This window comes from Haliotis asinina, unplaced genomic scaffold, assembly GCF_037392515.1.
Source record: "Haliotis asinina isolate JCU_RB_2024 unplaced genomic scaffold, JCU_Hal_asi_v2 scaffold_17, whole genome shotgun sequence".
NCBI lineage: Eukaryota > Metazoa > Mollusca > Gastropoda > Lepetellida > Haliotidae > Haliotis > Haliotis asinina.
The window spans coordinates 1,496,063-1,568,151 of record NW_027133889.1 but is presented as its reverse complement, the minus strand read 5'-3'; the positions used below and the strand labels follow the sequence as shown (position 1 = coordinate 1,568,151).

General features: G+C 40.2%; 4 protein-coding genes and 1 long non-coding RNA gene across 10 annotated transcripts; 4 read left to right on the top strand and 1 right to left on the bottom strand.

The window, feature by feature from the left end:
* The first annotated feature begins 18,884 nt into the window (after window positions 1-18,884).
* On the top strand, window positions 18,885-28,107 carry LOC137269808 (transcription intermediary factor 1-beta-like). Its single transcript, XM_067803646.1, has 6 exons — window positions 18,885-18,941; window positions 20,586-21,634; window positions 21,845-21,903; window positions 22,454-22,502; window positions 23,055-23,114; window positions 25,959-28,107. Exons 2-6 carry the CDS (start codon window positions 20,593-20,595, stop codon window positions 26,639-26,641), a joined length of 1,893 nt encoding a protein of 630 aa, XP_067659747.1. The 5' UTR covers window positions 18,885-18,941; window positions 20,586-20,592; the 3' UTR covers window positions 26,642-28,107.
* Window positions 28,108-29,543: 1,436 nt separating this feature from the next.
* Window positions 29,544-32,426, top strand: LOC137269840 (uncharacterized). Of its 2 annotated transcripts, none has more exons than XM_067803681.1 (5): window positions 29,544-29,574; window positions 30,643-30,767; window positions 31,065-31,119; window positions 31,310-31,402; window positions 31,711-32,426. In XM_067803681.1, exons 2-5 carry the CDS (start codon window positions 30,651-30,653, stop codon window positions 32,118-32,120), a joined length of 675 nt encoding a protein of 224 aa, XP_067659782.1. In that variant the 5' UTR covers window positions 29,544-29,574; window positions 30,643-30,650; the 3' UTR covers window positions 32,121-32,426. The 2 variants fall into 2 exon arrangements, with proteins under 2 accessions (XP_067659782.1, XP_067659781.1); XM_067803680.1 differs by lacking the exon at window positions 29,544-29,574 and adding an exon at window positions 29,585-29,667.
* A 1,097-nt stretch (window positions 32,427-33,523) lies between these two features.
* On the top strand, window positions 33,524-45,547 carry LOC137269777 (uncharacterized). Of its 2 annotated transcripts, none has more exons than XM_067803608.1 (5): window positions 33,524-33,566; window positions 38,704-38,889; window positions 39,408-39,450; window positions 39,655-39,744; window positions 41,308-45,547. In XM_067803608.1, exons 2-5 carry the CDS (start codon window positions 38,734-38,736, stop codon window positions 41,730-41,732), a joined length of 714 nt encoding a protein of 237 aa, XP_067659709.1. In that variant the 5' UTR covers window positions 33,524-33,566; window positions 38,704-38,733; the 3' UTR covers window positions 41,733-45,547. The 2 variants fall into 2 exon arrangements, with proteins under 2 accessions (XP_067659709.1, XP_067659708.1); XM_067803607.1 differs by lacking the exon at window positions 33,524-33,566 and adding an exon at window positions 35,966-36,037 and having other exon boundaries at window positions 41,308-45,489.
* Window positions 45,548-49,488: 3,941 nt separating this feature from the next.
* On the top strand, window positions 49,489-61,335 carry LOC137269776 (tumor necrosis factor-like). 4 transcript variants are annotated; one of them, XM_067803605.1, is made up of 5 exons: window positions 49,489-49,695; window positions 57,486-57,663; window positions 57,968-58,028; window positions 58,408-58,497; window positions 58,939-61,335. In XM_067803605.1, the coding sequence occupies exons 2-5, from the start codon at window positions 57,487-57,489 to the stop codon at window positions 59,361-59,363; spliced, it is 753 nt and encodes a 250-aa protein (XP_067659706.1). In that variant the 5' UTR covers window positions 49,489-49,695; window position 57,486; the 3' UTR covers window positions 59,364-61,335. The 4 variants fall into 4 exon arrangements, with proteins under 4 accessions (XP_067659706.1, XP_067659705.1, XP_067659704.1 ...); XM_067803604.1 differs by lacking the exon at window positions 49,489-49,695 and adding an exon at window positions 51,053-51,285; XM_067803603.1 differs by lacking the exon at window positions 49,489-49,695 and adding an exon at window positions 55,223-55,312.
* LOC137269779 (uncharacterized) lies at window positions 50,361-54,039 on the bottom strand. Its single transcript, XR_010955058.1, has 3 exons — window positions 53,985-54,039; window positions 51,089-51,192; window positions 50,361-50,571 (listed from the first exon to the last, which is right to left on the bottom strand). It is a non-coding gene; the product is annotated as an uncharacterized lncRNA (long non-coding RNA).
* Window positions 61,336-72,089: the final 10,754 nt, after the last annotated feature.

Below are 72,089 nucleotides of genomic sequence, written 5' to 3'. Positions count from 1 at the left end.
AGACGTCCGGTGAATTTCGAGGGCAAGGCAGTGAAGTTCAGGAAAAGCCATAGTGCCCCTAGCCATGCGGGGATCGGCATTATCCTGATCCGAGGATCTGATCTCTGTAGCTGTGTGAAATTGCCCTGAAAAGCTAATGGGTTCTCCAACGTGCAGATACCATGTCTCAAATCATCCGGCTTGGAAACAATGATTTCCACGAGGTCTCCAGTCTTCACGTCCGTCGGGAACTTGACTCGTGTCAAGAGTAGTCGTATCGTGGGATGACATGGTTGTACGGATGGATACGTGGTTGTATTGAGGGATGACGTGTTGTATAGACGTATAAATGGGTTGTATGGAGAGATGACGGGTTGCATGGAGGGATGATGTGGTTGTATGGAGGGATGACATGGCTGTGTGGTGGGATGACGTGGTTGTATGGAGAGATGACGTGGTTGTGTGGTGGGATGACGTGGTTGTATGGAGAGATGACGTGGTTGTGTGGTGGGATGATGTGGTTGTATGGAGAGATGACGTGGTTGTGTGGTGGGATGACGTGGTTGTATGGAGAGATAACGTGGATGTGTGGTGGGATGGCGTGGTTGTATGGAGAGATGACGTGCTTATGTGGTGGGATGACGTGGTTGTATGGAGAGCTGACATTGTTGTGTGGTTCTATGGAGGGATGACGTGGTTGTATGGTGGGATGACATAGTTGTATAGATGGATGACATGGCTGTATGGAGTAATGACGTGGTTGTATGGAGGGATCCGAGGTTCGCGGCACCCTGAACCTTAACAGATATCCGAGGTTCACAACACCCTAAGCCTTAAGAGATAGGCGAGGTTAACACATCATAAGCCTTAACAGTTATGCGAGGTTCATGACAACCTTAGCCTTAATAGATATCGAGGTTCACACACCCTTACCTTTAACAGATATCCGAAGTTCACGACACCATTAGCCTTAACAGATATCCGAGGTTCACGACACCCTTAGCCTTAATATATATCCGAGGGTCACGACATCATTAGACCTACATTGGTCTTGTAAACGTACAGGCAGAAGAAAGTGTAGTTAGTTTTGAGAAAACAATTAGGCACGGGACTGGAACAGTGGTCGCAATGTTGCAAACCTGTGATCCAAAATTATGTATATCTGAAATACCCCTGTGAACATCAAAGCATTCTTATTTGTTTAATTTTAGCTATTATTAAAATGGTTTTATACTTATTGTTGCATGGCAGCAACAGGGGACGCTGGTATCACTTCTACCTGAAGAAGAAGATGATTTCATAATTATGGAGATATACTAGTAGTACTAAACGAAATGTCTTTTTAAAGGCGTTATCTGTTTCTAAAATATTGATAATAATAAAGATATTGTTGTTAAAAAGTATAATAAACTATAGGCTGCCAAAAATATCATCCAACACAAATCCCATGTCCTCAACCCGTTCCCCTTCCTGGGATGCCGATCAAAACTCCGATGTCGTGTGATATTTAATTCTTTTCTGTCAGTTTGCCAAGAGGAATGTTTGATGAAAACTCAACAAATGACTTTTATCTTCACGATTCAGTGAAACGGGTGATCCACATAGACACACATGATTAAAGCGAGCTCCTATCGAGTCCTCACGTGTAATGGCTTGTCGACCTGCATGAAGTGCACATGAATACAGAGGCATGGCATCCTAATTGCCCGGTGTTAAAATACGTAAAAACAAACAGGAATGTCGAGTGTTTCCAAAGTAAGACCATCATGGAGATTATGTCAGTCAGGTGTAAACTCCGCACGTGCTGTGGGAGGGTAAAAACACGCCCACCCCCACCCACTCCCCTACCCATCCTCAAGTCGGTGCATGTCATACCGTGAGCCCGTGAGGCTCGTCTCGCGCGGATCGAGTTCGGTCTTGACAGGAGAATCGATGTATATTTGATAAGTACGTCGAACTTTGTTACCTAAACCAATTAGCCTGATATACATCCAGGCAATCAGCGGGGCTACTCCCGGCTAATCAAGGGACGGGGTATTAGTGTCTTGCATATGGCAGGCTTTATTCAGGGGAGTGCACGGTGGTGGAGACGTGATGGTGGTGACTCTGGAGACGTGGTGATGATGGCGCAAATATGTGGGTGATGGGGGAGGAGGGTGATAGAGATCTGATGACACAAAGATGTTGGTGATTATGGTGACTGACTGGTGATGGCGGTGGTGATGGTGGGGACGTGGTGGCGGTGATGGTGATGACGTGGATCGCGTGTGGCTTGTGTAGCTGTTGATGAGGCTGTCAGTCATTAAGTTGATGGTTATGTCCACCATGTTATCGCATATATATGTACGGTTGTGGGGTTGGTGTTTAAAGTGACGCCTGTAATAAACAGAGCTGGCGATGTCAGTAACGCTGACATTGTCTCGGTGTTAGCCTGTTCAACAGTCCCTGAACCACACTATTTTCCCTTCTACCTACCCCCTCAGCAATACTAAAGCCCTAAATGAAGCATGTCTGGATTTCACAGGTTCTGAATCTCTGGTCTCCTTGGGGCTCCCACCCACAATGTGGAGTCAGATGGACCACAGGTTCAGATAGCTACCTGGCGATACATGCTTGGAATGCCCCCTAGCAGGTGCGTGTAGATGCCGCGGTCGTCCCTTCATCCTGCATCACCTAGGGAGTCTGTGGTGTGTAAGACGACGACTGCCAACGTCATCATCAGCAGCAGCAGCAGTAGCAGTAGTAGTAGCAGTAGCAGTAGCCGCTGCTTGTGAAATGTTGTAGCCAGAGCTCGGTACTGGTATAGTAGCAGTCACAATTATAGCAGCTTGGTTAAGTAGCAGCAGCAATAGCAGCAGTAACAGCAATAACAGTAGTAGTAGTAGTAGTAGTAGTAGTAGTAGTAGTAGTTGCAGCAGCAGCAACCGTCCACCCGATCCATGCCACTAACTTACCAACCACCGATCTATCCCACAAAGTCACCGACCACCAATCCCACTCACCACCCCTCCAGTGTATACAATACATCCAATCTTCTTACAAGGACCAATGTCAGAATTTAATTATGTTGGTTTCCCGAATTCGGCCCTGATCCAGAAAAGATCACGACATGATTGAAGCCATCTTTCTCAAGTCATTAAAGTGACTGACAATATTCAAGGCACTCGAGTGAATTACAAATTACAGCCCCCATCGATCAGTGTTCAGAGTACTGTTTTTGGACGGACTTGCAAGAAACAAGCTCTTCATCACCGACACACGCGACACCAGTAACTCCCAGGGAATGGCGACACGGCAAAAACTTACATTCAATATGTTTTGTTTGTAGGAGAATCGATAGTGATTGCTGTGGGCCAACACCCCCGGGTGGTGGAGGGACATGGAAATGTCAAGTAAAACTACATGGAAATGTCAAGTAAAACAGGACCGTTCCGGAACGAACGGAAGTGCTGTGTCGTGTCAAACTGCTGTAAAAAGAGAGAGCGTGTTTGGATGTCGGAAGCGAGGGATTATTCTTTAAGATTTTTCAAAAAAAATTTATAGGTCTTTGATAGCATTTTTTACACTAAAGCTGCTTTTTTGTTTCTTAAAGAAACTGATTTATTGGAGCATAGTACAATATGAGCTGATCTCAATGTATGGGTTAGTCTTTCTAAGTCTCCAACAGCAGGTTCCGTAGTTGGGCAGCTCAAGGTTCATAAACATCCTAAGTAGTGTCTAAACGTGTCTCCAACACCCCATCATTAGTGTGTGCACCTGTCTCGAACACATCGTTACTAGTGTTTGAGGATGTCTCCACCATCACCCTGTTAGTGGTGTTTGAAGGTGTCTCCATCACTCCGTCAGTAGTGTTTGAAGGTGTCTCTACCACCCCGTCAGTAGTGTCTAAAAGTGTCTCCACCACCTCGTTCGCAGTGTCGGAAGGTGTCTCCACCACCCCGTCAGTAGTGTATGAAGGTGTCTCTACTCTCTGTGAGCAGTGTCTAAATTTTGTCTCCTCACAACGCAGTAGTGGCTTTGTGAAGGTGTCTCCATCCCCATACATCAAACACTCACACACTTCCCGACACGTAACTGACTTCCACTGTGAAGGGGAAAAGGTGTAAATGTTTCACTGACGCATTGTCTTTTCTTACTTCTTCCTTAACTGCAGCAGGCACCACGATCGCATGTTACAGTTGCGCAATGTATAGAGCGTTCTCGGAACTGACAAAAACCTGTACATGCCGACTGCGCCGATTGCTAAAAACTGCCCTCTTCATTCAAATGCTCTTCCACTGGCTACAACAACGACGATGTGTCACTCCGCCACTCTGAAAGGATGTTTACCTTAGATAATGATACTTGAAGTGGAAATCAGGTAAATATGATCTTGAAGATATCACATCATAAATTATCATGATATAAGCTCATGTGGCAGGCGCCAGTTCTGAATATTTTGTTTTGAATAGTTGTGAGTAGTTGTGAATAGTTTTATCCAATTCAGGAGTTTTATGTTCTGGTATTTTAAAGTTGTTAGGACACTAGTTTTTTTAACTTTTCCTTACTCTGCACTTGGTGCAACCTATTAAAAGTGAAGCGGTTTTAGCTTAGTCCATGTTTGTCATTATCTCCTGTTTGTTCTAACGACCTGTGAAGGTCCCGTGCTAGAATAGGCCTTCATCACCCCATGCTTGCCATAACAGGCGACTGTGCTTGTCGTAAGAGGCGACTAACGGGATCGGGAGGTCAGGCTCGGTGACTTGGTTGACACATGTCATCGGTTCCCAATTGCGCAAATCGATGCTTATGATGTTGATCACTGGTTTGTCTGGTCCAGACTCGATTATTTACACACGTACTATTTAGAAATGGACAGCTGCTGCAATGAATTTCAGGTGGAACTACAGTTGAACATTAAACCACTTCAGGCATCAGTAGACTAAGAATTTGTGTTCGTGGATTGTTTGGTGTGATCAAACCCATTTTATTACCCACGTGGTACTTCGTCAAGGTGTTTCATAACAAAGTGTTATGTGTCATAACAGCTTCGAGTGATTTGATTGGCTAATGCGTGAACTTTGACATTACTGGTAATACTTTCATCACTCATTTCATTCATAATTTTCTTTCAAAAGTTTTCTCACCTGAGAGCATGTAAAACGAAAACACTTTTATGGAATTGGATAAAATTTATTTAGTCTGGTTACTAGCATTATTTTCAATTCTATAATAACTCAAGTTGCTGTAATAAAAGCGAAAATAAAACAATCTATAATAATAAGTAAACAAATACGTCTAGTAGGTCTCTCATAAGTGTAAACAAATATGGCGTCGCCCGTAAAAGTTATTGATTTTGTCAAAATTGAAGGACATTTGGTTGGAAGAGTTGTGAATATTATCAAGACATTGAATACCTTCTGCGTGTATGTTGTCAGGACTGCACACTAACACGCAACATCAAAAGACGAGCGGCGCTCTTGTATCTCTGTCACTGCCACTGTCTGCCGCATCCATTCGCGTCCTCCCGCACAAACATATTGTCACTGCCATGTCTCCCGTGGTTTCTTATGTAGAGGACAAAAGCTCTTCCCAGAATCTGAACACAATAGGCTTGAAATCGTCTTCGTTCGAGATTGTAGGCCGTGTTTTTAGACCCAATTTTTGGTGGAGTCTTCAACATAAACATCGAATCTCGACAAGTGGGAATTCCAAGCCGAGATGAGAAAGTGTCACTGGCATCCCGCGCAAAGCGTCGCCGAATTATTTACAGTAACTCGTCCTCCCATGAAGAACATTAAGCTCAACTATTTGAGACATACAGTTCCCTGTTATTCACATTCATCTTTGCTGTTGAGTTTGCCGAGCCTAATTGAATGCTCCCTATAATCTTCCTCTTTGTGAACACTTCTCACTAACCCAACAGTGATGGCCGACTGAAGTTCAGGCAAGGTCACGTAGTCAAGCTCAAAATATGTACACTTCACATGTGTTTTGATGAATTACATTATTGCTTTTCAAAACAAATCCTCAACTGAAAAGAGTTAAATTTTCATTCTGACTTGGTTCTGTCTTAATTTGTTTATTTTCTTCTGATAAAAGGCGTCGTATAGGAAATACATCGCCTCTACGCAGCGTACGTTTTCCTGAAGTGAAGCGGTTGACATTCCATTCACCAATATGATGTATTAATCCGCGTTACATGGTTCTATATAGGAAAACAAAATGCTGCATTATTTTAACGATGTTTTCAGTTTTAGAACGTGGATAATAAATAGGATACAAAACTCGTTCCCGTTTCATATCAAGTTTATGTCCCTCGTGACAAATCAAAATTATTTCACTCGGGACATATGAAAGAGGAAGCTCGTTTAATATCCTAAAAATAATTATTGAAACCAGTTTAGTTTTAAGATTTAAAGATGTTAGCATGTTTACTTTCAGTGATTATTGGACATGTATGTTGCAGATGCTAGGTGTAGAAGCTACAGACGTGAAACCGGGACGATGACGCCGGTGGCTTTGCAGTGTGAGTACAAACAGATGCTAACTGTCGTCAACATTTGATGAAGTGACTTTGTCCATACTTCATAAACGGTACGTCAGTGAATATCACATGTTAGAAGTGGTCTTCAGTAACACATGCTTGTCTCAAAAGACGGATCGTGTGGTCAAACTTTCTGATTTGCTTGACACATGTTATCGTATCCCAACTGAGTAGACCAATAATCATAATACCGATCACTGGATTATCTGGCACAGATTCAGTTATTAACAGACAGTCGGGATATAACTGAAACTTTGCTGAGTGCGGCGACAGACAACAGGCCAACCAATCCGCAAATCATAAACAGAACAGGTCACTGATTCCGTTTGTAACTGGAGATGTTGTACACAGGATTCTGCACACAGGACGAAGTACTGGCAGTGCAGTATACGGGATGGTTTAACTTTGCTGCTGACTCCTTACCACACTGTATTTACGCTTGGTGGTTCTCTGATGTCCGTTACAGCAGAACAATTACTTTTCTCAATGTTACACCAATATCACAGCAGAGGACATCAGAAATGGGTTTTACACATTATACCCAAGTGGGGAATCGAACCCGGCTTCTCGACGTAACGGGCAAACACTGTAACAACTAGGCTACTCCATAGTTGCAAGCGGTTCCTCCTTAACAGTGTCTAAAACACCGTCCGCTACTTAGAAAATTCATTTAAATATCGTTGACACATTAAACAGATTCTCGTGTTATCTTCTAATGTTCTTTTGTTCATCATAAACTAATCTAGCGCAAATGCCAGCAAATGTCTGATGTGTAAGATGTAAACCGAGAAATATAACAATAGGATGCAAAAAAGATGGGCTTTAATAGATGGGAAGAAAATATACTAAACAATTATTGACACGTATTAAATTCACCACCACGGAAACGGATAATATCGTTTACTAAGTAACAGCACTGGAAGTACCTGATCATTATTCAAGGGCGAAGATTACAGTTTTATTATGATTTATTTATTGTTTAATCAGATGGGCACACTGCTTTTCAGGCACATTCTGTTACTGCTTAAAGGGTATTAGATGTCTCAGCACAGTGAACGAGTTTGTGACCGGCAGGCGGAGAAAGTAATCTGAACGAATACACTTGGTTGCTACAGGTACATTGGCGATTAAGCACGTGCATGTGATCGTGGGGTGAACGCTACGGTTTAACACGTGTCTCGTTGAGCAACACCACCACGATACGATTCGCACGATATATGTAGACGAGACCCTGTTTCCCTCTTGTTTCAAATGAAATGTTCTGGGGGCCCTCCTATATATGCAAATGGGGGTCATTTGTCAGGTCGTGGCTCATCGAATACTTCTCAAGTAAGGACAGATGATAAAGATGGTGTTCACAACATGTGTGTCAAAACGCACATTGATCAACGATACCGTTGCCTCTCTTCTAGCTTCTCCATCTTCTTTTATTTCTCGGTGAATCATTATGAAAAAGTAAAGGATCATGACAAGTTTGAAAACAGAGTTCTAAAAAAACTACGTGGTAACACATGTCACAGTCTAGACACATAACGTGAGAACCTGTGTTCTACACAGCGATTGTGCTCATTCTGGGGTCAGTGGGCGTAGATACTGTGTCTGTTGAACACTCAGATGTTTAAGTATCGTCAACCAGCTGCTCTGTCGGTCTTATTGTTACTGTTTACTAAATGGTATAAGGAGAAGTTTGAGTCTATTTCTGACTACTTGCAGCTAATAAACTCAACGAAAAAATTGTATGTAAAATGCATATGAAAACATTTAAAATAAGGATGCAAGTAATTTTCCTTATCCTGACTCATGCCTCTTATGCTTATCTCCTACCTCTTTGCGAAGATAGTTGAACACTTGAAATCCCGTTGAGGTTATCTTGTTGACACACAGTTACTCATCCACGAGTAGTCATCCTTTGCCTGCCCCGAAAATACATGGGTGTCACATGACTTGCGATGCTTGTTATTCTCTCCTTCGAGAAGGTTAAAGGCAACTATGGTCCTATACAGCGTTTATATCCTTTCAGATTTCGGTTCTTTACACAAAATTTAGACGGCTTTCGGTCTGTATCATTTATCATTACAATGTGAAATTGGTGATAATTTTACATATGTTTTCATGTATTTGTTGTACAACATACATGTACATATGTTGACATGTATTTCATCATGGGAGATTGCATTTGAAATCGTGCACCCTGTGTAGGTATCGGCTGTCTGCGGCTGATCTGCATATATTATGTCCTACATGCACAGTTGTTTGGTCTTTCAGTGTTCGCTGTAACAATTTGTCGGATACTGAATTTAGTTTATATTCGATTACTATTCAGAGATGTGCAAAGTACTAATTACGAATTCACTCTCAACTCATGTCCGGTTAATGGGTTGATAATGCATCTAGGAACTGTATGTTAACTGCTGTTGATGTACATGTTTGTAGTGAATCAACTGACGTACTACATCAGAGGCTACAGCCAAGTCACAGATTAAACCCTCTTCAGACTTGGGGTCATCTAAACGTAAGAAGCTGAAGTCTACATCGTCAAGGACGAAGTATTCAACACCTCAATCTTCGTTGAAAGAATCGTCCTACATCTCATCGAAGTCCTTCAACGTAGACATCTACCATGAGCCTCCTCTTCTATTTACCGAGGTACCAATAACCAGCAAGACGTCTCAGCGTTGAATTACTCCTAGACCTAGAGCAACTGTCACCGGACCATGTTTCACTCACAAACATCTAGCGCATCAACGGGCACCCTCAACACGTCAGATGAATCATCTGCTCACTTACAGCTTCAGCATGCACCACAGAATTTCGACTCTGGACTCTTCATGCAGCAGCCGACCGAAGACATGATGAACATCACCAGGAGGGGCATGCTTTCCAGAGGAAAGGAAACTCCAGTCACCACAGATGACAGCAGCCTTGTTTACTAGATCTGAAGGTGAAATGACACTCTTTGACAAAGTTAGTGAGTGAGTTTAGTTTTACGTCGCACTCAGCAATACTCCAGCAATAGTCCAGCTATATGGTGGCGGTCTGTAAATTGTTTGAACCAGACAATCCAGTGACTAACAATATGAGCAGCGATCTGCACAACTGTGAACCGATGAGATGAGTCAACCAAGTCAGCGAGCACAAGGAGGGGCATTGGATGAATGCTTACGTTCGAGGAATTCTTCACCATCTGCTGCATTATCTACTTGCAGGGTGACCCAGCCAGAGCATTCACACAAGGAGCTTGACAAGGATGACTTCCCAGACAGAGAAATGCCATGAAGATCTTCACCGTCCGTTGTGACGAAGGTGTTTGGAAGAATCTGAGATTGCCAAGTCGGTGAGTACACTCACACGCCTTCAGGGCTCCAACAGGAAGAATTCAATGCCGGATGAAGAAAGTGCCATGTGTGAATGCTTTGGTCAAGAAGATCGACACCGGCAGTTGGGAGGAGGAGGTCTGGAGGGATCTGCAAGCGTCAATGTGGCAAGTGCACTCTGCAAAGGATCATACATGCACTCTCAGCACTTCAATAGGGAGTGTTCGACGTGTGCTTTACCTGGTCACTACGGATTGAGAAACGGGTCGTCATCACTGTTGAAAATGAATCAGCATCCTTGTCAGGAGCATGTGTGCATACATGCGCCAGCACATTCGCGGAAGGTAGAGAATTCTACTAGACAACACATGGGGAAGGAACAGAAGGACGTTCACCGAAGGGACGATGCATGGAGAGACACTTGTCTGAAGCATTTGTACAACGGTCTGAAATCTGCACCAAAGGCCTTTAATAAGAATCAGAACTTCATCTCCAAGAATGTGATACAGACATCAGCGGGACCTGCTCCCTTAAGGAGTCAAGTATCATGGTCGTCGTGCACCAGGAACGAGGAATTCATCAAATCTTTTCTTAGAGAACCTTGATCGGTTTTGTCGGTCGTCAGTAGAAGACACAGCCACTGTCGCAGAGCATAAGACATGGTTGTGGGTTTTAATGATTATTTTAGGATGCGTCACTCCCAGTGACTACAGTCAATCTGTATCAAAGTGAATGAAACGTTGAAATTGCTTCACAAAATATGTGTAAGATGACAACTGCGTTATCTTAAGTTAAAGAATGCAGACACAACAGCCACCTCCGTCAGTATTGAGTGGTGGAAGGTTTCGTGCGCTTTATTTTCGGTTATCTATACACCTGCTCACTGGTGTATCTCCGGGACAAGTCGAACATCGATGGTACAAACAAGCCCAAGTGCTAGCAAGGAAATCACCGCCTGTAACGAATTTCACGAGGATCATTTGGCTACAAAATAGGGGATGGCACATATCTGGAATCTGATTGGTCCACTCGAGACAAAGGCGTGAGCAGAGTGTGTCAGAGTTCACATGACAGGAAGTCGTCTACAAATGTAAACATCCCTTCCAACATAGCATAACTGACGATTATAAATACACTCGGTTCTCTTAGAGTTGGTGATTGGAAACGAAGTACATATTCCATAACCTGTACGACTGTCTTTATAAATATTCAGCTGATTGGAGTGTGTCTGTAGTGATGAGCATGCCGTGCACAGAACGGTATCATATTACCGGAAGATTATTGATGAAGTCAGATTTGGATCTGTGGTTCTGCATTCCGGGAAATATAATTCTTAACATCACGGAAGTGTTAGGACCAGATTCAAGCCATAGTAGCGCAAGCACTGCTCTCTCCATTAACACTGCAACAGTGGCTGTGTCTTCTCGGTCTACTCACCTCAGCACAGCACTTGACCAGCTGGGGAAAACTACAGCTACACTCATTACAACTGTTCCTGAATACTCACCTGGACAGTATATATCGGACAACACTGAAACCATGCCTAATATGGTGGACTCACAGGTCGACGATTTGCGCAGGAACTTATTTGCCAGAGGTGGACTGCAACAGTCATCTCTGTTTAGATGCATCGCGGCATGGTTGGGGATGCCACCTAGACAACGAGGCAAGAACTTGGACAAGCCAGGAACGCAATTTGCACATCAATTACTAGTCACCGTAGTAAGACATTGGCCGAAAACATTGAGGGACAAACTACTTATGGTCCATACATACAACTCCACAGTAGCGTTCTATATAAACGAGCAAGGATCAACAAGGTCTAACACGCTACTACAGCTAGCCGTTCAACTGTTCGACATGGCCACATTGAAGGTACACACATTGCCATGACAGACACGCTATCATGTCCAAACCAACTATATCCAACAGGAAGCCTTTCGGCTAGTCAGTCAAGCCTATAGATCACTGTAAATAGACCTACACCCTACTGGCGAGTGAGGGAATGGTTTCAAGTACTCACAGACGAACTAGAAGAACTATTGCTAAAAGTACCAGAATGGAGAAATCGGGACACCAAGCGAGCTAATCATCGGGGACCCATCATCGTCATCCAACTTGTTTGAAGACACGAGGATATTCCACAAGAGAAGCGAAGTCAGTAACTTTGGCACTACGCCGATCGACTTGCACATTATATTTTGACAAATGGATGCGATCTGAGGCGTATGTCAAAGGAAAAACTTTACAGCATGGAAAGCCTCACATCCTCAAGTGGCAGATTGTCATTCACGACAGACACGAAGACTCAAGGGTTCCACAATATCGACTTGCCAGTTAGCACTCAGCTCCACTATCACCATGAAGATAGGGATAAGCTGACAAAGGTGCCAGAATTACTCGCCCTACTGCGCTCGTTCAAGTTGGAGGACCAGCAACAAAAGTTCTAGGCACCAGCTGGGGATCTGAATGTCGTATGATACATACGAACCACTAGACCTGACATAGTTGACATAGAAAATCTGTTTCTGCTTGCTTAAGCAACAGAATATCAGATCTAAGATGATGTTTTGATGAGGAAAGTTTTGACCCAAATTGCTCTAGCTAATCTCTATATCCACACGGACACGATAACTCTCACTTCACAAGAAGCAAAGTCTGACATAGGGTCACACCCCCTGACCCACCACCGGTTAACACGGATTCTGTGAGCATAATAAGCATGAGTCAGGATGAAGGAAAACATGTAATTTTCAGATTAAATTTGATAAGTTACACTTATAATTATGTGACTCATGACGTCAGCACTCCCAGCCGACCTTCTCACCACAGTATCACGGGTCGGGTTTACAAGTCGGAGAGAGTGGAAAACATGGCAAGTCATGTAACCGAGATTGGCTGAAAAGGCAAGGGATACTGCTCGTGGGTAAGTGATTGTACGTCATCTTCAAGAAGGGAACTTCAAAGGGATTTCATGTGTTCCACATGAGTCAGGATAAGTACAAAATTTCAATTTTATCAATTTTATTCAGACAATTTTATTCACCCCGCTATTAAATTCACACTCAGAAATTGGCATATTCAGCGCATTAAACTGTAAACAAAATGTATATTTCCAGGTCCTAAAATAAAAGTGGACGCTGCTCGAGCCAACACATACGTGTGCCAAGTAAGTACAGATGGTCAGCTGGTCAACTCGTTCCCCACCACGCAACACAGACAAAGCAGCATGTTACAGGAATATCGGGGTGCATGTGCCTCCATCCACATCCCCGTTCCTCCATCCCCCAACACACCAAAGTACTTGGAGACACACTCTAGAGTGGGTGTGGTGGGTGGAGGGTTCGGGTATTTTGTCCTTGAGATGGGTGTAGTTGAGGAGAGCCAGGTGGACAGTGGATGGTGTGTTTCTGGACAGCAAGGCTCCTGGTGTGTCAGTGTACAGAGCTGTGGCCTGCACAGGGAGTGTCTCTGTACCAGGGTGTGGCAGCCGGGGAAGCAGGGGAAGTGTTACAACAACACAATGTCTGACAAACTTGTTAGACAGGCCACCCTCCACTGTGGCGTTTTACTGGATGTGGTGAGGAGGAGACTCGCTTTCATCGACCTAAAGAGGCAGGTTGTTTTAGCCAAGATGGATGTAGAGTGGAGTGAGCCTCTTCTGTCAATTTTTGGTGTTGGGAAGCCACGTGTCTTTGCAGTCAACATGAAGGTGATAAGTGGAGCCGATATCACCCTGACTGACATAAGAAGTCGCTCATCCTTGACGCTTTGAATTAGACAATAAAACAAACATGAAATTGTGTAAACCTGTAAGTGGGACATATTTATATAAACTGTCAAAAGGATTAGAAATCGCCATCACACATGTGTGATACCAGTTTTCTCACATGGTTTTCTCATTCACGGGAGTGAGAGAATGTAAGTGTAGTGATTGAGGCTGACCTATTCATAAGTTGTCTATGTGTTGTTTGTTGTGTACAAGAATGTAACGAGGTCAGCTAAATGTGTTTTTGTCAAATCCTGATAATTTATGGCCATATGTGGTTTCATCTCTGTAGTAGAAATATTTTAATCCCCGCATGAACAGTCGGGATGAAATCATTATAGTTGTCAATCAACACACGAAACGTTTGATGTCAGTGAAGAGATGTTGTAAAAGGACGTAGAATGTCCTCGTGTGTGTGATGAGACGTATATTCCAAAACACAATCACGTGTGCAGAATCTTTTGTTTTCATACTTAGATGACTTTTAATGTCAATAAGCAGAGTTTCAAGTCTACATTTGAAAAGGTTTGGGGTTTAGTGAAGCGGAAATGGCAGATTATAGATGTCTGTTCTAAGACTAAGCAGACACGGTAATGACTAAAGAAAAAAATGACAGCAGCTTCTGCGTGTGTAACGGCAGTGATTATTCTGCAGCGCGCAACACAGGCACTTTTATCTTAAAACAAGGGCAAAGTTAAAGAGTTATATCAGCAACATCAGAGCTTAACATACAAAATATTTGTGGGACAGTTGGGTGGTACAAGCGTCTTCTCGTCTCGCTGAAGGCCCGGATTTGATTCCCCAGATAGGCACAATGCCTGGAGCCCATTTCAGGTGTTCCCCACCATGATTGCTGGAATATTGGTAGAAGCGGGGAAAACCATGCTCACTCTGTTAGACTGTAAGAGCTGTTAGACTGTTTTCAAGGACTACAGTGAAAGGGAAGCATGAACTCTGTGTTGGAAGCTGTTCGCGAACCTGTTTTCACACTTCTCTTTCGATGCTTATGCTGTTGATGTCTGGATTGTCTGGTCCAAACTCGATTATTCACAGACCACCGCCATATATGTAAAGAATAGGCACACGTGAGGGCTTACTGAGTGTTTTTGTTTTAACCGATTTTGTTCCATTAGATACATACTGAACATGTCCCCGGAAGGAATTTATTGATTTGAAAATGAACACCGATAAAAAAACAAAAAACAAAAAAACAAAAAAAACCTGTGATTATCATGGAAACATAACTTTCTCTCCAGTGAAGTGTAATTCAGTTCGTTTATGGATACGAAGATTTTGTTTTGTAAATTTATAACGAAAAATACATGAGATCAGCACAGAGATTTACTCCATGGCAATATTCAGTCTTAAACAACGGTATATCTGGGAAGAAGAAACATTACCTGATATAGTCATAATTCAATGTTGCTTTACGTAAGAGTTAATAATTTGATGTACAATTTGGTAATTTCACACCAGTGCTAGTATTTGTGAGATGTATCGGAAACACATTGTATATAATCTGTCAAGCATAAATTCGGGTAAGACGGCAATCGTTTCACAAGTTGGAAAATGTTTGTTTTAAGAAATAATCCTAAAACAGGTGGTCATACACTTATGGACAGTCAGTCATGAAATGATCGGCTTGTGAATGTGGCCTAAGTTTATCGAAACCTACAGCATAGAATCAGGTGTAATTTATTAATTAGGTTATTAGTAATGTGATCATAACAGAAATGTATATAGCCGCGCCTTCAACACTGTGTTATTATTGCGTGTCGGAGTCTTGTCGGTAGAGAAACTAAAGTGATGCAAGTCTCATGTGCTTTCTGCTTTGGTGAAAGCACCAGGACTACTGCTGAAACAACACGAGATGTTATAAGGACGATCGGGGTTTCGCTCAAATGACCAATTGCAGGAACGCTGACATCATCTGGAACTATCTCAACGTGTGTATTGTACGTCTGAACATATTTGGCAACTGTAAAGGCCAGGCCCGGATACGCTGACAAGTTAACACATGTGCTCCAACCGCCTTTATGGAATTTTGTTTTTTCTATTCAACCTAAAACTGTTGTAGCAGTTGTTTTGAGATGTTGCAGTGGTATTTGTAAAAAATGTTTCACAACGAGACCAGCTATGCAGTCAAAGGGAAGTAATTCTGAGCTGGAAGCTGTGACGGAACCTATTTTCACTCTACTGCCCTCGTGTGGGTTGATTGTTGGCTTTGTTCCTTCACGCCGCACTCGGCAGTGTTTTAATTATGTCGATGGTCTGTGAATAATCGAGTTTGGACCTGCCAATCCAGTGATCAATAACATGAGCATCAGTCTACACTGCTGGGACTCCATGACAAATCAACCACGACAACAACCCTGGCTACCCGATCCCGTAACAGCCTTCTACGACAAGCATGAGTTGATGAAGACCTGTTCTGAACTGGTGCCCCATGTAAGTACAGCCACTTGTAAATAGAAACCTTTATACAAGATGTCATTGGCCTATATTCACAATATTAGTGTCCATTTTAAGATGTAACTCGTGATATATTTTGAATTACACCTTCATGGTAAAGTACATATTCTGAACCATCGGGGTTTCCACTTTTTAATAGAGATTCAAACCCAAGTTCTTGCACACCGTCTGTGCTTGTCGATACAACCAACTGAACGGTGTGTGGTGGTAAAGAGAATTATCATCCAAAGGCATGTCTGTTTAGACGAAATCATCATAGCATACATGTAACTTTAATTATTTTTACAGAAAACGATAAACTAGCTTCTAACCTGTAATAATTAAATGTGTTTTCTTTGTTGCTGGAAAACTCCTCGGTAAACAAAAGTATAGTGAGTGAGTGAGTTTAGTTTTACACCGCACTCAGCAATATTACAGCTACAGGGCGGCGGTCTGTAAATAATCGAGTCGGGACCGGACAATCCAGCGATCAACAACATGAGCATTGATCTGCGCAATTGGGAACCGATGACATGTGTCAACCAAGTCAGCAAGCCTGACCACCCGATCCCATTAGTCGCCTCTTACGACAAGCATAGTCGCCTTTTATGGCAAGCATGGGTTGCTGAAGGCCTATTCTACCCCGGTACCTTCACGGGTCAACAAAAGTATAACCAGCACCCATTTTAGCATAGTGAAATGAATGAGTATACACTTTCAGGTCATTGTAAGACAACCTGTGATAATTCGGCTTCGAATTGATCTTCAGCAACTCACGAGAGGCGACAAACTGGATCGGATGACTTGGTTGACACATGCCAACATATCCAAATTGGGTAGACCAATGCGTACATCGATTATGTTGATCACTTAATTGTTTGGTCGAGACTTGTTTAGTTACGGTCCGCTGCCATATGACTGAAGATTGATAGGTGCAGAGTTAAGCAACAAACAAACAAACAAAATACACTCATGCAGTCAATGATGGTTGTACCAGGATGTCACCGTGCTCACAGCTTTTCCTAGACACCACTGAACCCACAATGAACCCAAATCTCAGAAAACATCAACGACAGCAATGACACATCCAAGAACAAGGACATCCAGGTATAGGGTACAACTATGATCATTATGAGGCAAAGGCTCTTGAAGTACTCTATTAAAGGAAAGCGGCAACACAAGACAGCATTCAGTTTCCATAATCTGCCGAACCACTGAATGTGTTTAGTTTGACACTTTGCAAATATTTCGGCAACATCACGGCGAGAGATACCAGAAAGTGAAGTTGACCTGATTAAGAAATCGAGCTATTGTCTTCAGAATGAAAAGGAATGCTTTAACCCTTTACGCTACCTTGTCGGGAGTTAAAAGAGATCGTGTAAATAGATCGCCAGAGATCATTGATGACATCAGGTGTTCCCGAAAGAAAATAACTTCAAGCCAAATTGAAGCCCGACAGTAAAACAGAACGTATGTGGACGTGACGTAAGCGGCACACGTAAAGCTAATTTGCCCCGTGTGTGCGTGTGCGTGTGCGTGTGCGTGTGCGTGGGCGTGGGCGTGGGCGTGGGCGTGGGCGTGGGCGTGGGCGTGTGTGCTCTTTAAGGCCGCTCTCAGTAATCTTCCAACTTCATGACGGCAGTCTGTAAATACTTGTGTCTGGACCAAGCAATCCGGTGAGCAGAATTATTAAGCATGTACGCAGCTGGTCACTTCTTACGACAAGCAAGAGTTGCTGAAGACAAAGTGTTACAGTATATAAACATAGCGATGTCAGTTTTGTGGGGAATTGGTAAGGCTTGTGATAAAAAAAATATGCTTTGAATAAAAATCTGGAAGATATTTTCGCAGCAAAAGAGAAATTCTAAAACATGCTGACCACAGGATGAGTCCAGCTTCACATTGAAGCACTGAAAATGCAAGCACACAAAGGCAGTCACAATTTAGTCATTGATGACTGATGAAATAACGCTGAAGTCGGATGTCCCTGTCAGCTGGTTCTATACTCATGCTCTAAGAGTCGACTAAGTTATGCTCTGTCGGCAACTCCCTCAGAATTCACACCAGTTGGCAATGAAGGGAGGTAACTCTGTTAGGTTTATCTCGACTCATGCAATTCTATCAGCCTGAGATAGAAGTACGCAAGGCACACTCTCTGAGACAAAATTGCACGTTTTGTTCGAACATAATAGAATCAAATTATACAAATGTTCTATTGTTTACTTACAGATCATGTACGAACAAAACCTGTATATTTAGCGTGTGTGAGTGTATTTGTGTTGGGTGGGTGTGTGTGTCTGTGTGAGCTTGTGTGTTTGTGTGAGAGGGGGATGAGAGAGAGAGAGATGGTTGTGTGATCTGTTTTGTTAAAATGAATCAGAGCAGTATTCGCTACGAGAGGAACAACTGGAGAAGTTGCGGACGATATCAACACATGGATCATTATATACTCGGGTATCGTGCCATGTATCTTGAAACATCAAGCATCTTCACCATGAGCAAATAAAAGGTTAAACTATTCAAGTGAAAAGGTACTGCAACTGTACAAAACTTTTGAAGCTACATGTGTCAGTATCGTTTGCAGAAAAATACAACGTATCATTTTGAATTTATTCATTTATCAAAATAATTCATTGTGTTGCGTCATAGTTGCAGAATGCATACCTTGGAGGAATTTTTTTATTAGAGTGGATATTGTACAGGGCAGTCTTAACACATGTCATGAGTACATAGTACAAGTTGTGATTTTTTATCTCAATATAACGTGCAGTGCATTTACTCCAATTTATAAGACGTCCATGTCAATGCATAATGCAACATGTTACTATTCATTTCCGATAACGCTCGCGCATAAAGATATGACCGGGAAGTGACATGTACAGCAAGGAAGCCGGACCTCCAGGTAGGTGTGTCCTGTCCTGTCTCAACACATCCCAGTAAAACTGTCTTGGAATAAATATAATTACAATCAAAATAAAACTTGCGTAGATTGTAGACGATTATCTACTTATGTCGTAATTTAAGCGTATACAGTCAAGCGTCAAATCAAACGTATAATCCTATCATTGCCAGTCCTATTTCAGACGCCATTACCAGCAGTGTGCTTCGCTGGATCCGTTCAATTTTACACTTTAAAATCAAAACCATATGTTTTGACTTTGTGGCAGGAGCGTTGTTTACAAGGAGTAACCTGTAGTTGTGACATGACGTTGAAGTATACAATATCGTCGCTATGAATGTTTACAAGGGGTCGTAAACGGGGCAACACGACAGTTAGTTTTAGGTTAACAATGCTGCATGTCACAATGACCTAAACACCAGGCGATTGTGCAGAAGTGTATGTAGGTCGGAGTTGCGGCTGGGATTACAGCACAATGTGTGCGAGGTATACGGGTGGAGCATTTGTGTAATTTGGAATATTCGTTTGATATGTGTTTAAAACGACACGCATGGAAAGCACTGGGGAACTTGATTGTTTTAAATCATTGATAGCAGAAGTTTTATTTAAAACTGTTAGGGTGCTTAAAATGGGTGTAAAGATAAAAAAGAATTATATGTACTGGTGGATTTGTTGGATTTGTGGGCCAGGGTGGATAGTGTATACTGATAGATATCACACAGTGTCCGAGACTGGGGTTACGATGTGGTAAATGGTGTACATACAGGGTTGGGTGGAGTGTCACAGATAGGGGTTAATGTTTTATTAAGATGTGTACATACAGAGGTGGGTGGGGTGGATAGTGTATGCTAGTAGGTAGCTGGTGTGGGTGACAGGAGTAAAGTGAATCGTGTCTGCTTGTAGATAGACATGTGAGTGTTACGGGTGATATGAACCGTGTCTGCTTGTAGAGAGAAATGTAAAATGTGTCCGTTGGTCGATAACTAAATATGTTGGATATACGGGTGAAGTGAATAGTGTGTGCTGGTACATAGTTGTTGGTCATACTACAGTGAAAAGTGAACAGTGACTGTTGTTAGGTGTCAAGTGTGGATGATACGGTCGAAGTGAATAGTGTGTGCTGGTCCGTTGTATGTGTGTGAAGTACGGATGAAATCAGTTATATCTGCTGGTAACCAATACACAGTATAAAAGTTACTGATGGACTGAATAATGTTGGATATAAAGATGAAGTAAATAAAGTTACCAAGTAGATAAAAAAGTGTATTTGGGGCATTCAGATCATGCAAATAATGTCTGCTGATAGATAATGCAATGGTGGCATAAAGAGATGGTGTAAATGGTTTATACTGGAATAAAGCCATATGTGTTGGAGGTTCAGATAGAGTAAAATTGTGTATACTGTGATGTGAACAGGACAGTAAATAACGCCTGGTTAAACACTGTATACTCTATACTGTAGCGGTATCTCCTTGATTAACAAGACATTTCAATGGGACTTTAATAATCATGGCTATAATATATTGTTGCTATACTTTAAAAGTTCATTAAGTGCTTCGGTGCAATACACATGTTTTCTTTGCATTAATGTGAGATTCATGTGAAGTGCAATCGATGGCATAGAGAGATCGATATTATCTGTTTCAGAAGCAGAATGGACGCCTTCCCCAAGTGTTCTGTCTGTCACCAACAGTTTACCCTGAAAGGCCCCGCACCCTACCTACTGCCCTGTCTACACGCCGTGTGTGAGACGTGTGTGACATCTGCAGCTGGTGGTGTCATACCATGCTCTACATGTCAGAGGGAGGTCAACCTCACAAACACAACACTCCTGAAAGATGTAGTGAGACAGAAGGAAATATACTACCTGACTGTCAAACATTGCCCTACAGAGCTTCTCTGTACAAATGATGACGGCAACCAGGCTGTGTGTTGGTGTCCAGAGTGTGAAGAGTTCCTCTGTGAATACTGTCAGAACTTGCACAATCGTTTCAAAGCTACCAGAATACATGTTGTTGAAACACTTACGGATACCACACCGGGAAGCATGCACACTAAACCAGTTTGCAAACTTCACAGCCCTTATCCTCTTGAATGTTTTGACAAAAGCTGCAATATTTTAATCTGTTACAAATGCAGCAGACTTGGTGACCATGCCGGGCACGATCTTGGTGACGTAGATGTGGCTGCTGATGCTGCTAAAAGACGGATAGAGCAACATGAGAAGAACGTATCTACACATCATACTCGTCATCAAACATATCTTAAGAGCATCAACAAGGCCGTGAATGACACAAAGAAGACAAGCAGTGCTCTGAAGGATACCATCCACCACACGTTCCACTCTCTGAGGACACAACTCGATCAAAGAGAGAAGGAGCTGATCATTGATCTGGAGAATCAGACAAGACAGGAACTGTCAAATCTCCACACCGAGCAAGTTACCTCTGAAGGTGAGAGTGAGCGTTGCAAGTGGACCTCAGACTATATCAAGACCGTACTCGGATATGCTTCAAAGTCGGACTTTCTGACACTGGAGAGTTCAATACAGGACGCAACAATGACGCACCTCAGATCAGTTCCACTGAAGATGAACGAATCACCTGCAACCGGTTTCAACACAAAGGGCCTTGATAAACTTAAATCCGATATATCCACATTTGGGTATGTCAGTGCATATGGCTCAGTAGCAACAGGTACTTGCTTACACTGTATATCAACATATATATATATCAAATCTTTCTTACTGAAGCTTTGTCAAGAGTATATCAGGAGTAAACAGTTGGTGCCCTTTTTGTGGAAAATTACTTTATGTAACCTTGAGATGGTATGATCATTTTTGATCTATAATTTTCATACAACATCACACTGAACCGTTAACTATTTGATTTGTAATGCTTTGACAGACAAAGGAACACAGACAGTTGGCTGTCAGCTAGCTGATGCTGAGAGCATACACCAGCATGTAAGTACCTCCTAATTTGCGAAACACATAGTCGGCCTAGCTATATTCTTGATTTCCAATGTTTGAAAACCTTCTAATCAATTTTGAAGAAATCGTTAACAAAAGCCATATACAAAATTTGCCATCTGTGGGTAATGTGTTTACCGAGATTTTAGTCAACATTCTAATATGTTTCTTGCATATTGTGTTCTCTGACGTGTGTGTTGCACTTTTTGCTGATCATGTGGTTTTTGGGGGGACATACCAAGATACAAAGAGTCATACAAAATGGGGATCGAGAAGCTGGAAGATAGCAAAACCATTTTGCTTGGGGTTGACAAATAATATGTTGAGAAATAAACATTGTATCATATTCTAGGTGAAGCCGACTATTTCCCACACTCGTATTATTGTTCCCAAGGTATGTAATTACAACAATTTATGATGAACTCGGGACATATGTGCCTTGTTCACTGTACGGTAAACTGACGCATGTGTGTCAGATTTTTAGTAAACCTCTTGTTCTTTAAAACATGAATTGTGTCATTAATGTGTTTCCTTTTATTACAAGCTGGAATACTTGGAGGTTCCTAACGATCCAACACCACTACCAGGGTTTGGTAAGAATATCTTTGACAGCATTTAAATACTTTAGTATGTAAACTCTGTCTGACCTGTTCCACCACTTCAGAAGAAAAAAGTGGACAGAAAATGTGTGTTGGTAGATGTTGTGGTATGTTCAGTACAATTTGTACCCCGATCTTTAAACCAAGTATAATTCTTAAAGGCACACTGTCGCACGACACCTCTCTGAAACAAATGCTATGCATTTTCTCAATAAAACTTTCGATCCGCCCTCAAGGAAGCTACCGAATATGTATTCGCTCCATAATTACGTATTTATATAACAATGTTAAATTGTACGGAGAAATTAAACATTCTGTGTAATTTATGGCAAGTGTTCTTTGTTCGGAAGCTGTTTACTTTGAAGTTTCAATTATCGATTTCCGGAAGGTCGCAAGGGAGTCTTTAAGTCTTTAAGTCTTTAATTCCAAAATGTCGGACATTGTGCCTTTGACACTAAATCTAGTTTTAACAGTTAAGTATGGAAAAGCACGTCTTGTTTCTATTCTAAGCGATTCTACGACTTGTAGCGAAAATGTTTGCTGCAGATGCTGGGTGTGAAAGCTACAAAGGTGAAACGGGGACGATGACGCCGGTGGCTCTGCAGTGTGAGTACAAATGATAAATGTCTTCAGCACATGATGAGTGAGTGAGGGAGTATGGTTTTGCTTGAAGCAATATTCCATTAATATCACGGTGGGGAAACACAAGAAACTGGCTTCACACACTGTACCCATTTGGGAAATCGAACCCGGTCTTCGGCGTGACAAGCTGACGCTTTACCGCGAGGTAAACATTTGATGAAGCGTTGTTGTAAGCATTATTGGTTACCTATAGGTTAGAGTGACTGCTGTATAAACACTGGCTGTTGCACACCTGATGTCGTGCGCGAGATGAAATGCCCTGTATACGGGACGACGTACCGGGCGTACTGTCAACGGAATAACCGGACGTGCTGTACAGGCGATGATGTGACGCTGCTGCTGGATCCCTTCCACACTGTAGTTAGAGTTTGGTGTTTCTCTGAAGCATAATGTAGTAACAGATATCGTTATTTAACAAACAGCTGAAACTCGAAGCATCCCCCACAGCCCTGCTTGGAAGTAACGTTCTGCCCTTTCCACCCAAAGTATAGAGAATTCGGTGCAGTGATTTTCTTTGTGTTATAAGCATTGGACATGTTCCTGTTTTGGGGATTGTTTTTGTTTAGCTTTTCTTTTAATTTTTATTATTTGTTTACTATTTTTTCTTTCTCTCTTTTCTTTAGGCTCTTGTTGTTATTGCTTTTCTTTTGTAGAAGTTTTAAACATAGGGCAAAGTACTAGCTTTGTAGAACTACCTTTATTTCCTTCAACACATGACTTCAGTTGATGGTTTATGTACTAGTAGAGTCTATATGTAACGATAAGATGAAAAGTGGCCAGCCCTAGCAGCCTTCGGTGAATCTGCATTATTGTTCAAAAGACATACTGGCAGATGTAATTCGATTCTTTTTTAATGCAAGGAATGGAATATTATGTATGTTCTGTGAATTACGGTGTATTTCAGATCAGGGTGAAAAGGAAATATTTTCAAAAGTGTGACTTGTTCTACTTAATATGAAAGGTGCACTGTTCTTCAAGATACTTGTCACATACGTCGTTTAAACAATTACCCAAAATAATATAAATACAATATCTAATGATGACTGTGGCCAAATAACATTTAAAGCAAATATGTAAACAGTCTCCAACATTTGCTCATGACATCGATGACTGGCATAAAAATCAGAGTTGTTATATTATCATTATTCACATAACTTATTCATCAGACAGAATGAACTGAAACTGTTCCTTTTTTGCTTGTCGATTTCACACAGATTCATGCATATCATGGTATATCAGACATTTGTGATGATTTTCGTTGATTCTGTGTGTCAGATGGAAAGCCGAGGGGAAAATCCAGACATCTGGAGCTCTTTCCACGTGCACCTTATTCCATAAGACCTACCAACCGACCTTTTTATCAAATACGTCATTTGTTGTCAGTCGTTTTAAACAATTCCACGAAAACTTATAAAGCAATATTTAACGATGAATGTGGCCAAATGGCATATGCGAATCCTGTAGACAGTTTATGGCACTTTCTTTCCATGTTACGAATTGGACGTAAACGTTAACGTTGTGGCTGATGCCAAAATTTGGAGTGATGTCAGATGATGTTCCCGTTTACAGGGGGCGTCCCTGTCACTGCACGCCCCAGAACGGTTGAGAATTTTTTCGCATTTAAAGGCTATGAAAACAAATATTAAGTGTACCCGTGAATTATGTTTTGTCTTAATCAACCCATGCGACTGACTAATAGCAGCTCGCTGACTTGTTTGACATTTGTCATAGATCCCATTTGCGCAGATCGATGCTTATGAGTTTGAACACTGTATTGTCTGGTCCAGGCTCGATCATTTACCTGGAGTGTTGAGTGCAGGGTTTAACAACAGTCAACCAGCCAACCATAATTATAGTCAGTTATAGCTCAGCTTCCTCTTATTGGGCTTTATCAAAACTATGAACGGCGGTATCGCGTCAGCTGGTAGTAAACGAGAATTACATAAACAGGAGCAGAAACATGAATTTGCTCACCAATGCAACGACGGGAGGTTCACTTTACACGCACCATGATATTCGCAAAAGTTAAAACTGGAAAAGCTTAACTGGCCCAGTTTAGTTTAAAACGATTCCATCTTTATAATGTCCTAACAAATGTCCTGGCACAGAAAATTTGGTTAACTATCTTTAACAGTTTGGGAAAAGATCTCATCAGAAAATGTTTATTTATCTATCATAAACATAAATTGTTATAAAAAGAAAAAAAAGAAAAAAACATGTTAGAGCACAAGTCACAGTCCATACACATAACCCGACAACCTGTATTCCGCCCAGTGAGTGTGTTCAGACTGTTGTCAGTGATTGATTGAAGCGGACGTAGAAGTTACCTGTTAATACTGGGTCTATTGAACACTCAGATGTAAAAATATCGTCAAACAACTATTTTGTCACTCTCATTGTTTACTAAATCGTATAAGAAGAGTTTAGAATACAAACAATGATAGTTTTATCCTGATATGAAGTTTATACAAATGTGTTTTCAGGAGGCAAATGTCTATTTCTGACTGCAGACAGCAAACCAGCTCAACTAACAATTTCTGACAAAATGTTTCATGGAGTGTTTATTTCATTGTCAATCAGTGTAAAATTGCATGAAAAACATTTAGAATACCCACACAAATATGTTCCCACCGTCATAATATCTATTTATATCACAGTTATGACACAATTCACACACAGACGAAAATGGCAGCCGATATTCAGTGCGTTGTTTTGTAAACATTGAAACGAGGTTGACAATAAAATGTCTAATTTGTTGGTCTGTAGTTCGGAAATTTCTTAAACTGTAGACAAAATCTATATTTCCAGGTCCTCAACTACAACTGGACGCTGCTCGAGCCAACACAGACAGGTGCCACGTAACTACAGACGGTCAGCTGGTCAACTCGCCACCCGTCACACAACACAGACACAGCGGCAGGTTACGGAAATATTGGGGTACATGTGCCTCCACCTCCATCCCCCTTCCTCCATCCCCTTCTACTGTCACCCCTGCCCCCCACAACCCACAGTACTGGGAGACACAGTCTAGGGTGGGTGTAGTGTGTGGAGGGTTGGGGTGGCTTGTCCTGGAGGTGGGTGTGGTGGAGGAGAGTCAGGTGGACAGTGAGATGTATGTTTGTCTACAGCGCCGCTCCTGGTGTGTCAGTGTAGGGAGCTGTGACACACACTGGGGGAGTCTCTGTACCATCGTGTGGCAGCAGGGGGAGGAGGGGAAGTGTTACAGTAACACAATGTCTAACACACCCGGCACACAGCCCACCTTCCACTATGGCGTTGTGCTGGATGTGGGGAGGGGGAGACTCGCCTTCATCGACCTGGACAGAGAGGTTGTTTTAGCCAAGGTGGATGTTGAGTGGAGGGAGTCTCTTCTTCCCGTGTTTGGTGTTGGGCCGCCAGATGACTACACAGTCAACATGAAGGTGATAAGTGGAGCAGATATCACCATGACTGGCACCAAGCAGTCACTTATCTATGACGCCTTGAATTAGACAATAAAATAAACATGACATTGTGTAAACATGTAAGTGTGACTTATTAATTTAAACTGTCAAATGTAATTGTAGTGATTGAGGCGGACGTATAAGTTGTCTGTCTATGTGTTGTTTGTTGTACAAGAATGTAACGAGGTCAGCTAAATGGGTTGTTTTTCTACTTGACTCAATTCTTTGGGATGTTACAAACATTTTGCATCCCCACATGACTATTGTTATGATTATTATTCTGCAGTAGTTGACCAGTTTATCTCACATTTCATACATGTCTGGGACTTAGCACAACAAATAACTGAATGCACAAATTCATCAAAAGTTGTTTCAGATCATGAATTTATTACCATCTTTGGTTTCTACTATGCAATGTAAGTGTTTTAAATCCCCGCATGAACAGTTGTGATCGAATTATTGTAGTTGCGAATCCACACACGCCACATTTGATGTCAGTGAAGACATGTGGTGAAAGTGATTGAAGCGGACATAGAATGTCCTCGTGTACGTGGTGAGACGCATATTCAGAAACACAATCAAGTTAACGAAATCTGTTGTTTCTCTAATTAGCCTGGTTTTATTGTCAGTAAGAAGCGTTTCAAATCTACACTTGAACATATTTCGGGTTTAGTGAAGTTGATATGACAGATTAAACACTACACAGACACGGTAATGACTCAGGAAAAAAAATGACAGCAGTGTCTGCGAGTTTAATGAGATTATTTATCCTGCAGTGAGCAACACATGCACTACTTACTTAAAGCAAGAACAAATATACAGAGGTATATCAACGACATCAAAGGTTAACAATCATTATATTTCTCCGACTTGATTGTGGGGGCAGTTGCACGGGCTACGGTCAAAGGGAAGTAACTCTGTGCGGGATGCTGCGACCGGAGGAATATCGGCCGTCATATGTACAAACTTAGACCATCCTTGAAAGCTGGTCATAAAATTCGTCGGCGTATAAGGCGTGATGAGGTTATTCTTTCAAGACTTAGACTTGGACACTGTGTTCTAAATGCTTACAGGAGTATTATAGACACGTCGGTCACTTCCAAATGTGGTCATTGCAATATGGAGACGCCAGAAAATATCGAACATATTTTTCTAATTACATGCCCTGGGGACAATAACATTCGATACAATCTCAGAAATGCTGTACTTGAGGTTGATGATGTATTTTCATTAGAAACAGTTTTGGACCGCAATATCATGTATGCGTCTGTGCAATGGGCAATTTTAGACTTTGTCTCGTCTTCTGGAAAATATGGTGTTATGTAGACAGGCTCTCGAATGGAAGTCAGTGGTTTTAAAACATTTTAACACTCTGTCATATGAACCGACTGCTTTTTTGATGAACAAGTATCTCGTCTTTCAGAAATGAAAGTGGTTACTTCAGGTTTTTAATCCGTAACACTAAGCACAGGTTATTCGATATGCTTATTTATCTATCTAAAGTAATATTGATACTGTTGCGTTTTGTTTTTTGTTGTTTTTTTTTATCTTAGTTAAATGTGTCACGTTGAAATTACAATACAGTTACATACGTTTGTTATTTGAATAAAGTCAATGTGTTGGACGCAAGTAGGCTTTTACTGGCCCATGTCGCCCTAAAACTGTAAAACCAACCAACCAACCTGTGATCGCACCTGTTTTCGCACTACTCCTCTCTCGATGCTCATGCTGTTGATGCCTGGATTGTCTGGTCGAGAATCGATTATTTACAGACCCCTGTCACTGTGGCAGCAGGTGGCATGCTTGTTAAGGTGTGACTCATTTATCAATACATGGTGACAAAACATGTCTGGGTAAGAGTTCCTCCCATTACCCATCCCAAATGATACCGCAGATATATTCTAGAATTAGTAACACAACCTAGCACAACAATTGCAAGAGGAATCACAAATATAACGAATGTCTCGAAATCAAGTACAGCATAAAGATTTGAACCACCTAGTGTTACCTCTATTAAAAAGCAGGAGAAAGAATATGGGGGACGGGAGGAACTCTTTTTCATGCCTGACCCCTCAACTATGTTGCCCATGTATATCGCCCCACATTTGAACATCATATCTGCACAACGAATAAAGTTGCAAGACTCATATTTATCTTCCCGAGTGCCACGTTAAGTTTTTACAGTCAGAGGAGATGTCTTGATATCATTGAGGCTGCTCACATACTAATTAAGGATAGGATCCTAGCACCACACATGATTTTCATGGTCACATGACCTGAAAGTGGTGCTGGGATATGAAACAAATTATGAAATCTGCCAAAGTTTGAGTGGAAAGCGGGTCTTGAACTCCAGATGGTTCCTCCCAATCAAGGAAAGTAATATCACACACTATGCTGAAGTAAAAGCTGCACTGTGCCGAGGTGAGAGGACAGTTAAGACAGACATTTCTGATGCATATGAAAATTATGTCATATCTGCATGAGGTAAGTATACACAAAATGAACCTTATGAATCTTGCATTAACACACACGTCGTACATTATTGTAACTAAAAACTTGCAGATTTTGTTCAGTGTTTTTTGGGGTTTTTTTTAAGTTTTCGGTTTATTCAGTCAAATTGCCATCGTGAGTGTAGTCAACTTAACAATGCTCAAACATGGACGTCCTGCTTGTTAAACAACAATCACACAATGCTCCGCCTCGCTCAATACCTGATTTAACTTCGCCTGTCTACTAAACAGAGGGAATCGCTATCCGCTCTATTGTGTTCTCAGTTCCGGTTTGCTTTCCATGCATTTGTCTGCCCAGTTGTATCGGTTTCATGTAACTACACAAACTCAGAGTCATCCAATCAACATTGATGTCGTATTTTCTGTAACATGTGATTTAACAGATCACGCGATTGGTTAAACCAGTTACATATCCATATTAGTCAATATTCCTGCGCATTAATACACTTACGATAGTCATTCAGTGAAGAGGTGAGTTATTTATACGTGTATTCACTGAACAATGTCACGGGATGGCCATCTGCTTTGCTAACCCTGGAGGGATTCGGGGGAGCATGGAAACCTGTAAGCTTTAACTTTGGGTTTTCTGTGTCTACATTATTCACCACCGATTGGTATTTATAATTTAGTATACGTTAACCAGGAAACCAGCCAGAACAGCTCATTCAATCCATGTCATGATGACCTGACACTAGGATACCGCAATGTTATATTTAGTTTCCGTTCAAACAGTACCGATTTGTTCGGCATGTAAGAGTCTTTCTTCTTATGTGCGGTTACAAGAATTCCGGATGATATAAATTTAGAACTTTCTGTCTCATTATCATTATATTTTTAAGTTCGTCTTTTCTCGTATCCATTTGTGACGATCATAACTACAAAGCGAAACACAATGTATCTCAATACCACACATGGCAATTACCACGCTCAGTGTCCTCTACATAATCATAAACAAGGAAGTACATTCCAACTGATAGAACACCTTTGTGTTTATTTGACGACTCGACGTTCCCGCACTGGCGATACTACAAGCTGCGCATGAAATCAATAAGATATCGCGTAACAAACCTGAAAATAGCACAAACAGAACCTGTCCACTTGATGAGTTTGCCAGGCGTTTCCACTTTGCCTGGAGAGTACATGAATAGTTTCTGTTGTTGTTCACTTGCAAGTATAACATATCTGAACAACCTCGAAATATGAAAAGATTGTTAGATATTGTTTTCTGGGGAGGGGCCTCCAAAGAAGGTAGGGGTGGTGGTGTGTGGGGACAATTTGTCATAATTTGTTATTTTATATCTATCTTGCACCTGTACTTCACCAGGTTGAAGTGTAGTATAAGTCACCACCGGGTCGGTAGGGTAGAATTGTGGCATGTCACATCGATTTCCCTGTTGGGATCACTATGGGTAGCCCATTTCTGGATTTCCCCTCCGTGATTTTGCTGGAGTGTTGCTAAAACAGGTGTAGCTTCACGCACTCCAACTATTCACCTGCTAAGCTGGACGATGTCTAGTCGGTTCTCTTTCTTTACTTCAGGTTGCATTATGAACACGTGGGGAAAGGCTGCTGTTGTGTGCATATTGATTTTCAACATAGCTGTAGGAATTGCAGCTGTTTGTCTAATGCTCACATCTCAGAATTTCAAGACAACACTTGACCAGGTCAGTACAAACATGGAGATTGTCTTTCAAGGGTTATGTTTATGTACCCGATTGTATTGGAAAAGATGTTAATAATCAAAACAGAGGAACAAATGGCTGAAAATAATGTTCAATATGCATGATTTGTCTTGCAGTTTATCATGTATTCTTATGTATGCTGTCTAAATTGGTCTAGTCGTTCTCAAATGGACATTGTGAAATTGTCGAAGAATGGTTACTGCGTAATATTGATATGAAATAAAAAGAAGAAACATGGCTCAGAATATACATCCTAACCAAATTATTGTATTTTTGTAGGTTTATAGGGAAGCGCTGGCAAACGGTCATGGGAAGACTAAAGACAAGACTAACGGTTAGTGGATGTTGTTTGTGCCTCTGAGATATGTGTTTAATACATTAATGTGCAGTCCTATGGGCAAAAGGACTGGAATGGAAAGTACATATTGCAGGTTAATTTTTGTCATATGTATTTCACGTGTTAGTTACGTATCCGAAGTATTAGCTGGAAGTTACCTTTCAGTTACAGCTTCAATGTGTTGCAGATGTGGGACCAATGAACATATCCTTGCAGATGGTCAACCTACTGAAACCTATAGCATTCCTCACAGGCCTGGACGACACTGGACTTGTGGACGGTATGGTCATTTTACCCCTGTTGACCACATGGGAATTAGATCACATATACATATTATCTACACTATAATGGCGATATTGTAATACATTCCTGTTATAACTTTCTTGTTGCTTCCATCAGACATAAGAAAGGTTGGGATAGATTTTAGAAACAAATTTCAACATCGTTTGTGTTCCAAAATATCACAAGCTTATTTATTGTTTTATATTTTGTAAACTCCTTTGTGTATAGATTCTTTTTTAATTTTATAAGGTAGAAAACAGAGAAGATATTAACTTAATTCTTATGCTTGCTTTTTACAATATTCAGATGGCCACTACAGAGTCACTCCTGTAAGAGGATGGGCTGCCCAAACTATGGTTGGGTCGGAAAGACAAGTCCTGTACAATGGGATGCAGAATGATCATGGCAGCATCAGTGTTCCTGCAGCTGGTGTTTATATGGTATATAGCCACGTTATATTTCAAATTAATGAAGACTGTGATGTTCTTCACCGTATAACCAGATACAATGCAGGGAAACAGGAGGAAAACATCGTCTTTCTGGACGTAGTCAGTGGGAATAGACACGATGTAGAACAGGGAGTCTTGGTATCAGCAAGTGTCATCCGTGGAATACTCCAGCTCAATGCTGGAGATCAGCTTCGTGTCGACATATCAGGAGTACTTCAGTCAGACTACGAGAAGGATTGGTCTTACTTTGGACTCTACAAGATCTGAACTTCTTCATCTATGCTGGCGATTTAATAGGTCGTTTGCAATGAAGGGAACGGGTTTTACATGGCTGAATTTTCTCACTGATGGAACCTTCTAATGTGTAAAACCGAAAAAAGAGGGGGTTCACATTTTAAATAGATGTTTATTGACGTTAAGACCTCGTTGAATGTTGTGTTTATCAAAGTATGACTTGTTTGAATCAGCTTTTGTTTCTATGACATGTAAATACCAATATGTATATGTATAGTCAAAACACCTTGAAAATCTCCCATTGCATAGTGATTTCCACATTAAATAATACACTCCAAACTGTGTTTGATGTTTCGTTTTGCAATTGCGTGGTGAATGTTTTTCACATTTTTTGCAGAATTAAAACAATGACTGTTTCCAGGAAACAGTGCTTCTGTGATTACTCACAGATATCAATTCTTTAAAACATAATAGCCTTAGAATAATAAACTGAAAACGTTAACCTATGATAGTTCCTGTGAGGGATGTGAGGGGGAAAGGGGTTTGGTGGTGGGTGAGGTGAGTGGTTATTCTTACATAGATATATCTGCTCTGTCACTAACAGAATCGAGTGAGTAAACTTCTCTCCGGTTATACCTCTGTGATGGTATGTTAATCCATCCCAGGTTGAATGTGTTGGTGCTTGAGCCTGTGTGAATGTGATGGTAGCTGAATGAATTTTGTAATACAACCTCTTTGGAAACTAGAAACGGGCAGTATACGTGTCATAGTCATGTGGTAAAATCAAAATAAAAAAATAAAATAAAAATAAATAAAAAATTTTTTAAAATAAAATAAATAAAAATAAAATAAAATAAAATAAAAGCTCTTTCCGTTTGACAAGCGAACCCGTTGTACAATAAGCCACTCACTGCTTCTGCAATGACAACACGAAAACCTGCATCATTATCCGATTGAAATCAATGAGAATGATACAGAGGCGCGGTGTCCAACTAAGCTAGTACAATTACTAACGGCAAATCCATATGAACTTTTGTCTTATTGTGTACTTGCGCTGTTGCATCATTTATTTGTGTAACTGTCTACTGAGTTGAATGAATAATAAAAAAAAGAGAAAAGTTCCGTTTCACCCTAGAATGCGTCCGAAAGGCGGGGTTTCTGGATATACGGGGTCCAAATAAACAGGCTCCTCTGTTCATGAATATGCATGAATAAGTCACAGTATAGCTCATTGTGACGTCACTGTAACTGCACAAATCGAAGGCAGTAACCGCAGATCACCACGCTGGTTGGACATAGAAATTATTTTTTATCAATACCTCATCTTTGTTATGGCAATGTTTGAAATTTTAACTTATCTAAAATGATCATCCCAAATTAAACAGATCAATATTTTAAAATTAATTTAAAATGATATAACGCAGTAGTGCTGCGGCACGAATGTATTCTTGCGCGGCTTTTGATGACGACATATTTAAGGTTAGTAAATTCAAATGTGTTCCTATCGTCAGCAAGGAATGAACGTCAGTTGAGCATACAAACAATTGCTAGTTGTCTGAATAATATTTTGAATACTTGGAAGCTGGATAAAGTGTTTTTCTTGATTATTTTCTTGACGAAACGCGTAAATGATGCAGTTGTTTTGACCGCCTCTTACCTCATATCGACAGCTGGGATAAGAATAGAGTCGTGTGTGATTGGGCTGCGCTGTTGCTAGTAATGGCCTCTGCATACTCCCCTCGTCGAACTAACGCATGACGTGCAGAAAATGAAATCTCACTATATGTATTCCCAATGACGAATTCATGAATATTCATGAACAGAGGAAACCTGTTTATTCGGACCAGAAATATCCAGAAATCCCGCCTTCCGGACGAAATTTAGGGTGAAAGGGAACTTGCCGTTAGTAATTGTACTCGCTTAGCTGGACACCGCGCCTCCTGAGCATTCTCATGGATTCCCATTGGAAAATGATACGGTTTTCCGAACGCATGTTCATGTTTCACGTCAGTTTTGTTTTCCGAGACGACTAAGTTGCCAATCTCTCGGCAGACGTTTGACGTGAACTGATTAATGATTTATTTTGATGACGTGTTTCCTTGACTGTGTTGAAGTCTTCATCATAAGGTATAAATATTTTACAGTTAAGGATCTCTTTAACACAGTAAATCCTCATTTCATTATTGGTTTTTAAAGGAAATAAATTCCATTGTTGAATTTTGAGTAATATGTTCTGTAGACCGATGCAATTTAAAGGGTGGTAGTTTAGATTATTAACTAGAATTGTTAGTGGCTGTACCCTCAAAGGGGGTTGAAGTATTGTAAACTTCTTGTCCTCCTGAGATTGTATGTAAGTTCTAAAACGTCCCATGTAAATTCAAGTCTACCGGGTTCTTAATCGTAGGTTCCTTGATATTTTAATTTTGGCTAGCATTTCTTACACTCGACAATGGCTGATGGGATGGCGTAAACCCAACTAGGGTCCATTCAGGTAGCAAAGGTACTGTAAGTCCCCATGGACCCTAGTATTGTGATCCACCTTCAGTTGTTGGAGATGTATAGCTCGTGTTTTATATCGCATGGTCCTCTTTAATTACACTGTTTCAGCTTTCAGTGCTAGTTTTATGTTCATATCTGTGATAACATAGTGTCTTACTGCCCTTCGTTTTCATTCTATTGATTTTAATATAGATATAAATTAAACTGTTCTCGTCACGATATGGCTGCAATATTGCCGATGTGACGTTAAATATTAACTCACTCACTCACTCACTTCCTTTGCTAGAGCAATACAGGTTCATATGCAGAATGGGTGACGGTTTTGTGTTTTGCAGTAATTCAAACTGTAGAACTACATCTATGCTAATACACGTACAGAAAGAGTTTTGATATGAAATTTCTGATAACCCTAAGACATATGACGAAGTCTTCATGAATAGGTCAGAGAAAATGATTTCCATACACTGCAACAGAAATGGGAAACAAGCCTCGACGGGAGACATAATTAATCTGCACGTTTCCTTTGTTTGTGTGTTGTTTAATGCTACGCTGCAAAAAAATGTCGAATCTGAACTAGTCAATCCAGTGATTAACAACCCGAGCATCTGTCTAAGCAATTAGGATGAGATCACGTGACAACCAACTCAGCGAGCCTGACTATCCGATCCCATTAGTCGCCGCTTAGTCGATAAGACTGCGAGTTGCTGAAGACCATTTCTAGTCTTCACTTGTCTTCTGCTGATATTAAACTTACAAATTAAATTAAACTATATTTATAGAACATTACCGAATAGTTTGAATGTTATGCATCTGTCATCGATTGTGGCTGTTGACAGTGTGTAAAACTTAGACTGCTGACCCAGTGAGGTACCATGTCGGAGAGTTAGACGCCGTGCCTTGACTATTACTTGATGAGACCCTTCAGTACCGTGACAAATGCAACTTTAGAAAACTCACACGTACTAGAGCGCCATAACCATAACGATATATTTTATTATTAATATAAATCACCAGTTCACTGGGTGCATATGTCACCTCGATTCACCCAGCAGAATATATGATCCGCTTGGATAATCTTAGGTTATCCTACGTAATAAGCACTGAGCATGTCCTTACGGCGAGGACTGCATCGCTTTATACCGCACGCGTTGTTACTAGCACTAGAAACACTGATACAAGCGCGCACTAGGCGTTGTTTGACCTCTAAGTGTGCTAGAGAGACATAAGGTGATGCAATGTTTACTCTCTTTATGTTTTACAGAAAAGATCAATATTTCACATCACTGAAGTTAAACACAAGCCTGTCCTAATTCATTGCATCAAAATCGTCAATATTATATACAATGGAAACCATTACAAGAATTGAAGCGAACTATATTGTTATTTTTATCGGTGACTTAACTCTGCTGTTCGATAGGTTTACTTCTGGTCGCACGCAGTATGTGAAAGAGGTAAGGATTTGTTTTTCTAAATTTATTTTGCAACGTTCAGAAAAAAAATCGTTTAATCGGGACACACGGTGTACAAATAAGTAAGACTACACTGTTGATGCAATCAGGAGAAACTTCGCTGTCTGAATAATCAGTTATAAATAAACGTGTCTTATTGATTGACACGTATGTGATCACACATTCCCCGGCAAGTATGAAATGTTGAAAATTATACAACCCCGGCACATGATGTAAATTGTTTTCGTTATAACAGTTATAAAGAGGGACTATTTCTTGGAGCACTATCTAGGTTATATGCTGCGCAGTTGCAAAACTTGTCACAGGCTAAATAAAGAGCCAAGCTGGCATTAAGTATGTACTTTGGAAAACCCAGAAAGATCTAAAAATAGGAGGGGAATCCCCTCCGTGAAAACTATTTAAGTTGTATTAATAGATGTGTATCGACCATGTGAACACTGTGACAGCTGCTACCTAGGACGGATAATGTTGTACTAAATATAGCAGAATTTATGAATTTTAGGTTTGAATTCGCTCTCCTGTGTTTCGGTCTCGCGTGATAGCACGAATGATGTTTTTGCAGGGCCGTTAATTCAGTCTTGTTATCGTGAAGTCATTCCTGAACGTAGATCATGTTCTCCGGACGATGAAAAACATTTTCATGAACAAATAATGTCAAATTTGAAAATTACAACGAAACGTATGACTCCTAGTGACGCAAATTGGGCTGTATCATTAGAGTTATAATTAAACCATATCTTGTCACATTTGACAGTTCAGGAGACCCAGCCATGAATAACTTGTTGTAGTCCGTCTCCTATTTTCGGGGGTTTCCTATCGTCGGGGTAAACACGTTTCTTGCCGAGATCGCTTATGTGTGATACTTAACGGTTGATTTCATCACTGACTGGTAACTAGGTAATGGCCCAGATCTTTGAATAATCAAAATTTTGTAATGTAAGGAATATTTACCGACTTGCACAAATCATAACATCCCCCCTTCCCCCTTTCCGACAGGATATCTTCCTCTTCCTTACACTTCATAACGATACTTCCACGTTATGCAGCGATAAGAGGTAATGCCTCATTAAGTCAATGGAGGACGACCTTGTTTTTCACAGAGCTCAGGAGTGGTAATACGCCTGATAGATCTGACGGTTGATAGATGAAGATGTTAGAGGGGGGGGGGGGGGGGGGGGGGTCCCTTCGTATAAAAACAACAAGCATTCATACGAAAACAACTTTTTGTATTATTTTTCCAGCCGATCTCTGTAAGTACCGCGAGAATAGGAAACCCTAGTAAACAGACTATGGTGTAAAATCAGAGACCTTCCTGTCAGATTACTTCGAATTCACGTGTATATAAGTTGGCTTTAAAGACACAATAATATTGATCAAACGTATTTAGATAGTGATCAGTACTTGTCTACTTGGGTCAATTCCCCTTGCTGAAACAGGACAATGTGTCTTGCAATACAAAGGCATTTATTTGCTGTTTACAAACTATCACATATGCATGTGTGATGTTGTTTTGTGTCTGCTGTTAGATACACAAACAACGATGGCCGGCAACTGTATACATGGCTTATTTCATGGCACATCCCCATGGTCCCTGGTGTGGCGATCGACCTAACTATAGCCATTGTATGTGTCACGGGTTCTGGTGTTGAAATGTCCCATGGACAATACATGATGAGACGGGGAACGTCGCTTAAGATGTGAACCAGTTTATTGAATGTGAATTACAAAGATTACAACATTATAAAATGTTGCACGTCTGACATAATCGGATGGTGACATGGAAGTCGAATATATGTATTATATGAATGGATAGGCAATAAACAATACAATTACAATTACAATTTTAATGTAATGATTATGCTATAGATGTACAAGTGCTAAAATATATATGACGTCACGAATTAACGCTTCGTGTAGGATATTTATAGCTAATGTGACGTCACCCATTAGCGATCAGTCTGAATAACATAAAATTGATGATTAGATATACAGCAGATATAAAATCATAATGTGTAATCATTCACACACTGTCTTACGTGCAATGCTAGTGTTTTAAGTTAGTAAGTGATCTGCTAAAGTAAGTATAGATTCTATATTACTATTACTAACTTAACAAAATGTTATTACCATGTTGGTGATAATAATATATGCATACTAGCAATGATATAGATGTAGAAAGAGTAGATGTAGAGAGGGTGCTTACCTGTGAATTAGCAAGATTACAACATTACAGAATGTTGCACGTCCGACATAGTCGGGTGGTGACAAGGAAGTGTCACAGGCATGGGACGCACGTGATTTGGCGGGTAGCCAAATACGGATGGGACGTACAACTTTCTACATGCGGACAGTGGAGAGCAGCCTTCTGGGAAATAAAAGGCTGTCGGCGACATATGGTTGTGTGTTAGGTTGATGTTTTAGTTTACTGTCGATGTGACTTTAGTTTTCACTCACTCACTCACTCACTCACTCACCCACTCACTCACTCACTCGCTCACCTACTAACTCTCTCACTCACTCACTCACTCACTCACCCATCAAATCACTTACTCACTCACTCACTCACCCACTCACCCATCAAATCACATACTCACTCGTTCACTTACTAACTCACCCACTCACTCTTTTCTGTCCAATGTCTTTTTTAGAAAATGCCAACAATGGCCAAATGAAACATCATGCGAAAGTGGAAAGTTGTTGTGGGAGTTGTGCTCACCCTCAACATAGCGGTGGGGATCGTCGTTATTTGCTTGGTGGTGACAACCCAGCAGGAAAGTTTTCCCTCGGCCACTCTTCGAAGCACTGCAGATAAGTTGAAGGAACACCTCGAGGAAGTACGAATCTAAAATAATATATACCTATTCAAATTCTGTTGAAGAGACTTAAAAGCTTTTTTATTCAGTCGTAAATTATATATTGTGAAGTGTGTTTAAAGTTTGCTGCAAACGGAATACCGAGACTAGAAGCTTATCTCTGCATTAAACATATTTTGCAGAAAAAAACAGTTCATAAATTTTAAAAAATATAATGAAAAGGAGGATGAGATTTTCTTCATTTTCAAGCCATATACACTGGACTTAAACTTGCGTTGGTCTTCTTGGATATGTTAAACCTTGTTTCAGTGTCTGTGTGACAGACTTGCCATTACATTAATGATTTAGTACAATATCGACATAATACCTCTAAGTGTCTGTATTTGTTTGTTAATAGTTCTAAACGAAAGTAAAGATATTAAATATGATCATGTGTTATCGCTGAGAACTGGTGCATCTGTGAGGCTGCAAATGTATGAAAACGTCGTTTACTCTTCAAATGAAAGAGCATGTCAATGATAACATAATGATTGTTGCAGACTTATGCTCACATCCAACAGACCCCGCTTCGACACTCTCCCAGTAAGTTGACACATTTTGCGTTAAATACACCGTCCGCCAGATTTCTTGTGAATTGTAAAGCTTACAGAAATGAAATATCTGTTGACGAATGTTATTTTCTCAACTATCAAGAGGTTTTATACACCATAAAGTTTCCAGTACAACGTACATTGCTTTGAAAGGCATGTTTCCAGGGAAGTGATATAACTGTTTGGTTTTATACAGGTCCACAAGTGATCAGCACACAAGAACACTGGAACATCTTGAAACCTATTGCATTCTTTACAGGACTTGATTTTGATAATAACAATGCAGGTATGTATCACTAATGTTATCATTGTCTTGTTTCTCAGCTCACCATCGTTACGTACGTTGCCTCTCCAAGATGTTACTATTCAGCATCCATAAGAATTGAGCAATCGTTTGTAAATATGGCCACATTCGGCAATATTTCACTATTTGGTGGCGTCCTGTATATACTCTTCAAAAAAGAAGGGGAACCTGCACTTTCAATTTGGATAGGAAATGTAAACGTTAACAAACGTTTCAAGGACAGACATCCTAAGAACGCACCACCATTTCCCTCTATTACCACCAATAAACACAACGCATGATATGAACGTGCACAAAGCAGTAGCCCCATAGACGTGCGTGGGTCCCAGTCTTGATTTTGACGGGGTTTTTTTCAAGAAGGTCGAGAAATCACTTAGAACTCACTCATCTTGCATCACACATTTGTTAGTGTTTGTTTCTAGTCGTTTGTTTTAAAATGAATATCGTATATATGCAAATTACATACCATACACCAATCAACAAAAGTGACTCCATTCCTTAGGTTGTCAAGAAGTGCAAACGATGATGCGCTCTCAAAACATTCAATGGTATCACATCAACAATGGCTGACTCCGAAAAATCTCCTAAACGTTTTTAATCGTTCCCCTACTCATTTTTTTTTTTAAGAGTATATATTCGAGTCTGGGAGTCTGGTCAGACTGCTACCGCTATATTCACGGGTCGTATTTGAAAATGTGATTTCATTGGTGAATTTAATTTCGTTAAAGAAATTACTACCAGCCCACGATGCAGTCAAGCGAATTTGTGCAACGAACATGCCTTAAAACAATGATCTCAGCTTGTCGAGAGGACAGAGGTATCATATTCCCCTTCACGTCACAAGTACGTGACGAAGCACCCCGTTTATTTTTTTATCAGCCATATCGAGCTCGAGTGCGTTTAATCAAAAACGAATTAATGCCACGCGTAGAGCCCTTAAGTGAAAGAAAACGCTTTGAAAAGAATATTTTGTCGCTCAGTTGGTAACATGGAATGGAAACAAGGAAGGACACAACTGGATATTCAGCACCACCAAACCAGATACGTGACACACCCTGCTTGGACTTTCTTGTAATATCGATGAAACTTTACATACTCACGTGTAAAAAATCATCACCCTGTAGACTTTCCTCGAGCAGATGGTTCTCACAAAACAGTTTTGTACCTGACAAGCCATTAATTAGGACTGCTTGATTCACTATCAATTTGTTAAGTCACATAAAACTTATGCTTGTTTCCCGTCACCTTGTAAAAAGAATAAAACAATTAAATTTATTTTCACATTTTATCGTCGGGTCGAAATTTCGGGTCGGTCAGTAATAAGAAAGAAGAACTGTATCATGTATTGCCATGCCATATCGTGGTGACGTGCCCAGACTCAAAGGACAAATGCATTTTTTTTCTTTTGTGATCCATTCAGTTACTACTGCTACATAGTTTTGATATGAACCGAGTTTTGAGTTTTGCTAAAAGCGGCGTAAAACTAAACTCACTCACACACAAATCTGTGGTACTGACATCTGTCAACTTGTCCATTCTTAACAGATAATCCTTCATCCACTGCAGTCAGGAACTGGATGCCTTTCTTAGGACCAGGCGGCAGGCAGTACTTGTACAATGGAATGACGTACGAAAACGGAAGTATTGTAGTCCCGACCGGTGGAGTGTATGTTGTTTATGACCATATGAAATTCTACACAGAAAAAAATCGTCGCTCAGATCCCGAGATAGATTTCCACCACAGCATAACAAGGTACAATGCCGCCAGCCAACAACTGGAAACTGTATCGAGAAACACAGTGACTGAAAACAAGAATGATATAATCGACGGATCAAGTCTGGAATACTCCAGTGATATCCACGTGCTGGTCCGACTGAACGCTGGTGATCAGTTAATAGTAAATGTGTCGCATTCAGAAAAGTTAAAATCTGACAGGGATTGGCATTACTTTGGAGCGTATATTATTTAAAACCTACATAAACGCAACACGACAGTTACTACTATAAACCCCTGCAACCTAAGTATTAAAAGGCGAGTGTTTATAGATATTAACTTCTGTATTCTGAGGATCACGACGTTTCGGAGATCAGATGATAAAATAGTAATCATATATTCCGAAAGGTCGTGTTCCTCAAAATAGAGAAGTTGACATCCACAAATACTAACCTTTACGCGACTCGCTACCACTATGGTGTTCAAATACTTGAACCTAAAAGTAGTCTTCCTCCCGACCGTATCCTTAACGGTTCATAAAATTACCCTCAAAGGTTCTTAACGCGTCGTACTGTATCAAACAAGAAGTGTTTCTTTGTTTAAAGAAATACATATTTCAGTATCTCTAAATACATCCTTCCACCTCCGGTGAGCTATTCATATGGCTACTACAGTGACTGTGGAGACGCCTCGTGTGACAGCCTAAATGACATCTCGTATAATCCGCGTCCAACTCGTCGCCGGAAGCGTTCTATTTTCCGCGAAGAACATAACAGTCCGCGACCATTTTTCACAGCCGGAAATGGTAAGTACACTGCGTTTGAACTCTACACGAATAAACAATCCCCCCCCCCCCCCCCCCACACACACACACACACACACACTACCCCCAGCAGTAACCATTATCTTAAAATAAACAAGATTCCTTTAGTAGAAGTGGTATATTTTCTATATTTTGATATTGAAGTTACGCAAGAATATGTACGTGCATGTAAATATTTATAACGTGCCTATTCATTAAAACACATATACGGCTGTCCCTCAATGCCCGTAGGCTACATTGGTGTACATACACACCATACGTAAATTACACAATAGAGAAAGAACAAGTATATACATAGTTTAAACTTTAGAAAACGCACAAAAACACCAAATAAGCCCTAACCTGCGCGTTTGCATATTGTAATTCCAGACTCGGCAGAGACCGGGCTGTGCGAGTCGCCTCGCGTTTCCCTTTGTCAACAGTAAGTTTATCTACGTGATAATGGAATGATGTTTTGGGTGTGTTGTGGACGTGAGGTGGGATGATGCAATCGTGAGGGTACCTCCGTACATCCAAGAAGGTCCCTCCAGAATTCCAAGGGTAGGGACGAGCAAATTTCCGACACGACATAGATGGTACAATAGAGGTAAATACTCGACCACGTATATTTCATACACCTAACCAAAAGTAAAGCCGTGTAAATGAAGATGTCTTGGACATCGATAAGGAAAAAAATCTTGCACATAAATATGTTATGTATAAAACAATGACAAAAAGGAAATGCTGTTTGTCAATGATTTTTTCATAAACATTTGATCTCAGGATATGTCTATTATCGATTATAAATGATCAGTCAGAAGCGTGTGTAAGGTTTTTGAAGCGAAAGAGCTATTACAGAGATGTACAGTTGCATCTAATGACTGGACTACAATATTGTTACTGGGGAATTTAGTTCACTTATTGGCAGTACAATCGGAAGTTCACTATGTCGCCGACGTGCTGAAGAATAATAAAGAAAATGGTTTCATCTTCTTTATCTTCAACACGATTGGAAGCAAACTGACTAAAACGTATGTTAGCGGGGACCGGGGGATTACAACATCAGGCCGCTTCCATCTCCATCTTGCGGAATCCACGTCTCAAAAATGCAAAGGCGGGTTCCTTATGGTAGGGTAATTGGCTGTATCGTTCAATTTAAACACGTTCTGAGTTTGGCATTTGCAGAATACCATGCTACCGGGTATCCGTATCAATGCCGATTGACTGAGATTCTCATTTCGTATCAAATCATGAAGAAAATCCCCTTACTCTTAGATCTGGATTGGAACTGATCTTGAGTAACCCATGCGTGTCGTCAGAGGCGAATAACGGCATCGGGTGGTCAGGTTCCCTGACGTGTTTGACACATGTCATTGTGTCCCATCTGCGTCGTTCGAAGATCATGCTGTTGATCACTGGTGTGTCTGCCTCACCTGAATCGACTATTTACAGAGCACCACCATATAGCTGGAATAGTGCTGAGAGTGGCGTGAAACTATGTTCACTCACTCATTCCAAACACACTTATAATCCTAGTCTATTTGGTTACGACTTCACGAAAGGAATCCGAATGCTAGAGCCAATACAGACAGATGCAGTCAGAAGTAACCTCTTCAGGTTCCTGATGCAGTCCCAACACTGCTTCGATATACAGATAATTTAATGAGCAGGGCTAGGACCAGGGTTACCTTCTGTAACACTAACTACCGAGAGCAGGATTTAAATCCTGATCAACTGGGACGCCAATTTACGACGAGCACATTCCTGGAAGTTTCAAAAGCTTTCGATATGGTTTGGCTTAAAGTGCTGATACAAAAATCCTAAAATGGCATAGTAATGAAAGTTTCTCTTCTTTTGGAGTGAATTTGTGAGTGAGTGAATTTATTTTACGCCACTTTTACCAATATTCCACCAATAACAGTGCGTGAGACACCAGAAATACACGTCACACATTGTGTTTTGTTTGAATTGAACCCGGGGCTTCGGAGTGACGAGCAATCACCTTTACCATTTGGTAACCCACCGCTGCAATCTTACCTTGGAAAGTGGCAGATACAAAAATCCCTCTGCTCCCCCAACAGAAAGATATTGTAAATATTGTATTGATTACGTGTGTCGATGCTATAGTGCTTTTTTTCTCACGAATTGCCCATTGTTCTTGTTAACAGTGAATCAGATGGAAAGCCTAATTAATGCATGCCTCTGGTATCCTTTTTTCTGAGGTAAAATAGTTTTTAAAATATATATACGACAAAAGCGTTTTTCGCTCATATTACCGCGCATTTTTACCAACGTTATACATGTTCACATACACGTGTTATTCATTTTATAATTATGTTAAAAATATATAATATGTAATTGCTTGTGTTAGTGTACCGTATATCTTATATCCTCGGAATATAACGACCTTACACAAAATCATAATAATATGAAAATTGTTTTAATTTTTTCATCCTTAGCACATATTCATTACAGCTGTATATTTATTTTTGTCAAAGCCCTTGTGAGAGAGTGGCCACAGCGGGGAGAGTTTCTCTATTGTTATATGCACATTTCTACCATTTCTATATGGCATGTATTATGTGTATGACATTTAAGGGGCCGTTAAAATAAATAGGTGGGGTTTAGGTGGGGTTGGGGTGGGGTGGGGGGCAGCCTTTATATTCTGGGGAGGTGAGTGTTCCTAAAGTTAACTTTGTACATATGCATTAGAGGTGGAGGTCAGAAATTGTGTACATAAAAGTAACAATATTGTGATTAAAACGGTGGGAGGGTTTAGGGTGGTGGTGGCGGCAGTGATATTGTACATCAAATGCAGGAGGTCGTTTCATTTGTACATAAATTTAAGGGGTTTTCATTCACAGTGTACCTGGTATTCCTCAAAAATCATCATCTCACTCGCTACCTAAAGCAGTCCCGCGCATACAGTAAGGCACTCCACTCATATCCCTACTGGCATGCCCCCAGCACATGCTCCGTAAAGAGTTGACAGTAATATTCTGGGCATCCTCCCAAACAACCCTTGGATCATAAACGAGCTGTATAACACCACACCAAAAGATAAAAACAAACAAACAAACAAATAAATAAATAAACAAATAAATAAATAAACGAAGGAATAAATAACTAAATAAATAAACAAACAAACAAACAAACAAACAAACAAACAAATAAACAAACAAACAAACAAACAAACAAACAAATAAATAAACGAAGGAATAACTAACTAACTAACTAACTAACTAACTAACTAAATAAATAAATAAAAACCAATAAAGCCACAACTTTATGGTAAAGGATATGAGCACAATAGTGCGGCTCAAGGGTCCTCTAACCGGGGCCCATAACGCACTGACTTCAACCGAGACATACCACGCTCCACTCATATCCCTACAGGCATGACCCCCAGCACATGCTCCATAAAGAGCTAACAGTAATATTCTGGGCATCCTCCCAAACAACCCTTGGATCATAAACGAGCCGTATAACACCACACCAAAAGAGAAAAATAAATAAATAAATAAATAAATAAATAAATAAATAAATAAATAAATAAATAAATAAATAAATAAATAAATAAATAAATAAATAAATAAATAAACGAAGGAATAAATAACTAACTGACTAACTAACTAACTAAATAAATAAATAAAAACCAATAAAGCCACAACTTTATGGTAAAGGATATGAGCACAATAGTGCGACTCAAGGGCCCTCTAACCGGGGCCCATAACGCACTGACTTCAACCGAGACATACCACAAGCTAATCACCAAACACAATGAAAACATAATACAATGTTACCTTACTAAATACAACGATGCCCATTTCTAAGGAAAACTGCGTAAATCGAACAACAATAATACACCACACAGAATTATTTTAGGCAAAAACATCCATCCCTTTGGATCCCAACCCTCCCCCAGAGTGTTTGGCAAAAATTCACGAGGAACTAACAGCCAAAGCGACCCTCAACCGAATAAACTCGAATAAACTCAAATGTAAACTGTCCTTCTTCACCAGATATAATTACATACAGAAAAAAAGCCGACAAAGCCCTTCCATCTTCAGCACACTGCATAGCTAAACGAATATCATCAGCACACTATTTTGAGTGTGGTTATCCATATATTTTTCGCACTATCTTTTCATGTGTCATGCTTTGCCTTGTTGTCTAAGTGATCAATGACCAGAGACAGGCTCATTCACTATATTTTAGCTATTTGTAGTACTATGGAGAGATTTCTAAAGTATGTCTAGTCATTTTAGCCACAATACGAAGCTCTGTCCATCACGCTTTTTATGTTGTATTTAGATCTAGACTATTGGTTCAGTTATTCGCTTGCTACATAATGCTGTCATGAATATAGATTAAAACAAACGAGTAACTATGACTTCAAGAGTTGAGCCCAACAGGTTTAGACCGTTTGGCTAAAAACAGACCAATAAATTACAGTCTAATACTCAGTGAAACACTGATTTTAATCGAATCATTCAACTCTGTCAGGTTTTGAAGAATTTAATTTCTCCTAAACATTGAAAAAAATGTTTAAAAAACTATCATTAAAATATTGACACCGGTCACTATTTGCTGCGAGGGAGAAAAGGGACAGACAGGTGTGCGAGAAAGGATGGAGACGACACAGCCCATGTTAATGAATCAGTGACTTTGTCGGCACTTGTGCACATGCAAATGGCTGTCCCTTTTCTCTGCCCTCCTCCTTCATGCAAACAAGGAACAGTGTCAGTATCTAAATTTTAATTATAGTTTGCTAATATAGTTTTTTCTTTTAGGACAACATTCTCCAAAAACCTCTCAGAGTTGGTGTGATGTTTTGATTGCGAACGTTCATAGAGCATCCTATCTTGATTAGTTTTCGAGTTCGTTTGCAGTTCAAGTCCGCTTTTGAGCGAAGAAACACATTAACTGACCAATCGATAAGCACGGACCCCTAACCTGAGTAATCCTCTAAGATCACAAGAAATATCTGTTATTCACAGACTGGTATATGTATCAACTCAATATTATAAACTATTGCAGAAAAAACATATATTCTGAAGACATGAAAACTATTGCAAACGGCGAATGCTTTACCCCAGATCATAACAAGAGACAAGGAACAACACTTTTTGGATTGATGTGTTACATTTTGGGATGAATGCATCACATGTTAGGGTCAGTGTATAGAGAAAAGTGAAGACTTTACTGTAGATTGGAATCAAGTCTCTCGTACTTCCCGCATATTTTTTATTTACAAATTGAGTACAGTTATTATTGATAGTGCAAACTTAAAAAAAATATTTTTCACTTCAAGACTACTTAGCATGTAGCATGTATTATTAGAATATTGTAAACTTCAGTCAGTAGAAAAATAGATAGAAAAAGGCTTATGCTTTACATGCCCAATCGTATGTAAATGTTTACACAAGTGTTGTTGCATAGAGATCAGTCTTGATTGACAAAAACTCTGAATACACAACTGAAAATATGAAGATAAAAATGGTCTTGTATTGGCTTTTCCGTTCTCTTTCAACCGGGATCAGTAGTGTGACACTTCCATGGAGTGTTTCGTCCTTAGAGATGTGCAATTCCGTCTCATATACATTGTTTGGTTCGTTCTTTCATGTTCCGACACGTGAAGGTCTACCCGTGGTAGAATATGCCTTCAGCAACCCATGCTTGCCATAAAAGGTGACTATGCTTGTCGTAAGAGGCGACTAAGGGGATTGGGTCATCCGGCTCGCTCACTTGGTTGACACATGTCATCGGTTTCCAGTTGCGCAGATCGATGCTCATGTTGTTGATGGTCCAGACTCGATTATTTACAGACCGCCGCCATATAGCTGGAATATTGCTGAGTGCGGCGTAAAACTGAACTCACTCATTCTTTCATGCTTCCTCCCACCCCTTCTCTGATGTTTTCAGTACCGTCACGTTATCGGACAGATACCTTTCCAACATGACACCATTCAACAAGTATAAGCACCCAGCAATCACTGGAAATGATTGGTTGTTGTTTGACCCCGCAATCTGCAATATTCCATCAATGAGGCGGCAGTCAGTATTCTGTGATGAACAGCATAAACATCGATCTGACACACACACACACACACACACACTCACTCACTCATACACACACACACTCACTCACTCACTCACTCACACACACACTCACACATACACTCACACACACACACTCACACATACACTCACACATACACTCACACACACACTCACACATACACTCACACACACACACACACACACACACACACACACACACACACACCTACACACGCACCTACCATTCCTTACAAGCGATCTCACAGTGTGCACATAAAGCTCCTTGATATGAAAGAAAATCTTTTAGAAATACTCGAATACACGAAATTTGATATTTGAATACAGCAAAGATAAACAAGTAGTGTGTTACACTCACGGCGGGTTACAAATTTCACTCATTCTACCCATAGTGAGATTCGAACCCAGCCTTCGGCATGACGAGCAAGCACTCTGGCCACTTAGCTACCACACCGATTGTTACGCATAATGAACAAGAGGAGGGGTGAACGTCTATTTGCAATAACCGCTTCTGACTTATAAAACACTACATCCATGTTTGCAGCGGGTTGGTCTACACTTTATCTTCAATAAACAATTAAAGTCCCTGATCCATCGGACCAACCACAATTCCTCTACTCTCCCAAACCGTAATATCTCATTTAAAGGTGTAAGTCAAATAGCACAGCACATACTGAGGGTCGTAGGAAAACAGGTATATGGAGGACGAAGAGGAACTTGGAGCTGTGTGGGGGGCGGTATGTAAATAATCGTGGCTGGAACAGATAACCCAGTGATCAACATCAATCTATCCAATGGAGATACGAACAAATGTGAGCCAAGTCAGCGAGTGGCCGCTTAATGTGGCAAGCATGGGTTATTGAAGATCAGTTAAAACCCGGGCAATCAGAGCTATATGATATCATCATATTCCGTGAAGTAACACATATTTGTTATGTATAGGAACTGACGGATACCGAAGAGATGGCGCGCGCACACACTCACACACACACACACACACAGAGGGGGGGGGGGGGGGGGGGGGGGGCGCAAGCACACTACTTTCTGACAAACCAGATACAGTCGATGGGAGACAACTCTCTTTTGACTTGACGTGTCAGTCGGTAAATTCCGATTTAAGGCTAGCAACACTCACGAATTGCTCTGTGTGTATCTGCGGTTGTGTGTGTGAGAGAGAGAGTGCTCCATGGTACCCATTCGATCGACACGTACTCGCGGAGACAGTGGGGCTAACGATGCGGTAGCATGTCAGTTAACAAGGCACAAAATAACGGATCATCTAGAAACATCTTAAACAGGTGGCAGAAATCAGCTATCATCGTTCACAGGTGTGAAGGTAATGACACCAAGTATGCTCATGATCAGAGGTCGCGAGACGTGCTCGAGGCTTCTCTCTCTCTCTCTCTCTCTCTATCTCTCTCTCTCTCTCTCTGAAAGGACCAATAACCATTTCATCAACTGTCTGTGGAAACATTTACGTGTTCAATTCAAATGTGTACATATCATTATATGGAGAATTTCAGAACTCTCATTTGCAATGCATATTCATGAATCTGTTATGGTTCAAATGAAGCTGACAAACAGTATCCTAGTTGTCATATTATACGAACCTCGCAAGCAAACCCGGACAGGGCCGTCTTAATTGAAACAGACCTGAAGGTATAACTTTTATATGTAAGGGCTTATTTTATTTTTATGTGTAACAAATAGCCAACACATTCTGAACATGTATCGGTCGGTCGGGTGAAAAGAAAAGAAAAAAAAAAACAACTTGCTTAAAACAAAATTATCTGAATAATATTCTTGATTCTCTCATATTGTAATTATTATTATAATTTCGTACGTTCTTTCTAATTGTGGCAGGGTGTTATTAAAAACATTGTATGAAATACGGCCGTCCGACCGCTCGTGATGAACTAAACTTCTGATGGACGGTCTAAATTTACAGCAAGCCCACTCGATGGTCTGTTAAAAAAATAATCGGATAACATGTCCCATGCATCAGTGTAAATTCATCATATCTTATGATTTATTTTTCGAATTCAGCGTTACATTATAGAGCTGCATATGAAAATTAATTTGTGCAGTCTGGTTAAATCCAGTTTGGGCTGGTAACATTTTCACGTTTCCACCCCAGATGTCTGTCTGGGTTTTTGGCTTATGTCATACACTGTCACTTCATATGATGAGGCGGTACGCCTTAGGTTCGGTGCTGAAATGAAGGAAAAAAGTGGTGGTTGGGGGTGCAATAAAATTAGAATTGTCGGTGGATGAGAGTCACATACACTGCCTCAAATGTGAGTGAATGAGTGAGTTTAGTTTTACGCCGCAATATTCCAGCTATACGATGGCAGTGTGCAAATAATCGAGTCTGTACCAGACAATCCAGTGGTCAACAACATGAGCATCGATCTGTGCAATTGGGAACCGAAGACATGTATGCACCAAGTCAGTGAGCATGACCACCCGCTCCCGTTAGTCGTCTCTTACGACAAGCATAGTAGCCTTTCATAGCAAGCATGGATTGCTGAAGGCCTATTCTACCCCGGACATGTATGCGCGGGACTGAATGTTGAAGGGAAAAATAATTGCTTAACAGGTTGCCAACAACACGTTACGTAATGCTTCTATAAATAGCACGAATTCTCTGAGAATTGCTACTTCCACTGAAGCCATTCTCGAGTGTAGGGGCTAGGACGGGGACGACCGACATGGAGAAATATACGTACTTCTTTCAGCTACAGTCCGTGAATAGACCCATTATAATTTGTCTTGACTTTTGAGTACACCCATCATCCGGAGTCCTTTCCAATTTGTGTAGAGTTCGCTGTTGCTGTTGAAACAATGATTTCAGAGACTAAGCCTTTTATCTGGCAATTCTCTAACGTTCACTTGATTACATCAATGGCAGACGTTTCCATATAAGGTACGTAAACGAATTCGGTTCCATTTGGAATCTATTTTTAGATTTTATAAATTCTATCTGATCAGACGCTTCTGTTTTAGATTATCATCGATGAATCATAGTATGATACCGTCAGTGCAAACATTACATCATTGTGATCTCTTGTCAATTTCAGTCTCTGTGTGTGAGCGCATGTGGTATCTGTGCACTGGACCATAACTGTTGTTTTGTAGTTTTTTTATGTTTGGACACCAGTCTCGTCAACGTATAGCACGTAGTTGTTTCAGATGCTCTTGATTTATGTCATAAGCCATTTAATATTACATGATGCTGTTCAGCCAGAACGTCACGATCGACTACAATACCGGCAAAACAAGAAATGGGAAAGATTGATGTCACAGCTAACTATGCTGTCTATGTTTCTCGGAAATATGTTTCCTTCCTGTTGCGCTGACGTGTTTCCTTCCTGTTGCATTAAGACTTACGATAACGGTCAGTTAACAATAAGTTAGGATGCAAGTTCAATCTGATCAAACGTATTCTCAGATGTAACGGATTCATGGAAACAAGGTTGGAGCTATACTGTATTGTGAACACTGACTGTCGACAACGAGGCCATACTATTTTTCTGACCATATTTGTCATGTCCCATTTAAATCAGCACATAAGTGGAAAGGAGTGGGGTGGACGGATAAATAGAAGATGAAAATAATGAAAGTGTTCTGCAGTTGTGAATATATTTCATGAAAGCCTGAAGCCAGTCTAAGTAAACTTAGTCTCAGTGTATTTCGTTACACTCCACTACTGAGTCTAACAAAACCTAGTAGAAGGTCGCGTCAGGTAACCTTTGACCGACCAATGACCATCCAATCAAACGCGAGACGGTTAAATAGATTTAACCAATCAGACAACAGCTAGTATTTGGGAGTCGGAGGTACTTTCAAAATATTGAGCTCACTGACACAGATCTCTCCACAAACAAAAATCCGCATATAACACAATTATTTGACCGGCAATATATACGCTTTGGAGTTTCTGTTGACATGGCTACCATTAGCTAATATTTCCGCAAGATGACATCCTTGAATATTGCCAAAAACACCATTTTCAGCGACTGTTTACTCACCGTTGTCATGGTTGTACGAAAGCCGTGTGCATCGCCCGGAAGCGAGCGTTCGCTAAATAGCATTCGGAATCGTTCGGGTATGAACCCTTTCGAGATATAAAGTTCAAAAGGTATGTGTGAATGTGCACCTTCGCGATTTGATAAGCTGTGATCTGATTGGTCAATCTCAAAGGTTACCTGACGCGACCTCCCATAACGTTTTGTTAGACTCAGTGGTGGAGTGTAACGAAAAGTACTGAGGATAAGTTTACTTAGACTGGCCTGAAGCTTAAATCAGTTTTACTACTCTACATAATTTATAACTAGAGTCAATTCGGAAACACATTTTTATAATTCTAGAAGAAGAAAATCAAGTTGATCCCTGCATAATGAGTTTGTGGTGTTGAGTGTACTTCTTATAGATATTCAAAATCAGCGGGTAAATATTCTCATGGCTGAAGTTATGAAACTACACAAGCCGACAATCACAAATACGTTTTCAAGCAAATTCACTAGTACGTTCACTTTATGAATTATAATTACACTTCAGTTTACATAAATCATTTCTTGTAATAGTTCTTTAGTGACAAAGGTATATTTAAATCAACATGTTTTGTAACAAATACGGCTTCCTTTGAAAAACACATTAAGTGTATTGATATGAAAGAATTGACATATTGTTCATTATTATGCAGACTGCATTTTAAACGACCGTATGCTCAGGTTGTGACAGAACATAGCTCGGGCGATAGTACGATTGAATCAGTTGAACTATTGAGTCTCCCAATGTAGTTTGAATGTATTATATTCATGGTGTCTCATTAAAGATATCGTTTTTTTAAAAAAGTAATAAAAATAATCATAATTATCATGATAATATGTATTATTATAGCGCTGATTTCCACCACACAAAAGCGCTTTTTAAAGCACTGAAAATCACAATCTGATTAATATTACGGGTCAGACAGACATATTTCATTTTAGTCTCATCTCATAAGGTAAAGCATATATATACAAGTCAGAAAATAAACTATGTGTGGTGATTCTTTATTGGACTGTAAGAGGCTGGGAAAGGTATTTCAAAAACCCCTATAAACATGAACATAAAATATACAATACGAACATATATACATTAGTGAAGGACATGCAGTCTGTCTGACTGTTTGTCTGTCTGTCTGTACGGTATTAAATGGAGCCACAACTTTCCTTGTTTTTCTTGTGTATTGCGAGTGTCAATGTTCCCTGCAGTGTGACTGGTTTGTTGCTGAACTAATGCGCTGTTCTTACATGTACGCTGGTATTATCATATTTGAATGTACAAATTACGTGTAATAGTACTTAATTACTAAAGGAAATGAAAGAAAATACATGTGAACATTAATAGCCATTTTATTCATGTCAAGCAGTGGACATGCGTCATTCTTCAATGCCTGAATACCAGAATACCAAAGAACATCTTTACCAAATTTGCACAACTAAAGCAGTAACATTATACACGATATTATAGACAATCTCTTATATCATGTACAATACACATTTTACACATCTACATGCCCACATGCAGGGATGTGCGGTGCCGAAAGTATGTGGTTAATTAAATTGTATATCTCCTTACCAGAAGAGAGACTTCAGGGCCATATTCGTCAGTGCCAGAAAGGATTCGACAATCTGTTACGTAAACGTACAAACGATATCAAGGTAGTGAACAGCAGCGGTTAATTGATAAGCACAATAATCGAAACTCGGGGAATTGAAGACTGTTGATGGCATTCCACCGACGGATCTGAACTTGCTGATAATCAGCCTTAGAGCCCTATTAGCAGGTTTAGCGAGTTCCTTGACAGTAAAGTTTAGATCTAAATGTTCATGGAACCACAGTCCTAAGTACGTGTACGAATTTGAACAAGATACAACCTCCTTGTGGAGTTTGAAAATTCGTTCGCTTAAATGTGTCCGATTTGGACGATAATGGTTAACTTTAAATTTCGCTGTTTACAAGCATCCTCCTTTTCGAGCACCAAGCGGTAACTACATCAAGCGTACGTAGTAAACTCGATTCGTCGGGCGCTATAAGGGCATTATTATTGTAGTACAAGCTCAAAACACGATCCCCTATTCTCACTCCACAGTCAAGATTATTAATTTCATTAGCAAGGTCGTTGATGAAAATAGAAAAAACGTGTGGGGGATGACAGTAACTTTTGTTTTTGAAAGGTGTCACAATGCCCGCGTCTTCTTCAAACACTTACCTGCCTAAAAGGAGTTTTTGTTCAGGTTTAGTTCACCCGGGCCATACCTATGAAGATCCGGGTTAGAACTGATCTTCAGCAACCCATGCTTGTCGTAAGGGGCTACTAACGGGATGGGGTGGTCAGACTCGCTGACTCGGTTGGCACATGTCATCTCGTATCCCACTTGCGTATATCGATGACTGGATTGCCTGGCTTATATAATTAGAATCGATTATTTTCAGATCGCCACCATAAAGATGGAATATTGCTGAGTGCGACTTAGGTCTAACAACATATGTTTCTTCCGTGCAACGTTCTCAAGTTATACACTGAGATAATCAAAACTATATTTGCAAGTGGATTTGTCCCAATATGCCTGTGTTCCCCCATGGTTGTCGCTCAGAGCGCGATAGTATTTCTAGCTGTTGGCTTTTTTATCAAGCGGATACTGACATAGACCGATCTCACGTTCGTAACAGAGCGTTCGACAGCTGTCCCGCCACTGCGGAGTCACGTGATCGTGTTTCTCTGCGAGATCGCGAGAATGTCCCTTACAGTATTCCATACGTGGGCGTTAACGACACATCTATAAATAGACTAGGAAAGTACTTTCGTTTTGTCCATAGACTTTTTGCATTTCTCCCCAAGAAAAAGCCTAATATTATGTCCATATTACACGAGAAGTGTTGTACGCACGGTCCATCTAGTCACAGTGAGTAAATGGGTTACATGTTTTGCAGTGTAAGATAGATATAAAGGTGGACACTCACCTAGACGCACTCAAAAGTTTTCATGTAACGTGCTCTCCACGCTTTGCTGTTAAATTCATGTAACATACATAATTGTTATCTTAGACTGTGGGTTAAACTTCACCAGTCCTAGCTTACCTCACTAACTGACCTTTGGGTCTATTAGATGTCAGTGTTATATAATTGATACGCGCCCCAATATGAGTCCATGGAGATACAATAAGGGGCTTTAAAACGTTCTCTTTTGTCAAACAGATACACTTGAAATCGATTAGAAATCTGTTTCCAGGTAAAGAAAATCTCCATTATTTATGCTATTCTGAGAAGGGGGGTGAAAGTCTTTATATCTGAAACTAATGTGTAAAGGGACCAAGGACTGGGTAATTTTAATACTAAAATTTCTTTTCTTGTATGTAATTCATTTCACAAGCACTATACTGTTTACAATGTGTCATACGAATCGATCTTATACATTAAAAAGTGTATATACAAGCAGGTAATAATTATGTTGGTAAAATATCTGGTTATCAACTGTGTTTTCACATGATAAAATTTACCTTTATCTTGAGAACTACTATACGCATAAAGAGAGTTCTAAAAGAGAAAATATTTCATCTAAACCAAGGGTTTTTTTAGTGAAAAGCTACATTGAAGCTGAATATTATTGCGTATTATCTAGAGAGGCTTTGTCTTTTAAACTTAGGATTAGTCAACTTCCTGTGGAAACCGGACAATGGAAAATTGGAAAATTTAGCGGAAATTTAGCGAACTTTGAAATAGTACTGATGTGATTGACTAATTTTAGAAGATTAATTCATAAATCATTTTTTTTGTAACCGGTATTTGTAAGCTAAAGTCTAAATGTAACACTAGTGAGTGAGTGAGTTTAGTTTTACGCCGCACTTAGCAATACCCCAACAATATTGCGTCGGCAAGTAAATAATCGAGTGTGGATCAGAAAAGTCCAGTGATTAACTGCATGGAGGTGGATTTGCTCAGATGGGATGCAATGGTATGTATCAACCAAGTCAGCGAGCCTGACAACCTAATCCAGTTAGTCGCCTCTTACGACAAGCATAGTCGCCTTTTATGGCAAGCATGGGTTGCTGAAGGCCTATTCTATCCCGGGACCTGAATTACAATAAAGCAATGGTTACTGAAGATCAGTTTTACGGGATTTTCACGGGTCGTAACATCCTACATTGGTAGTGAAAATGCAACAATACTAAAGAAACTGACCAAATTCTATTATCACCCTGTTGTCTACTTTGTGCCTTTGTTTACTCGACAATGGGTGGGTACCCGATAGGACTACCCTTGTTTGGCGGGATTTTTCAAGGGAGCTTGACCAGATACTGGGGCAATGCCAGGACTTGTTCTTTTTGCTTTCGTAGTCCGGAGCCCACGCAAGCAATATATATACAAATAGGTATGACCAAGCTGACATTGTACAGCTGTAACATCCCAAATAGGATCGAAGAATTTAAAGTAAACGGTAATGTGAAAGGGATCACGAGATGACAGATTAAGTGTTGATTAAGTGGGAACAAGTGTAGCAACGATATATAGGATGACATGAATACATAAATGCATCATGACGTATCCCAAATTGGTTGAGTCGTGTGTGATGACACTGAGATAGTCTTGGTGGAATGTAGGTACTTGTGGTTTATAAAATATATATTGCATGGTTGATATCATCATTATCTATCTCACAAAGCCTTTTGGGTATAATTTGTACTCTCGATAGACTAGGATATATATTCTAAGAACTGAACATGTTTTACAGTAAAAACGTTCATAGTATCAAACTATAAAGTGTACTAGTAATGAAAAGGGGCCCTGAGACCTTCTTCATTTTCAGAAGCAAAGGAAATCTAGACTTGCCACGTTCTCTAGACTTGCGTGGGCTTTCTTGGATACATGTGCTTCAGAGACTGTGTATGACAGGCCAGTACTGCCGTGTGCTGCTCTTCAAATGCATTATACACATAACCTGCACAGGAGGTGACATTTCTCTCTCTCTCTGTCGCTCATCCCCCCCTCTCTCTCCCCCCCCCCCCGCCCCCCTCTCTCTCTCATTAGTTAGCTCGTGTCCCTGGGTGGTACAATAAATGTTTCTATTTTTTGTTACAGAATGGATTGGATCGAAAGGCATAAAGCGTTAAGAATGAAACAGCTCCAGCAGGCTGGCTGTGTGCTACTTCTTGTGTTGAACATAGCAGTGGGTATAACGGTTATTTGTTGTGTGGTGTCCAACAATCAAAACATAATGGCTCCAAACACAAACAAATTGAAGCAAGAAATTGGCATGGTAAGAAGACACATGATTTGGACATTCCTTAACCTTTCACCAAGAATGTTAGACGTACATTTTTTTTGTCTGTAAACATCAAGGTTTCTATTGTTCATTTAAAAAGGAACGTGTGTTTTCATGGAATCCCTTGTGTTATATATACAACACTTATGTCAAAGAGTACCTAGTCTTCAATATCCTTAGAAAAAAGAGATCTTTTTCCTGTGAAGGAATGATTCACTTACCAGGTGTTCACGAATAGATTAAGCTTGTCTGAACCTACAGTTAACTGAACTAAAGCACTAATTTGATCATTATACAGATATACGATGAACAACTGAAGAAAATAAATGACGATGATACTGGTAATTCCAAACAGAAAGGTGAGCAGATCAAATCATAACAGTTCTTATTTTCTATTCTGATATATCCAAAACATTCACCTGTCAAGTTTCCGTTGGATATAAACATTTAAAAGGTTTCTTACCATCGCTAAAAGGAACAATGAGTTCAAAGACGAGTGAATGAGTATGATTTTACGCCGCTTGAATGTTCCAGCAATATAACAGTGGAGGGCACCAGAAATGGGGTCCACACATTGTTCCCATGTGGGAAATCGGACCCTAGCCTCAGGCATGACTAAGCTACCCCACCATCCCGTTGAAAGACGAGGATATATAGTTTGATATCTTATGATCACTTTTCTACAGTTGCCCTAGCCTGTGTTTTGACTGCTATGTTTATGAAAATTACATTTTACAGGTGGAAGTCAGTCAAAAATATCTCCAACCTTTTGGAACCTCCTGACACCTATAGCATACTTTCCTGGACTTGACTTCGATGGACATATTGGTAAGACGTTCACGTAGTCCTAACCGATACATTTAATCCTAACCAATACATTTAAATCATATCCGATACATATATACGTTTGATCTGATGTGCTTATGTGACATGTAATTATGTAACGTGAAGATTTGTGTTAGATTGATCTTCATGCTTGTCGTAAGAGGCGACAAATGGGATCGGGTATCCACGCTCACCGACATGGTTGACTCATGTCCATCCACAACTGATATTGATGATCATGATGTTAATCACTTGCTTGTCTGGTCCTGACTCGATTACTTTCACACCGGCACCATGTAACTGCAATTTTGCGGAGTGTGGCTTTGTCATCAAACAAAAACTCAAACATGGCGATGGGTACTTTTTTCAGATGTGCGTTTATATCACTGCAATTAAGGAATTACAAGCAATAATTCTGCTGACTCTGTGAACAATTTCATTCAGAGAATCAAAATGACACAGCCATACGAAACTGGGCACCCTTTGTCGGACCTGGGGGACGTCAACTGAAGTATAATGGAATGGAGTATGAGAATGGCAGTATTATAGTTCCCGCCACAGGGGTGTACGTTGTGTACAGCCACGTTAAATTTTACACAGAGAAGAATCATCGAGATGACACCGAAATTGATTTTCACCATTCCGTAATGAGGTACGATGCAGTAAAACAGACGAGTCAACCTGCTCTTGCTGACACAATGTCTGAGAATAAGAATGACGTCATTGACGGCGGTTCCCTGGAATACTCCAGCAACATCCACGGACTCCTGCAACTCAATGCCGGGGATCAGCTGGTTGTTGCATTATCACAGCTGAAACCACTACAGCATGACCGGGACTGGCATTACTTTGGTGTATACATGATTTAAAACACATCTGAGCAATCTTATCGGTTGTTTTTGAGTTATTAAAAAAATCACGGATTCAACCATCTCACCCATTCAGCCACCGTGTGTGGAGAGGAAGTGCATGTGTGTGCATGTGTTACATCAACTGTAACGCCCCTGTACGTGTCTATAGGGGAGTTTTTTGTGTCAGCCGAGCACTAAGACAAGGATGTGTTTTATCACCACTGCTTTTTAATCTTAAAAATATTAATGAACTCTTAGATACTATTTTTGAACAGGGAAGAGTCGTACGTAATGAAATAGGAAATGAAGTTATCTCTATTCTCGCCTATGCCGACGACATTGTGTTAATTGCCGAATCAGAAAATGACCTGAATTATAGATTATTGCTACGCTGGTGCCATAAGAACAAATGTCATTGATCAGGGATAAATCAAAGGTAGTCCACTTCTGAGACCCTCACTGCCACACACCGAAATCACCCTCAATTTCGGGGAGATAGAACTGGATGTTTGCGCACAATACCAATACCTGGGAATCATGCTCTCAAAAGATCTGAATTATAACGCAATGACGAGGTGTGCGGTGAAGTCAGCCAACAGAGGTTTAGTTATCGCTAAATTCAATCCCCTTGGAGAAATGGCTTTCGATGTATACACGAAGCTCTCCGACTCGATGATTTGGCCGATTCTAGACTATTTTGCGGATATATGGGGAAGAGGTGAAGATTCTGCAGTCAAAATTCTTCGCCACGGAGCGATGCGCTGTTTATGGGCGTAGTGCAATATACCCGAAAACTTCGTGTAAACGATGATTCAGGCTGGACATCCCCGGTGGCGAGACAGTGGATTGTAGTTACCAGAACATATGGGCAGTTAGTCAACATGAGCGAAAGAAGAACGAATAAACGTGCGTTCTTTCATCATGGTTAGGACCATGAACAGAAACTACTGGACTCGGCGTGTTGAGAAATATCTAGAGGACAATGGAATGGATCACACATAACAGCCTGTGCAACTTTAGAAAGCCAAGACAGTTGCAGGAATACCTTTTGAAAATTATACGTCGAATTGGAGTGAGAAACGAAATGCTCGTCCAGGCCACAACCGTTCATCAACTGGTCTCAGCGAGCTTTGACATTGTAGACAGTTTAAGGGGCAATATCATACTGAGAGCTACCTCACTCACCCTCTACCCAGATCACATATAACTGCCTTTGCTTCGTGTCGGTGTTGGGTGGTGCCACTGAGGTTTGAAACAGGACACTATGAAAACCTGCATTTCAACCATTGTTTTACTTGAGTCAACATAGAATGAGTAAGTGAGATAATTATTTGACGTCACATCAGCAGTACATCAGCCATATCCCGACAACATTTAACACTTATATGGACTATGTGTATATTTTACAAGCAGTAAAACAACTAGAATACAACAAACAGACTTAAAGCTAACCTTGAAAGTTAAAACTAATATCACTGCTTAGACAATACGCTATAAAGACACTTTTCTATATGAACAGTTTTATACTTTACGTAGTAGCCCGTTCCTTAGCAACCATTAATAGTGTCAAGGCTGTGTATTCATGTCATATCTTTTATATCATACTCGTGTTTATTTTTAAGCAGTAGTGTCTCTCAATAATTGCTGAGCGATTTGTTGCATAAAAAGTGGGACAAAACTAACAATTATCTGTCTCTCTAGAGTGATTTTCACTGTTGTTTACTGTCTACATTTTTATAATCCTTTGTTTTGCGGGTGCTATTATCTTGTAAATGCCGGGAATATAAATCACTGTCAAAGTATTAACACCCATAATTTTGACATGTTATGTACAACATATTTTTACAGACATTTTATTAATAGAATAATGTTGCACATTTTACAGCTTCTCTACTTAACTTTACGTACCAAACTTATGTAATTCTGTTTCGTAGAGAAAAGAAGCAAACCTGAATGTACACTAATCGATATAATAAAATGATGATCAATATTATCGCATGTTTCAATAATTGCTTATCCAATCCAATGGTTTCAGCAATTACAACTTACTGCTTAAACGCTGCTACGTGGTTGGGAAGTCGGCGTGAACATGAAACGTTTTGCAAGAAACCAGTTTGTTACACCACACTAAATAAGTATATCTGGGCTTCGGGTCGTTTCAGCGCGGAGAACAGGTTCATATTGATATTGCAACTGAATATGCTTCTAGTAACCGGGGGCGGTGAGGTAGCCTAGTGGTTAAAGCGTTCGTTCGTCACGCCGAAGACACGGGTTCGATTCCCCACATGGGTACAATGTGTGAAGCCCATTTTCTGGTGTCCCCCGCCGTGATATTGCTGGAATATTGCTAAAAGCGGCGTAAAACTAAACTCACTCACTCACTCTAGTAACGAATGCATGGGATTAAAGTAAACGGGTCAGATGTGGTTGTGTTCCAGTTTTCATTGCGTTTAGAAATCTCTCGTGGTGGCCAGGATAGAAACGGGTTTTTTTCTGACCTGTATAATCCTTTGACTCCTTGATTTTATTGGTGAATGTAAACATTCAAAATGCCAATCTGCGAGTCTTACATGATTCAAGGTCAATACCGAACGCAGCCTCCAAATGAGAACACGGCAGCTAACACTCTCCTTATACCCCTGTTAGCCTCCTGACTCGTCTGGTGTAAAACAGCTTGCATCTGGGCCAGGGTCTCTACATGCGAATCCCCTTGTGACACACGACGTTCCAGGAATGCTGCAAAGGGCTGAGATCGGAGTTAATTCACTCGAAAGATATATCAGGGAGTGATTAAGTAAGTTCTTTGTATATAGATATATTTGACATGATAGTCAAATGAAAATCACTACAGGCAGCATGGGGACGTTTTCAATGATATATATCCGTACCAGCCGACTCGTTACAATATTTCTCGTGAAGCTGTTATAACTCAGTGTCCTCAGTGGCATTATAACCAGTTTCAAATTATGTTTTCATAATCAGACCTATCATAGATAATATATCTGCAGCGAAATGTACGAGCATACCCTCATTGCCAACACCCTCATTGTTTTAATTATTGCCAACACAGCTAAGTATGTGAAATATTTTACTGCTTCCATTCTTGTAGTGACAAACACATATTATAACTACATCACAATACAAACATCGTCATAATTAAATCTTGATCAGTTATAGCATATTTCAGTAATTTCTTATCCAACGACACCGAAAGCCTATGTAAGATTGGTTTTCCCTACCAGGAAGTTATTTCCACAAGTGACATGTGCATGACGTGGTAGCGTAGCGTCAGGATATATGAGTCAAACGCTCTCCGCATGTGATTCTCGGGGAATCCTAAGTTGTCGATATCAATACACTCCTGAAAAGAACACATGCAGGGAATGGGCGTACCAGGTAGTGTTCCTCTACCACCACGTCATGCTGATGATTTTACAAAAACGCATATCTACTGTACTCATTTGTGAGCGATTATTTACAGCAGTGTATTTTGACGAACATGCACCTACAAGCTGTCGTAATCAATTTGCTTGAGAAAATCCCCGGAAAAGACTGCTGGTTGTGTGGGCACTGAAGGGATAAGGCGACCATTCGGTTTTCTATGCGGCTTATTCCTTATAAGAATGAAAGGGAGTCGGTTTCCATAAAACCTTGCTTTTCTGCGAACTGTGGATATTTTTGACTATGCTATATGCGTTGCAGCTATAAATAGTACCAGTGTGATATGATAACACGAATGCGTCACGTTGTATGTTTCAGTGTCCCTGTGCTGGTATTTACTAATATTTACTAATATTTACTACTATTTACTATGATAAAATCAGCTGCAGGATACGATTGTATCATTGCTCCATTTACTAATGTCTACATCTGACCCTTGTGATGCATTAAATCCTTAATGCACTATTTAAGTTAGGAAATGACATCATTAAGACGGTTTTACCAAACACTGTTTAGCGTATCATTATCTATTGACGTCATAATCTAAATAGTTTCATTAAATTCGGGTGTGTTAACGTGGACCTACAAGAGGTATATACGACCACGAGAGAGGGGAGGGAGGGAGAGAGAGGGAGAGAGAGAGAGGGAGAGAGAGAGAGAGAAAGAGAGAGTTAATGACTAATTTCCGGCGTAAACTACTGTCGTAAATGTGTTAACGTGGACACACATGGTATGACCTCGTTTTGATTTCGGAATATAGATTTTATCCCACACGAATGTTTTCTCAAAATCTAGTTACCCGATAGAATATCCTGTACACCTATTGTGATTCCATCTCTTGGGTAGCTTATAGATTGTAGAGATTGCAGTTAGTTCATAAATTTAGATAACTAAGCTGGTTCGGTAAATGTTAAAACTGACAGCATTTATTTTGCTCATGCTCTTTCATTTTTGCCTTTGTGTTGTCTGATTTGTTATACATAGTGAGTGCGTGAGTTTTGTTTTACGGCGCACTCAGCAATATTCCAGGTATATGGCGGCGGTCTGTAAATAATCGAGTCTGGACTAGACAATCCAGTCATCAACAACATGAGCTGTCACAGTACCTTTGAGCTGTCAGGTTGTAATGACGCAGGCAGTAATGAACAGTATATTGCTCAATCAGAAAATATGAGAGCCCGGGTTCGTGTCCATAAACAACAAATAAAGTCACCTGAAACCCGATGTATCCCACTGAATAAGCATCTAGATGTCTATACCAAAGGAAAGGATATTAAATTCATAACGTTTCCTTTTTTATTAAGTTAAAAATTCAACTAAAACGAATTTTAGAAGAAAACTACTTCATAGATAAGTTCAAACCAAAGTAAAACCACTGTAAGCTTTGAACTTGTCCCTCTACTGTGACGTCATAATGTATATGAATGAAGTCATACTGTAACGGCTACAATCTCTCTGAAGATACAGGTTTGAAATACAAGCATTGTTTGTAATTATGACTTAACACCTGTAATGTTGTTGGGTTTTTTGTTTTGTTTCTTTTTATATTTTGTACGTACCTACCTCCGTTCCTACCTACCCACCTACCTGAATATACATACATACATACATACATACATACATACATACATACATACATACATACATACATACATACATACATACATACATACCGAATGCTAAATGTATAGAGGAAATATCTCATACGCACATACGCACATGTGCGCACACAGATAGATAGAGAGATGTCTAGATACGCACATAGATGCATACATAGATATATATATATATACATACATACATAGATAGATACATAGATATATAGATACATACATACATAGATACATACATAGATACATAGGTACATACATACATACATCCGATGATGGGAGACTGCCTTGTCCAGTACAGGGCACGAACAGGCCGTTTTATGCAGCCAAATAAGTCCAGAAGGACATTGGACGGTATTTTATTAAGAAGAGGGCATTTTCACATTTTTGAGGGTTATTAACTTGCTCAGCGTAACATGGTTAAGCCTTCTAAGTGGAGACGTCGAGTCCAACCCCGGCCCGACCACCCGACTACAACAGGTACAGCACACTCTAGCAGTAGGTGACAGTGGCAATGCTGAACTTGCGACTAGGGACAGTGAGGCTATCTTGATATTAAGAGAACTGAAAAATGATGTGAAAATTATGAGCGAGAACTGTAAAGAGCTAAATGTAAGGGTTGACAAGATGGCGTCCAATCTGCACGTGATCTGAACGTGAGTCCCTCGTGCAAACAAACCTGCAGTTACAACGAACACTCTCGAAAATGGAAGAAAAGTTGGAAGATCTGGAGTGCCGAAATAGAAGAAATAACTTGCCGTTTCATGGAATAGAGGTAGAGAAAGATGAAACTCTGCACAAAAAGTGAAAATAAAGTAAGGGACATGATTCGAGACAAACTGGATACGGTAAATACAGACTGAGGATATCATTATCGAAAGGGCCCATAGGCTCAATCCCAAAATGAGAAATAACGATATCATCGTCAAATTTCTTCTGTCGAGAAACAAGAGTGACATTTTCATGCGGAGCCGTGAAAAGGTCAATTCAGATTCTAATTTAAGGGTAACGGGGGATTTTCGGCAAAAGATAAGGGAGAATAGAAGTGCCCTCTCGCAGATGTTTGTGCAGGCCCGGAATTCGGGGAAAAGGCCGAAAATGAGCATCAACAGGCTGATTATTGATAGGGAGGTCCACTTCTATGATCGGAAACGGAAGAAGATTGTCAAGTTCAACGAGCGTGACAATGTGACAACCACTGTGCATAAGCACTGTGGGTTTTTTTTCCGGTGTTGGACCAGGTTCTACTTCTCCGCACCCATGGGAGGTAACTCTGATTCTTGCAAGTGTAAACATGTGAGAAGGCTCAAATTACATCCTGTCATGGAATATTGAACAGAGTCAGGGCACCACTACAAACAAGGATAATGGGTCATTCCGGTGATTATCCCTAATCTTAGGGATGGAACGAGCTCGCTATGGGCATAAAAACGCGCGTTTTCCACTACACGGGCGAGCAATGTACAGTTTGCATCACCTTACAACAGCTAGTTATGCAAACACCGGGAATTTACCGCATTTTGGTCGACTGGTCCGAAGTAAATATGACCTGCCTCGCCATTTTGCGCAATTATGCCCGTCAACATGCTTAGTTAATGTTTGTATGTACATTTATGTCACTCACCTAGGGGAACGATCTTTCCCCTCTGCACCCAAACCGGAACTGCCACTTGATTGGCACACAAACTTCCGCAAGGGGACGTAATGCGATGTAGGGGTCGGAAACCGTGAAATAGCTATGGTGTGCTCTCAGGACCATTTCCACATTGTGAAAATCGCATACATGACAGAACACAGTACAGCAGTTGGAAAGGAACTTTCAATCATGAAAACAAGTACACATGCATTCAAAATAAACGTAACTGATAAATGTAAATTGTGATACATGTAATTAACAAAAGAAAAATTAGTGACACGTCTGTGTATTATCTTCTTGTTACAGCTGCAACAACAGGAAGTGCAGTTGCAGCCGTCATGACCTTTTTGCACAAAATAAATATTAATCGTTCAGTGTTTCTACAATTTCCTCAAAGAAACGGGTCAAGCCCATCCATGACACACATTTAAAATTGGGCTACCTAAAAGTAAAATCAACGTATATATGCACATCCTGCATAGCTTATATGAAGGAACATTTCATCCAACCACAATTATCACCCACCAGAAGACATCGCCATTGAGACAATTAATACAGCAACTGACAATGACAGGCTCAGTGAAGAACAAATAAACAATCTGTGCGAGTTAGTGGGGAAACTTGCGAGGAACGGCATACAAACAGACATCACAGAGATATGTAGGCATTACCAAAGGGATGTTTTTTCATCATAATTATGCGTTGACACCGTGACTAAAAGAAAGACATTCACTGTTGCTAGAATTTCTTACAGCGTTTGCTAATGTCAATGTGAATGCATTGGATAATGAAGAATCTGACAAGTCCTTGCGCGTACTGTGTACAGTCGTTGATCACATGTACTTTCTTGTGTCACCCAACATAGTCACACCATTGGCCTTCGTTTCAAACATGTTTCCCTACTTTATCTCAGGCAACGAAAGTGCACATCAACTCCATCACAGTACAAGTCCTTGTGGCACTTACACGACTATACGGAAATGGATAGAGAGAGGAACTAACGTCCCCAATAGATTGTCCACTGAAGGCAGTGTTTGTATTTACTTTGATAATAACCAGGTTCTACAGAAAAAGTGGAGGGTTGTACTTAACGTGAGTGAGTGAGTGAGTTAACATTTAACGTCACATCGGCAGTATTGCAGCCATATCGTGACGAGAGCATTCTTAAAAAAGAAATCTATGTATATGATAAAAACCTGTCGACGACGGACAGTAAAACAACTAGAATATCACAATAAGAAATAAAACTAGCGTGAAAAGTTAAAACTAATATTCCTATTCAGACAATACAATATCAAAACAGGCTATATAGATCACCAACAACTGAAGGTAGATCACCATACCAGGGGCCATGGGGACTTACAGTACTTCTGCTACCTGCATGGTCCCTAGCTGGATTTACATCATCCCCTCAGCTGCTGGTGATTGTATGTAAGATTAGCCACAAATTAAAATGACACATATTCTACGGCTAAGACAAAATGGAAGATCAAATTTGACTTCAAATGTTTTGGGACTTACGTACCCTCTCAGGAGGACAATATTTTTACTGTACTTTAACCCCCCTTGAAGATACAGCCACTAACACTCTAAGTTACTAATTCAAACTTCCAAGCATAAAATATTTATCTATTTACAATTCTTTAAGCAAATCTAATTCTTTTAAAAATGCAATAATTAAATGAGAGCTAACAGAATTAAAAAGATCCTTCAAAGTTCGTGAATTAAAATATTTATCCCTTGTGATGGAATCTACAACACAGTCAAGCAGGGCATGCCTGACTGTGATTCTTTCATCACAAGGGATACAAAACGGAGGATCCTAACCTTTTAAGAAGTACTCATGTGTATACCTCGTATGGCCAATGCGACATCGTCGCATAATGACCTCCTCAAATCTGGACTGACAACCCAAGTAAGTATAACCGATATAAGGTTTTATTTCATGTAATTTATTTATACCTACCTGGGTGTCCCACTTCTTCTGCATCAGATCACGGATATAAGATCTTATTGTAGCTTTATAATCAGAGTATGGAATAAGAAGTGGTGTCACAGATTTGTTGAGTGCCGCCTTAGCAGCAAGATCGGCCATTGTGTTACCAGAAATGCCTACGTGACTAGGTAACCAACAAAGGACGATGTCGCACTGGCCAGTAGCAAGATTATTGTACATTTCAATAATTTCTACTAAAAGTGGATGTTTACACGAAATGTTTTTAATAGCCTGAAGGCAAGAAAGAGAGTCGGAATATATTATATACTGTTTACGTTTCGGGTGTCTTTGAATATATTTAAGAGCTCTTAAAATGGCGTTAGCTTCTGCTGTAAAAATAGAACTATTGTCTGGTAATCTAAAAGATATTGTTCTGGATCCAATGACAGTGGCACAAGCCACAGCGCCACCGTCCTTGGACCCATCTCTAAATAAGGGTTTATAATTGCTATATTTATGTTTCAGTTGATTATATTCTTGTTTATACTGTAATTCATTCGTTTCCGATTTTTTAAAAGTTGTTAATGTTAGGTCAACTTGTGGCCTAATCAACTGCCAAGGAGGAGAAGAAAGAAGACGGGAAGGAGCTATATTTTCCAGCTCAATGCTGGCAGCAGAAATAAGTGGTTTTATTCTTAAACCAAGAGGCGGAACAAGAGAAGACTTCTTATTGTATAAATCCTCATACAGAGGATTGAAAACACAGATTGATCACCGTATGCAGGGTTTGACTCATTTGAATATAGTTTTGTTACATACTGTAAAACTAATTTTATACGTCGCTGCTCAAGAGATGGTTCATCAGCCTCGACATACAGGCTGTCAACAGGTGAAGTTCTAAAAGTCTTAGACCTTGATGATGGACTGAATCTAATAGTTTTAAGTTGCTTTTGCAGGCTCCATCATAGACAATGGAGCCATAGTCAAGTTTAGAACGCACGAGAGATCGATATAGATGGAGAAGGGTAGCTTGATCCCCTCCCCATTTAGAATTTGAAACCACTTTCAACAAGTCAAGTGCTTTCAGGCATTTAGTTTTAAGTGATTTAAACGTTAAATGTGAATCAAAGATAAGACCCAAGAACTTGGCTTCCTTAACAACATTAATGGCCGTCCCATCTAGAGATAGTTCAGGGTCTTTATGTGGTTTGTATTTTCGACAAAAATGTATGCAGTTTGTTTTCGATTTAGAAAATTTAAAGCCGTTTTCAAGACACCATTTATTAATCTTGTTTAAACACAACTGCAATTGCCGTTCAATGGTATGCATATTTTTACCACGACAAGAAATATTAAAATCATCCACAAATAACGATCCATCAATTGAATCGTTTAAAACTTTAGATAAACTGTTGATCTTGATGCTAAATAGCGTGACTGACAAAATACTGCCTTGTGGAACACCCTGATCCTGATTGTAATGATCAGACAGGGTAGAACCCACACGGACCTGGAATTGTCTGTTATTTAAAAACCTGGCTAGAAATTGAGGCAAACGACCTCGCAAACCGAAGTCATGTAAATCTCGTAAAATGCCATATTTCCAAGTTGTGTCATATGCTTTTTCAAGATCAAAAAAGATAGACACAGCGTGTTGTTTGTTAATTAGCGCGTTTTTTACAAATGATTCCAAACGCACTAAGTGATCGACAGTACTTCTGTTTTTCCGGAAACCACATTGTATATCTGTGATAAGGTTATTAGTTTCCAAAAACCAAACAAGTCGATTATTTATCATGCGTTCCATGGTCTTGCAAACACAGCTTGTCAATGAAATCGGACGATAATTGGACGGATCCGTATGATCACGTCCAGGTTTAGGTATTGGTACCACTATAGCATCACGCCATGAAGAAGGAAATTTCCCGGAAGTCCAAATATCATCAAATATATATAAGAGCGTCTCTAAACAGGATTCTGGTAAGTGCTTCAGGAGTTGATAATGTATGTTATCAGCTCCTGTAGCAGAGTCGTGAGCTTGATCAAAAGCAGTATGGAGCTCATGAATAGAAAAAGTTTCATTATAATCTTCCCCATTATCAAAATTGAAATTAATACTTTTCTTTTCTTGTTGTTTTTGATATTGCTGGAATTTTGGTACATAATTTGAAGAGGAAGAGTGTTTAGCAAGGGTTTCACCTAGTTTATTAGCAATATCTGATTTATCAGTAAGCAATTGATCTCCATGTTTAAGATGATGGACAGTAGATTTAGTACCTTTACCTTTGATTTTCTGGACCATGTTCCATACCTTGGACATGGGGGTCCGAGAATTTATTTTGGATTCATAATTTTGCCAAGATTGACGTTTGTTCTGTTTAAAAGTACGCTGTGCTTTAGCATTTAAAATTTTAAATTTATTTAAATTATGCACCATAGGATGGCGACGGAAATAATGTTCTGCTTTTTTTCTTGCCTTCCTAGCTTGTTTGCACTCATCGTTGAACCATGGTTTTCTTATGTGTGGAACTACAGAGGACTTTGGTATACACTCATCAGCAATGGAGTTAAGTTCTTCAGAAAAGCATTTAATAGCATCAGAAACGTCAATAAAACGTTCAGCTTTAAGTTTTTCAGCACACAGTGTTTCATATAAAGCCCAGTTAGCCTTTTTAAAATTTCGTCTTGATGATGGAGGAACATCGGATGGAGTTACAGCTTTTAATACAGTAGGAAAATGGTCACTTCCACAGAGGTCATCGTGGACTGACCATTCAAATTCATTTAATAGTTCTGAGTTTGTCAATGACAAGTCAAGAGCAGAATAGGTCCCTGTACCAGGGTGTAAATATGTGTTGGAACCATCATTATAAATACATAAATCATTGTCAGAACAAAATTCCTCCAACACTTTACCTTTAGTGTTTGTAGTTACACTACCCCAGAGTGGGTTGTGTCCATTCAAATCTCCCATTATAACACAGGGCTTCGGGAGTTGGTCATATAGAGCTTGAAGATCAGTTTTAGTGAACGTCGAAGACGGCGAAATATAAAGAGAGCATAGTGTAAAAGCTACATGTAAAGTAATTCTCACTGCAACAGCCTGCATATTAGTAATAAGTGGAACAGGACTTTGAATAGCGTTTTGTCTGACTAGAATGGATGATCCGCCAGCGGTCCTATCACCCGGAGGTGAAAAACAATGATATGCATTAAATTGACGAGGGTCAAATGTATCTGTTTGTTTTAAATATGTCTCTTGGAGATATATCGCTGAAGGTGTAAAATCTTGGACTAATAGCTGTAATTCATGTAAATTAGTCCTCAGTCCTCTGCAGTTCCACTGTAGAATAATATTGGAATAAACTATCTTTTGGGGGGATTTATTGGGGATCTGCCCCGCACTCTTTTGGAGGGCGACAAGCTATGTGCCCTAGAATGGACGTTTTCAGAAACGTCCATATCTTCGAGAGACCCATATTTATTGAACAATTGTATTTTGTTCTGTGACCCTTTAGGAGCTCTGTCACTTTGTTGTTTCGAAGCATCAGGCTTAGGCTTCTGTTTACTTTTAACAGGTGGCTGACTATCAGCTGTCGATTGAGACTTTGAGTGTGACTGAGATGGTGATGATGATGATTTGTGATCGGAAGAAGACTTTGATGAAGGAGATACAGTCTTTTGTGTATTCTGAGCTGTGTCTGTCTGAGTAGACTGTTCTGAGATAGACTGTGGAAGATCAGGAGAGATAGACTGAGGAATATCTGAATTTACCCATGTCAGGTCAGTCTGACATGAACTTGACGAAGTTAGTACTGGCGTAGTTGTTCCTTTTGATAAGGTTTCAGGTGTTTTTGTGACAGGTGTGTAAGTTTCAGTAGATTGTACAATCTTTCTTGCTTCAGCAAAACTGACGTTCCTGGAAAATTTGATTTTGTTAATTTCCATTTGCCTTTTCCAAATGGGACATTCTTTCGAAAAGGATGAATGGTTTCCTGAACAGTTTGCACATTTTTTGTGAATACTGTCACAATTCTCAGCACAGTGAGCACACGTAACAGACAATGTGCAAGTATTTACACCATGTCCGTACTTCTGACACTTAAAGCAGCGCAGAGGAT

Bases quoted from the DNA above. Each gene is read 5' to 3' on its own strand.
- LOC137269808 (XM_067803646.1), top strand. From the start codon at position 20,593: ATGGACGCCTTCCCCAAGTGTTCTGTCTGTCACCAACAGTTTACCCTG. The intron at 21,635-21,844 runs GTACTTGCTTAC...ATGCTTTGACAG, and splicing joins ATATGGCTCAGTAGCAACAG to ACAAAGGAACACAGACAGTT. The intron at 22,503-23,054 runs GTAAGAATATCT...TGTTTGCTGCAG, and splicing joins AACACCACTACCAGGGTTTG to ATGCTGGGTGTGAAAGCTAC.
- LOC137269840 (XM_067803680.1), top strand. From the start codon at position 29,616: ATGGCCATCTGCTTTGCTAACCCTGGAGGGATTCGGGGGAGCATGGAA. The intron at 29,668-30,642 runs GTAAGCTTTAAC...TCTTTACTTCAG, and splicing joins TCGGGGGAGCATGGAAACCT to GTTGCATTATGAACACGTGG. The intron at 31,120-31,309 runs GTTAGTGGATGT...AATGTGTTGCAG, and splicing joins GACTAAAGACAAGACTAACG to ATGTGGGACCAATGAACATA.
- LOC137269777 (XM_067803608.1), top strand. From the start codon at position 38,734: ATGCGAAAGTGGAAAGTTGTTGTGGGAGTTGTGCTCACCCTCAACATA. The intron at 39,451-39,654 runs GTAAGTTGACAC...GGTTTTATACAG, and splicing joins CCCGCTTCGACACTCTCCCA to GTCCACAAGTGATCAGCACA. The intron at 39,745-41,307 runs GTATGTATCACT...CATTCTTAACAG, and splicing joins TTTTGATAATAACAATGCAG to ATAATCCTTCATCCACTGCA.
- LOC137269776 (XM_067803605.1), top strand. From the start codon at position 57,487: ATGGATTGGATCGAAAGGCATAAAGCGTTAAGAATGAAACAGCTCCAG. The intron at 57,664-57,967 runs GTAAGAAGACAC...ATCATTATACAG, and splicing joins TGAAGCAAGAAATTGGCATG to ATATACGATGAACAACTGAA. The intron at 58,029-58,407 runs GTGAGCAGATCA...TACATTTTACAG, and splicing joins TGGTAATTCCAAACAGAAAG to GTGGAAGTCAGTCAAAAATA.